Raw genomic sequence first — 66,949 nt, forward strand, 5'->3', positions numbered from 1 at the left:
ACGAGCCCGTCCTCCCCAATTAATGTGCCACCAACCTCCTGTGGTAGAAACATCTCTTTCAATGAAATACTGGACAGTCATTCCGAAGTCCCAGCGTCCAGGGGACCAGCTACAGTAAGTGAACAGCACTGGAAACAACATATTGTTTCAGGAGATGAAACGCCCCCCCGTTAAGTCTTGTTCGGGAGAATCATCCCGCTTTCCATTTATATCCAACAGTCATGTTAGAGTGCCTGTGTATCCGTCTCGGAGGACTCAGTGGGCTGTTTTGACAACAAAAAAACCTTGGTCGGAGAGGACGGGACATTGAGTACCATTCCACATGAAGTGAGTCAGAGGCAGAGACAAGGACGACAGCAGAGGCAGACACACACACGTCAGGCATCCAAGAAAGACAGATTGTGTACAACTTAAGACAGAACGTGTAAAACTCTATACACACCAGTCATGACAACAGTTTGAATCATGCTGTTCCCTTACCCACCAGCTGTCCTGTGATGTCTAAAGGCAGACAGTTAACTGAAGCAGCATCCACATCAGAAGGAGGATTATGGCATTGTAACAGTCCACCGCCCCACCAGCCACACACTAGTACATGCTGTTCATAATAGATATGTCATATGTGTGGCTCAAGCACGTGTACATACACAGTGACAGGTTAACAGGTCAGCGATAATGACAATGTGCACCATCATCTCCTTAGGACCATTGTGACATCATCCCTCTGGCGTGCATACCTCTTCCTGTATCATGGAGCCGACACTTCCCCTGCGGACAGCAGAGCCTGTAGACAATATTCCAAAAATACCCTGCACTTCTCAACAAGGTGTTCTGTCTGAGGAGGAAAAAAACTGCAGTGGGATGCTTGCCAGGAGGTGAAGACTTTTCCATCCCACCTGAAACCCTGTTGCTGCCAGGCTGAGAGGAGTCCTCTTTTTCCCTGAGTCTAAGACTTGGGTGGTTTTGAGGTTAAGACCAGCAACACGATGCCACTGCATTTGAGTGTTGGTGACGCACCTTCTGTTGCCCCAAAGCAGAGTCGTGTGGGATCAGATCCCTAACAGGTTCACACACGCACGCACTTAAAACACACACGGAGGGGTGAACAGGGTGGGGTAAACTGGTATTAACCTCAGTGGGGTGCAGAGAGAGGGCATTCGTGAGAGATCTGAGAACGGGCTCTCTTCACCTCAGACTAGGAATCATCCTCTCATCATCATTGGGTGGGAGGAGGACCCCCACAGAGACCTTCCAAAACAAAAAGGCCAATCTGAACCCCTATTAATAAAGCAGGACACTCACATTTCGTGCATACCCTTGCCTAATCGCAGGCAGCTGTTATCTCCCTGCAGGAAGTGCTCTTCGCTCTGGGCTCGGCTGTGGTGCTGGTGCAGTGCTGATATCAATACGGGAGGGGACAGGACAGGGACCCGGCTACAGCACAGGACGAGGCACCGGGTGATAAGATAGAGTTGTCTCTGTCAGTACCCATCTTTCTTTTCCACTATGTTTCAGTACCCTGAGGGCCCGGCTTCCCCATTCTCCATAAGGCATAGAGACCCTGGTATGGAGAACTGTAGGTCCTAACCTTTTAGGCAGAGAGAAAGTGATGGGGACCTCTGTCTACAGAACTCTCCTTCTACGCACTGGAGGTTTCAGCGTATCTGACTACATCCAAAAGTTCACGGTAAGAGACCTGGCTCTCATTGCTTCTGGGTTGAGGTTATACAAGCTAGTTTTATTTTTGTCATTTTATTTAATCAGGTTCGTGGATGAAATGTCTGATGATTCAAGACAGACCATTGGTCACACAAGGTTGCCTAATAATGATAGGCATCTAATAAAAGACGCTAGACAAAACTAAATGAATTACTGACTAGGCTCTAGAACATTTATGTTTTATGATTTTATTCATAAGGGCCAGGGGTTACATAATATTGAAACACAAATCATCATACACTCAAAGAAAAACGATGCATCGGCATCACTGAACAGAAACGAACAAACAGCCTCGTGCTCAAAATCACATTAGTAATCGGTCAGTGAAGCGAGACCAAGTCACATTCACTGTACCATAGCTAACTCCTTTAGTTTTCAGCATTGCCCTTAACACAGCATGGGAGCATGGGGAAATGTTATTTGGAGGTGGTCAGGTGGAAAATAAATTTGGGAGAGGAGTGGGTTATTACGGCTGAGTCTTGTTTTTCTCAATTACCTTTCAAGTACTTGAATTAAGACTTCCTTGTGAAGTAATACTTTTTATTTTATGTTCTTAAATAATATGTGAAGCATAGCACTCAGGGTTAGATCATTTGTTCAACAAGCTTGCTGAAAACATGGCTTCTTGCAGAAAGAAACTTGTAGTTTTGAAGGTCTGTTTTTGTCTATCCATATCAAAAATATCTTCAGGAAAATGATAACAGTTTGTGTGTGTGTGTGTGTGTGTGTTTGTGTGTTCTTCAGAGAAGGAAGGGGAGGACCATCCTCCTTAGTGAATTTCAACAAATAAAAATAGTGAAACATTAAAAATGTTACCCTTTTTAGTTAAAACTATACTAAATAAATTCATGTCACCAAATAATTAAAACACACTGTTTTGCAATGAAGGTCTACAGTAGCCTCAAAGACATTCTGTAGAGTAGCACCATGGTGTAGCTGGAGGACAGCTAATTTCCATCCTCCTCTGGGTACATTGACTTCATTAAAAAACCTAGGAGGCTTGTAGTTCTCACCCACTTCCATAGATTTACAAAGTAATTATGACAACTTCCGGAGGACGTCCTCCAACCTACCAGAGCTCTTGCAGCATGAACTGACATGTTGTCCACCCAATCAAAGATCAGAGAATGAATTTAGTACCTAAAGCATAAGCTACAGCTAGCTAGCACTTCAGTGCATACAATGTGGTGAGTAGTTGACTCAAAGAGAGAGAAAGACAATAGTTGAACAGTTAGCTATGACTATCCAAAACGGGAATTCTCCCAAGTCAAGGTAAGATTTTGGCTTTATACATTTATTGCCACTGGTGCCCGCCGGTGCAGCTGCTAAACTGCTTGCTGTTGACTGTACACTGCACTGCTTGATTGTAGCAGGTTTAATAACGTGTTAGTTCTAGTAACTACAGTATGTTGACTATGACTTTAACATGGTGACAACAATGTAGGTTGTGTGGGATCATTACTCCAATTCTGTTGAAAAACATTTCTTAAATGGAAGCAAACAGATCGAAACAGGGATAAACCTACCTGAATTTGTCCATTAGAAACTCTCGTTTGCAACTGTTGGACTAATGAATAGACCCTAGATTAGCTATATGCAGGCAAGAGTGTGCAAGGCGGTATTGAATGTGTCAATGTCTGTCAGCTCGATTACTCACATTTTTCTCTCGACCTATGTACCTACAATGTAAACATTAATTCATAGGCTAGGTTGTAGAAACCAAACGATGGGTATAGGGAAAATTCGACTATCATGCACTATCCTAAACCTATCGATGTTATATTGAGCTGGGTGAAAGGAATATGAATAACAGTCATTCAATATGCTGTAATAAAAATTTGTCCATGCTCATAAAAAAATAGATTTGTCCTCCCTCATCTTAAACGGCACCAACCACTGGTGTATTATCCATAGCTTTAACTCTGGCAGCTGGCTTAAGAACATACACAAGTCCCTATTATCCTCTGGGAAGCTGTACTTGTTGAGTGATTTATGAGCAACATTCCCTTTAAACTGTGCGGGTGCACAGTAGCCCCGAGACTTCCACACAACACCTCTGGGACCCAAGCAGAAGAAATATCAGCCAATGGAGAGAAGCACCACACGAGATTGAACAATTTTCTAGAGCAGTGGTCACCAACCTCTCAATCGCAATCTTCAAGTCACTCCTAGTCAATAAATCCTTGTGTTCCTATTTTCTTTTTATTAATCTCGGGCCAGCAGCATACCACCCTGCATCCCACTGCTGGCTTGCCTCTGAAGCTAAGCAGGGTTGGTTCAGGTCAGTCCCTTAATTGGAAACTCTGAATCCCTGAATTTGAATCCCTGAATCCCTGAATTTTAAACCTCTGGTCTAAAAAAAAAGATGCCAATGCCCCAGGGCAGTGATTGAGGACATTGCCCTGTGTAAGGCGCTGTCTTTCGGATGGGATGTTAAACGGGTGTCCTGACTCTCTGTGGTCACTAAAGATCCCATGGCTCTTATCATACGATAATGTTAACCCTGGTGTCCTGGCTAAATTCCCAATCTGGCCCTCATATAATCATGGCAACATAATCATCCCCAGTTTACAATTGGCCCATTCATCCCCCCTCCTTATCCCCTGTAACTATTCCCCAGGTCGTTGCTGTAAATGAGAATGTGTTCTCAGTCAATTTACCTGGTAAAATAACTGTAAAATAAAAAATATATGTATATGGGTTACGGTAGGTGCACCCGATTCAGCAACCCTGCGCCCGGGTAGGCGAACCGTTGCCATTTTGAAAGATTTTATGTGTCTTAATGTACAAACTCTGGCTTCCCGGCGGGCTCAGACAGCAAATGAAGTGTACTATAGGTCTTCCACTGGCCAATCGGATGGCTCCGATTACCGTGTCTGCAGTAACATAGCAGGCATCAAATGAAGCTTCAGCGAAATTGATACTGTGAGATTTCAAAAAATGTAAAACCATGACTAGAGAGAGTCTGCCAACGAATACAGCAAAGAGCTGCTGTTTTTATAAGTGAGTTGATGTTTAAGTTCTTACTCAGCCCTGTCAACACTCTGTAAGCCATGAAATGTGCTTTATTTCTTCCTATTTCCATTCAGCGCTACAACAAGCATTGCAGCAGTAATCAATGAGTAGGAAAGTGTATCGATAGGCTGGCGTTGTTGTCATTATTAGCTGCTTGGGTCTTTTTTAATAGGAATATTTCACATTCTCTGTTCATAAAAGTAACAATATGCATCTGTGCATGAGGCAGAAATAATGCCGTGCGACTCGAGTTTTGCCATCAACTGGAAGATGGTGTCCCTTTTTGGTGAGTGTCAGTGGAGGACAGGGAGAGCGGAGGGGATGTTGAGAGGCGGACCATCAGTCTGCTGCTCTCTCTCTCCACTGAGACTGACCATAGATGCAGGCACCATCGGCCCAGTAAAGTAAAAAGAAAAAGCTAATTAGTTCAATGTATGCCCACTTGGCGGTGCCTCACAAGTAATATGACAACGGATCTATAACATGTATGCTCATATAGCCTACTTCAAATTTTGAAATATAATTTCAAAAAATGTCCCGAACAACAATGCATTGACAGGGCAATTCAAGCAAAGCCAATATGCGGTGATAATATATGGTTTACTGCACAAACCTGATTGCCACATTACTGTTTTTAATTGATTAATGTTGCATAGGCTTATGTTTTTTAAGTATTGTTTAAAAAAAATCTGAGCGGGAGATCTCGGCATGCATTTTGACTCAGAAAGTGATCTTGACACCGAAAAGGTTGAGGACCACTGGTCTAGACTTTTCCCTATTAATACTTTCAACGTTTCCCTTTACTGTTCAATTGTGGTTGAATCAACGCAATATCAGCCACTTTCAATGCAACATATAGAAAAGGAAAGAGAACTATGCAATAATTGTTTTTTTTAGACAGAATGCATCGAGTAAGATTATATTGCATTGACATGCAGGACTCTACACTTTACCAGTGCGCCATAACCAATCAGAGTTGCAGTAGGCCTATATGCAAATAGACCTTTGCCATATATGGATCTGTGCTGTTTACTTTGAACTGGCCTGTGTTTACAGCATGAGTGATCATGATTAGATGCGCTTGTTTTGAAATCAAAGCGAGAGCAGCATGTAGCCACGTGTGCACATTTTGGTAATATCCTTTGCTAGTTAGTGAATTAGATAATGTGTAGTCAGCAATAGGGGAGTGATTGCTTCCTACAAGAGCACAAAATGTGTACATTTCTAGACATCTTTGAAAAGTGAGTCAGGTAAAAGAGCTTTTTTGTTTTGTTTTAAAGGGTCAGTGTTGTATTTTGAGACAGGCTTGAATAAGCCAAGTAGCCAATAGGCAGAGGGTAGTATCATTTGTCTGATTCTCTGTAATAATGGTATGGGAATAACAATGCATTCTATTTTGTAAAGTGGTTTCTTTCATCAAACAACACAACATGTTCAGTCACCTCCTTGTCTGAAGGACAAGTGGATAAACAGGTTCATGTTAAGACCTACCTGTTTTTTCCCCTAGAAGTCTGTAGGCCTACATTGAACACCACACATTTTCTGCTACTGTAAACTGTATGGCAGAACAGCTATTTCTATGTTAAAAGGTCACAGGGTGTATTTTCTTGATTGTAGGCCTACATTATGATCAAATACAGCCTCCGTGTTAACAGTGAACGCACGCTGGAAGTTGCACATCATTTTCACAATATTCAAGTTCAAATCCATCATCTGGATTTTTTATGGTGGTTTTGGAGCAGTGGCTTCTTCCTTGCTGAGCGGTCTTTCCGGTTATCGACATAGGACTCATTTTACTGTGGATATAGATACTTTTGTATCTGTTTCCTCCAGCGTCTTCTCAAGGTCTTTTGCTGTTGTTCTGGGATTGATTTGCACTTTTCACACCAAAGTAGGTTCATCTCTAGGAGGCAGAACACGTCTCCTTCCTGAGCGGTATGACGGCTGCGTGGTCCCATGGTGTTTATGGTTTTTTATTTCAATTACTTGCGTCATGCACATAGTAGATGTCCTAACCGATTTGCCAAAACTATAGATTTGTTAACAAGAAATTTGTGGAGTGGTTGAAAAACGAGTTTTAATGACTCCAACCTAAGTGTATGTAAACTTCCGACTTCAACTGTACACTGTATCATGTTAATGTCAGGGGTCATGGAGAAAGATGAGAATTAGGTACAGCAAAAACTTTAGCTCTGCAAACAGATCAAAATACTGATTCCTCTGGTCTGCCAACAGCACTAACTAGTCCCACTAGGCAAACACCTTGCCACGCACACTTGTTCTGATGAATCAGGAATACCAGTCAGAAATTAATACAAATCCAGAGAATTTCCCATGCACACAATACTGTTAGCAGGACATGCACTCCAGAATGTTCCATGCTGTGTACACTTTAGAAAGGTGTACACCTGTCAGGAAAGATATAATTCGATTTTATTGCGTTTACGGCAAACCTCCCACTAACCTCCACCCCCAATTCTTCTTCACCCCACCTCACAGAATGTGGTCACGTAACATGGAACTGCCCCCGTAAACACTAGCCAGAAGAATTGAAACTATATGCAGAGGCGTTCAGTCAGACAGTTTTCATATGTTCTCTCTTTTGGTAGACAATAGGCTTTAATGGGGTATGGTTAGACAGGGTTAGATGGAGAGGAACGGAAGAAACCCAGAATACCCTCTCCAGTGACCTCACAGGTGTGAAACGTTGTTGTGTCAGGGAGGTAGCTTTTGTGTCACGTTTCCATTTCAGAGGGCAAATACACCAGGTTAACTCTGTTCAATACAAAGAGCCATGGTATTCCTACAGACAGCTTCAGTGTCCAGTTAGTTGGGTCTCCTTTACTTCCTTTGTCTGAATGACTTCCACTCTGTGATTTTATTAGAGACTGCCAGGAGCCATGTTTATTTTACTGCTATTGTTACGGACACTGTTACAGACATTAAATACAAGTAAACATGTGTTTTGTAACTCTAGTGGTACCACACCAGCTGTGCAAATGAAGGAAACTGTCCGTGTGTCTGATGTCTAATGGTTCCTCCCGGCAGGCATGTGCACAGATAGGACTCTACCTTTTGCCGAGAACATACTCCCACCCTTTTGGGTGGAAGTATAATTTCCCCCAAAAAATGTTTCAAATATTTGCTGTTGTTCTGAACCCACTGCCCACAAATCATTGTTAAAGTAGTCGGAATGACAGCTTTGGTCATTGATAAGCCCCTAAATTGGAACGCAGTGGCTGTACAGTAACATTCTATACATGATGTCAGAGCTCAGGGTCTCCGCTTCGCAGCTCTGTGTGGGTTTTGACTGACAATCATTCTACATTTGACAGCCGTTCGAAATCACTCACGTTAATTGGGCAACTTTTGAGCATTTGTTGTTGTTTGGATTCAGTCTTGTGTCAGGTGAACTGTTGTGTCCTCTCATTTGGTCTGATCATTTACCCATAAGATCCAACGTGTTCTCGTTCAATTGCTACCATGGCTTTTTTAGAGTTATTTTGTTAGAAAGATTTCAATCAGTCCCTATCAATATAGGCCAGTTTCCACGAGTGTAAAGGGTTAAGCAAAGCAATAAATGTAATCAAAATCTCTGCTAAATTACTACAGAGTTATTATAGATGAAATATTAAATTACTTTCAGACTAAGGGTTATTTATTTGTGTCATTTAATTTGCCATTAAGATGTGACCATCTATTGCTTTTATATACAGTAACTAAATCATCAAAGTTGCCTAATAATTGCTCAACGAGTCCATGACCATGATTGTAGGGATTTTTTTGGGGTGGAAGGGTGCCCTTTTTTTGTTTCAGCACATGCCCCCAAAAGGTCTTCGCACGGCCCTGCTTCCCAGCAACAGTCGGTCTGTAAGGTGATTATAGGTGCATTCTGGACAGAACCCTCTGCCGAATCGTAGGGACAGGGCATCGGCTTTGGTGTTTTTTTAAACCTGGGCGATAGGTCTGCGTGAAGTCGAACCTTGTGAAGAAAAGGGCCCACTTTGCTTGGCGCGGATTCAGCCTCCTCATTGTCAGTATGTATTCCAGGTTCCAATGGTGAGAGGGGCTACCTCTGATTGGGAACCATACCGGGCCAAACACATAGCGAATGCCCACGGAGCTGAAGTTCCTGATGAAATGGCAGTAGAAGTTGGAAAATCCCAAAAGCCTTTGTAACCCCTTTTTTTGTGGTTGGGACTGGCCATGACCTGACCGCATCTACTTTCTTCTCGGCCATCCTCATTCCCTGCATGCTGATTTAGTAGCCTAAGCTAAGAAGGAAACTGCCTTGAAATTAGCACATCTCAGCCTTAAAAAAAATGTTTTAACCAGGCAAGTCAGTTAAGAAGAAATTCTTATTTACAATGACAGCCTATGAACAGTGGGTTAACTGTCTTGTTCAGGGGCAGAACAGATGTGAACCTTGTCAGCTCGGGGATTCGATCTAGCAACCTTTTGGTTACTGGCCCAATGCTCTAACCACTAGCCGCCCAGCCTTGATGAAATGGTGGTTAGCCAGAAGGTGTTCCAGAACTGCTCGACATGAGTGATGTGATCCTTCAGAGTAGCCGAGTAGACCAGGATGTCATCAATATACACGACCACCTTGCGTCCGAGCATGTCCCTGAACATCTCGTTAATGAATGCCTGGAACACTGACGGAGCATTGGCTAAGCCAAATGGATTCACCAAGTACTCGTAGTGGCCAGACATCGTGCTAAACGCAGTTTTCCATTCACCCCTCTCCCAGATGCGGATCAGATTATATGCACTCTGCAGGTCCAGTTTGGTAAAGAACCAGGCTGCGCGGAGCTGTTCGATGGCTGCCGGCATCAATGGGAGAGGGTAACGGTACTTCGTGGTGATTTCATTGAGTCCTCTGTAATCAATACATGGATGTAACCTTCCATCCTTCTTGGCCACAAAGAAGAAACTAGCCGATGCAGGAGAAGTGGAAGTAAGGATGAAACCTTGTTGGAGCGCCTCTTGGATGTAATCGTCCATGGCCTGGGTCTCAGCCACCGACAGAGGGTAGATGCAGAGGCGTAGACCCTGCCAGCATGTCGATAACACTGTCCCAGGGGTGATGAGGAGGAAGACAGGTGGCGCTGGTCTTGTAGAATACCTTCCGCAGGTCCTGATATTGGACTGAAGGGCAACCACATGACTCTCAACCGATGTGAACCACAGGGGTTGGGGAAGCAGGTCCTCTGGAATTCGGGTGACCAGTCTGTGAGTCTCATCCTTGACCTTGAAGCCAAGGGAGGCCAAGGTGGTGATCATGTGAACTGGTGCACTGGTGATGAAGGGGATGTTCTCCTGATTAATTGACTCCACAGTGAGGGTGAGTGGTTGTGTGTGATAGTTCCGGATCCTAGTGGCCGATTATGGAGGGCTTGAACCGGGAAAAGAGACGCGAGCGGGTATGAGATAATGTTAAGAGATGAGGCAAGGACCTGGTCAATAAAGTTCCCTGTGGCACCAGAATCCACTAACACTGTAGACACAATACATGAGGGACAGTCAACTAGTGTGATGGACACCAAAAGAGTTTAGCAGAAAGTGATTAGGATGGGATACTCACTCCTGCCCCAGGAGGTGGAAGATCATGTGACTGTCCCTCTGCTCTTGTGGATCCTGGATTAGGAGGTGCCGGACACCGCTGGAGCTGGTGCCCTCCCTTGACCACAATACAGACAGAGCCCCAGCTGTCTCGTCCTGCATCGCTCCGCCGCGGTGAGGCGTGTGACCCCCTACCTTCATGGGTTCAGGCTCTGATCCAGAGTGTTCACGGAGGGAGGGAGGGAGGGAGGGAAGCGATGAGAGTACCTACGTTCCTGAAGCAGGTTATCCAGGCGGATGGAATGTGTGCGTGTACTCTGCAGCCGTCTGGTCCCCTGCCCCCTCTCTGCCCTCCGGGGGATGATCAAAGATACATTTTAACAGAGCCATGAACCCCTCATATGAATCTAGCTCCTCCTCTCCTCTCTCCCAGACGGCCGTGGCCCATTCCAACGCATGCCCAGTCAACAGATAAATAACCATGGTAACCTTGGACCTCTCGGTGGTGGGGGCTCCCATCTGGTGTGTTAAGTAGACAGAGCACTAAAGTAGGAAGCCACGGGCATTTAGATGGGGTGCCATCATATTTATCCGTGAGGGACAAACAGGCATCGCTGACCTGAGTGGGTTGCTGAATGGGCTGTTGTGCTGGGTCGACTGGTTGTAGAGTATCCTCCACTAGTTGACGGCTACGCCTCCCGGGTATGTTTGAGACGTTGCACACTGCAAAGAACCTCTTCCATAGCCATCCCTAGTTGTGCCAGTTGGTCATGGTATTGATGTAGAAGGTATCCCTGCTTGTTGACCGTCTGGGAGATAGTCTGTTTTCCTGCTCCTTCCATTGTTGGAGTCAGTATTCTGTAACGTAGATGCTGAGAGTCGAGAAGCAGGTGCAGGCGAAACGTTTAATAAAACATCAAACATGGAACGAGCCAACTTAACAGTAGCGTCTACGCATTAAACACAGGATCAATACTGACTGGGGAAGGAACATAAGGGAGTGCCAGATAGAGGGGAGGTAATAAGTGAAGTAATGGAGTCCATGTGTGCCTCATGATGATATGCAGGTGCGCGTAATGATTGATGCCAGGTGTGTGTAATGATGGATCCCAGGACCGGTGATTAGTATACCAGCGACGTCGAACGCCGGAGGGGAGGAGCGGCAGTAGACGTGACACGGCCTATATTTTAAATGTTGTTGCGGTCTTGGTATTAAGGGCCCATCCTACATTACCCATATGTATTGGGTCACATCATCATCGCTGGCCTGATCCCATGTCACCGCACCTCTCATTATCTATTGTTTCCTGTTATTCATTGCAGCTGGCCCTGCCCATTTGGGGGAGTAGACATTAATTTAGGAGCGCTGCTACTGCCAACGCTTACTTTCTGATATGCTAGGACACTAGCTAACTAGCCTGCCCTGGGTTATGGGGTGGTAAATAGAGTTGTTATGATGGTTCAGAGCTGCTGAGCGGCACACCCCCAGTGGAAAACCACAGCGGAGGCACATTTATTTTGCGGGCCAGCATCCTACCAGAGATTTCCATTGCCACTCCATTGCATAATGTGGTTACATTTCAGTGGGATGGTTCCTGGCATAGGCCCAAGGCAGAGAGCTAGCCTATAGTCTCATTGGGAAGAGCTTTATAAATAAAGAACCCAGTTTACATTCTGCCCATTAGACTGGGCCTAAGGGATGGTTCTATGGGCCATCCTCTGCTCTCCGGACCAGGAGACAGGGACCCATCATTTCAGCAAATCATCGCATCACTATTCACAGCGCTGGGATGAAGACATGCAGTATCATCAGAATGTATGATAACTGAATTAGGAGACAACACGTTTGTCTTCTCAGAAATGGCCGTAACACATATTTACCAAGAGGATTTAGCTTTTAAATTGTTTTCTAGAGCTCATTTGTCAACAGCTGGGCATGTTAGCCTAAACATATTTTATTAAGGTCTAGCTTGTTGAATCTTTGAAAATCACGGATTACATCATTGAGGTCCATTTGTCATAGAGCTGTCTTTTCAATAATAGTTTAAACAACAAACAGTATTTGCAATACCTTACTAATAACTGGGAGATGGGAAAGACCCGTGCAGTACAAAATGCCAGGATGTTCCAAGAAAACATTCCCATCCAATGGGACAGTAGGGGAGACGGGTGTTGTTTGTCACCGTTTTTACTCTTGTGTGTATTTCTCAGAACCAGTATATCTTACACGACTCTTTTCAACATTAAAAGAAAGACAACGGTCTTGGGTGGTAATAGGGACTATCTTTATTCTCATATCTTATTCCAACATGAAGTTAAACGCCATCAAACACACTCTGCCCACTTGTGACAACCAGCCCCATCACAGGGTAGTCACAATGTTTGCTTGGAGCTTATTCTTTTTGTAATAGGAAATAACGCAATATAGCACACATTCTTAGAAATAGCTTTTCTTTGATAGAACGATATTCCTAACAGAATTCAGCATTTTATACTTTGAGAATAATGTATGACGTTTTTTTGTATATCAAATCAAAGTTTATTTGTCACTTGCGCCGAATACAACAGTGAAATTCTTATATGTGTGTGTGCATGCGCATGTTTGCACACGCATGTGTACATGTGTGAGTGTGTGAAATAAAAAAGATGTGTGTGAGAGAGACAACACTCCCAGATAGCACAGACACCTCTGTCCAACAGATGTATACGTGATGCATTGGGAAGATGCAGTTTAGACATCGTTTGCTAATTTAGCAAGACGTCTCACAAAAAAAAAAGACGTCTCACATTCTACATTCTAAATTCTAGAGTTCTACATCGTTTATACGTCGGCCAGGCATCAACATTCTATTCTGATGTCTCGGTGACGTCTTCCCAATCTGCACACGCTCTCCACACTACATATTCCCAACACATTTTGATATGTCGGCCAAAGTTGTTCGTTTTTACTGGGAAGGGATGTCTTTATAGCAACCGCACAAAATAGCTTGGGATATATTGCATACTGGCAGTGGCAATGTCCCCGAACAGTATGGTTACAATGGAGTTAATAGTGTCAACCTACCCCACCAATGCTAGTTACCACATGGCTTGACTTAGCAACTCAGAAACAGGTTTGGAATAGCTCTTCTTTTCCTCTTCTTGATAAACAATTTTTCATGTATAATCCCATAATTCAAACATTTATAAACTAAAATAACAAAAACACATACTTTATGTTTTTTTTATTTTATCTGTGAGAAACACATACATTCCACTCACTGCGATGTTTTGTCACGCTGACACGAATTGACAAGGCGGATGAGTTCTTTCAAAGAATTCACACATTTGAATCTTAAAATTATTACACAGCACACTCTAGATTGGGAGTAACAAGCACTGTGACAACCAACCTACGAGACAACCAACCCCAGTCTCCCCTACCCTGGACCAGAGGGAGAGGGCAACTACTTAGATTCCTGCTTGCACTTCATCATCATTCCTCTGTCTACAGAGGTTTATTTTTAAAGGGAGGTGTCAGCCAATGTCAAGTCACGTTCCTTTGAGCGATGATGGGGTACAGTCGCCCAATCAGAGAAGCTGTGCTGGGCGGACCAGAACCTTTAGATCCACCAATGGTTCACTTCACTCTATCAGCACCAATAAACACACTAAAACATATACAAACAAACAACCTGTACATCCCAATGGGTCGGCAACATGACAATGGGTCAACATTTTAAAACAACACCCTTTCCAAAGCTCACAACATCTCTCTCTTAATACTGGCAAAAGGCCATAATCAAAAGGTCATTCCGTGCATGCCCACTAGTCAACAGCATCTTCTGAGGTTGAATTTAAATGTTTTGGTGACGTCAAGCGGCCATTGGAATTTTGGCAGTGGCGGGGCTACTATATAAAAACTTTAGGACAGAGAGGTAGAGAGAGGGGAGGGGGGAGACAAGTGGAAAGATAAGATAGCGAAGAGTTGGTGTTTATTTAAGTGGTGTCATGTCTCTGGCACATACAGACAACAGGGTCCGACAGAGCTGCCTGTATGGGAGAGGAACAACAACACCTCGGAGCTTCAACTAAAATAGATCCAATGCAGCTTGGAGCAAGGTGGATTAGCACAGCTTCCGTTGTCTCACCTGACACTTGTTCCCCGCTGTGTGGAATTTCTTGGAACTATGAGTAAACCAGAGACATTGGCCTCCTGCATTGCCAAGATGTACGAGGGGGGTAAATTGGACAATGCTGGGGCCCCTTCTGGAGCAATGAAAAAGCCAACAAACAGCCTGCTGAACAGCCTGGGAGGCATGGAGGTCAAGCTGAATCAGCTGGAGGTGAAAGTGGAGCAGATAGCCTGCAGCCAGACAGAGGTCCTCAGAAGGCTGGACATGGTGTGCCAGGGCATGGGGACGCTGGAGAAGGACCTGGCCCAGCTCAGAAAGGACAGGGACAGGGGCTCTCGTGGAGGTGGAGGGGACCCTTCTTTGTTCTCGGAGGTCAAGGTACTGTGTGGGGAGACCGTGGCACTGCTGAAGAACCTGCAGCAGGAGGGTAAATGGCAACGGGAAAAGATTGAGGGAATAGAGAGCTCGGTTTCAGCCATGGACAAGCTCTGGGGATACGTGGGGGAAGTCTTCCGAAGCTCCAAGATAGTGGAGTTCATCTTGAAAGGCATCGTACCCTGGAGGAAACAGGGCCTAATGTACATCCAATCGGAGGAGGAGGTCAGTGAGGTCATCCTGAAGCAGGCTGGCACATCTTTGCCATTTCATTAAATGTGATGTACTTAGGTGCTTAAAAATGTTTGAGTTATTTTGAGTTATGGTATTAACATCTGCTTTCATTTATTTTGTGAGCCATGACTCTCCGGTTCACCCTTACCCACTTAATTTAATAATTGTAAAGAACGCAGTGCATTCTGTATAGTATACAGTGTACACTATCATTGTTTTTGTTCTCACACTTTTAAATACTTCTCATTGAAATGGAGACATGAGGTCAAATTAGTTCATCATTTGCAGTACAGATATGCAATTTTCATCCTGTTTAGTTCACCACATGATGTGGTGTAAAATAAAGGGAACGATTTCTCTTTGAAAATTACAAATCCATGCTTTGGGCTTGTGGGGAAAGGATTTCAATGTTGGTGATTTGACTTCGATAACAGCATCTTTGTTAAATGTTAACTCTTCGTAAATGGTCATTGCTATTTTCATAGGGCATGACCTAACATAATGAGGAAGTGTAAGTTGAAGGTGGGCGTTTGTCCAGCAAAATGTCAGTTGAAATCCCCAGTGCAAAGTGTTGCTACAGAGTAGCCTTGTGCAAAGTCACTGAACCTGGCGACCTGTGTAACTGTCTGACTGTCTCTAAAATGTTTCTTCAGCTGTTGGGAAACAATGTGAGCTGTTTCAGTCGTGTTACTGTCAAGATAAGGCTGTTTGCTAGCATAAAATCCAAAGTTAAAATGAAGTGAGAGGGATTTGTCCCACTGACTGTATGCTTTCCCCCCAAGCTCATGACAATTTAGGATAAATAATCTGGATTATAATGTATGAAGAATCTCATCACTGGCATCTTGATAATCTTGACATTAAATACTAATGTTTGCTACAACATAAAGTAGCCTACTAACAAGCTATTAGAAGGCAGATGGAACGAAATGCTGGTCATCTATTCATTAGAACATAGAATTAGGATTAGAATAGTAATTCAATAGGATCTCTATTTATTTATTGAACCTTTATTTAATAAGGGAGTCGTACTGAGACCAAGGTCTCTTTTACAGATGAGTACTGAATTATAGAAATGACAGAAAATACACACTACAAAATATAAATACAAAATGCAAGCAAAAATCATTTTTATTTTATTTATTTATTTAACCTTTATTTAACCAGGAAGGGCTCATTGAGATTAAACTCTTTTTCAAGAGCGCCCTGGCCAAGATAGGCAGCACCATGTCATTCCAAAAAAATTACAGACAACATGAAAAACTACAAGTAATCTAGTAAAAACCATTGAATTCACAAGAGTATAAAACAGCAAATTAAAAACATTGACATGTCAGGGAATCAGCCTCAAAATCCTTCATCAAGTGATTTAAAAACACCAATCGGGACAAGTTCTTCCAGTTTTAAAGTATTTTGTAAGGTGTTCCAAGACGATGGTGCAGAGTACATAAAAGCCCTTTTACCAAATTCAGTTCGGACATTTGGAACAGTTTGCAGGATAAAGTCCAGCGAACGAAGAGAGTACCCACCACATTTCTGAACAATAAAAATGCACAAATAAAAAGGTAGTAAACCCAAAATGGCTTTGTAAATAAAAGTATACCAGTGACTGAGCCTACGAGTGACTAGAGGAGGACAGCCAACCCTGGTATACAAAGTGCAGTGGTGCGTAAGGGTTTTGCAGTTTAAAATAACTCTCAAAGTGCCATGGTAATGAGTGTCAATTGATCTCAAACACTGAGCAGAAGCATTCATATATAAAATATCCCTATAGTCTAGTAAAGGTTTAAACGTAGCTGATACTAGCCTCCTTCTGGCTTCAAAAGAAAAACAGGCCTTATTCCTAAAATAAAATCCCAATTTCAGCTTAAATTTTTTGTAAATTGTTGAATATGCAATTTAAAAGAGAGGCTGTCATCAATTTAAATTCCAAGATATTTATATGAGGTTACAACCTCAATCTCCTTGCCCTGACAGGTAGTAATATGTGAACGGTTCAGAGGTCTATTTCTTGCATTAGAAAACACCATTCGTTTAGTTTTGTCAATATTGAGGATAAGCTTCAATTGACACAAGGTATGTTGAAAAGTATAAAAAGCGGTTTGCATGTTCTGGAAAGCTTTTGTAAGAGACGAGGCACAACAGTAAAAAACAGTATCATCAGCATAAAAATGAAGTTGTGCATTTTGGACATTTTTGTCTAAATCATTTATATAAATAGTGAATAAGAGAGGACCAAGTACAGAGCCTTGGGGCACATCATTCAAGACAGACAATTTAACAGACATAAGCCCATCAAATTGAGTGCACTGAGTTCTATCAGACAGATAGTTAGCAAACCATGCAACTGCATGCTCCGAAAGACCTACACTCGACAATCTCTGCCTTAGTATAGCATGATCAACTGTATCAAAAGCCTTAGAGAGATCAATAAAAAGTGAGACACCGTGCTGTTTTTTGTCAATCGCTTCAGTGATATAATTTAAAACCTTCATGGTTGCTGTAATTGTGCAATGCTTCTTCCTGAAGCCCGATTGGTACATTGATAAAATAGAGTTTGTAAATAAAAACTCTTTTAGCTGTTCACTTACAAGGGTTTCAAGTATTTTCACCAGGGGTGACAGCTTTGAGATTGGCTTATAATTATTTAAAAGATTTGGATCTCCCCCTTTTCAAAGTGGTAGGACAAATGCTGATTTCCAGATCTTTAGAATTTCATTACATTCCAGGGTTAGATTGAACAGAGATGTAAGTGGTTCAGCTATGAAATCAGCTGCCAGATTTAAAAAGCAGGGATCCAAAAGATCAGGACCTGCAGGCTTTCTCTGATCTAAGGATTTCAGGGCTTTATGTACCACCTGCACTGAAATGGCAAAAAGCTAAAAGTTTGACCAGCTCTCACTGGTTCATCCACACAGGGTTGTACAGAGACAGAGGACACTGAATCAAACAGCCTACCAGATGATACAAAGTGCTCATTGAAACAATTCAGCATTTCAGTTTTGTCACATATAGCAACAGAGTCCTTCAAAACACATGACGGTAATTCATTAACATTACTGTTACCAGACATAAACTTAATAGCCTTCCAAAACTTTCTAGGGTCATTCAGGTTATCAGTGGTAACAGACATAAAATATTCAGACTTGGCCTTCCTGAGAAAAAATAACACTTGTTTCGTAACTGCCTAAAAATAAGCCAATCAGCATCAGAACATGATTTCCTTGCTTTAGCCCAGGCTAGATTACGGTTGTGAATAATACAAGACAGCTCAGAAGAAAACCATGGATTATCCCGCCCTTTAACCCTGAACTTGGTTCACTATGAAATCCCAGCTGCCAGATTTAAAAAGCAGGGATCCAAAAGATCAGGACCTGCAGGCTTTCTCTGATCTAAGCGGAATGGGGCATGTTTGTTTACTATTTGGGAAAACCCATCATGAAAGAATTTCCAGGCAGTTTCCACATCAGGGATAAACTCAATCTGCTCCAGTCAAAATAAAACAAATCATGAAAGAAAGCCTGCTCATTAAAACGCTTCACATTTCTCTTACGAATAAAACGTGGGTTTGTCTTTGGAACCTTAGTATTTCTAACAGCAACAACAGCACAATGGTCACTTAAATCATTACAAAAAACACCAACCGCAGAATATTTATGTGGAACATTTGTCAATATCAAATCAATCCGGGTAGATTTATCTGGGCATTTATGATTTGGGCGAGTGGGTGAGTTAATCAACTGGGTAAGATTCATAGAATTACAAAACATTTTTAAATCATCAGACACCAGCTTTAACCAACACCAGTTGAGATCACCAATCAAGATCATTTCACTGTAAAGAAGTTTAGACATGAGGTGCATCAAAGAAGAAAATGCATCACCGACAGAGGGGGTCTATAACAGCCAATCAATCACAGAGGGGGGGTCTATAACAGCCAATCACAGTTATAGAGAGGGGGTCTATAACAGCCAATCACAGGGGCACTGGGGGTCTATAACAGCCAATCACAGTTATAGAGAGCAGAGGGGGGTCTATAACAGCCAATCACAGTTATAGAGAGCAGAGGGGGGTCTATAACAGCCAATCACAGTTATAGAGAGGCCCTTTGAAACCTCAATATTCAAAGCAAGAAATTACAACTGTTTACAAATAGTTTCAGACTTTGCCACACTTACAGGGAATTGAGTTTTTACATATATAGCCACACCCCCACCTTTCTTAACCCAATCAGTGCGATAAACATTGTAACCACTTATACAAATATCCTTATCAAAAACAGACTTGCTGAGCCAGGTTTCAGAAAACACAATTACATCAGCAACAGTTGATTTAGCCCAAATCCTAACAGGCTGCATACAAAACCCGATCTTGATAATAACATGGTGATAGAAAACAAACACATTCATCAGTAATTAAGGTCCTCAATCAGCTTTCTGAATTCTCCTAGAGGCACCCAAACGTTACATTTAAAGAAAATTTTGAAGATTGATCCACAAATAAGGTGCAAGAAAACTAAAAGCTGATTTACCTAACTCAGTAGAGACCAAAGGCATTTCCAGAGTTAACCATCCCGGAGACCGGATGTGGTAATTCGCACGTCTAAAGTTTAGTAAAGATGTTAGCTACAGTGGGACCTTTTGTAAAAGGGCTTTATAAATTAAGACATAGCAATGTATCAACCTACGCAATATCAAAGAGGTCCAACCAACTTTCTGGTAGAGAATGCAGTGATGAGCACTAAAACTGTTGCCTGTAATGATAAACTGCATCTAGCGGCTCTAATGAAGTGGCAGTTGCGTTCACATAGATCCGGGGTGGGCAACTCCAGTCCTCCGAGGGTCCGATTGGTGTCATACTTTTTCTACATCCCTAGCCAATTGCCCACCCCTGACATAGATCATGTCGCCATAGTCTAGGACCGATAGGAACGTCGACTGAATAATCTGCTTTCTACTAATTAGCAAGAGCCAGGGTCTATTTCTATAGAAGCCCATTTTTATTCTCAGCTTCTTAACTAACTGGTCAATATGCTTTTTAAAAGACAGCTTTTCATCTATCCAGATGCCCAGATATGTATAAGCCGGGACACGATCAATATGGACACCATCAAAAGTGCATGTGCTTAAATCGTTATTTTTATGCTCTAGACTCCAGTGAGTATCCATCCTCCTGTGTGGTTCAGATGGTAGAGAATGACATTTGCAATGCCTGGGTTGTGTGTTTGATTCCCATTGGGGGGGCCACTAAAAAAATGTATGTACTCACTACTGTAAGTCGTGTGTCTGCTAAATGACGTAAATGTAAACAATATATACTTAGTTTTACCTGCAATGCTAATTTCAGGGCAATAAAGTTTTTCTGTAATACAAGGAATGCAGCCTGTAGTTCAGGTAGAGCCTGGTCAACCATGGGGGCAAAAGCATACACAAAAGTAAAGTATCATAGGCATACAAGTGCAGGTTACAATTTTTTACAGACAGGTCAATATTGTTAATGGAAACAGTAAAAAATACAGGGCCCAGAACCCTGCGGGACACCTTTCATATTATCCTGATTTAACACCACCAGTAGATACACATTGAGTTCTATCTGTCAAGTCATTTATTAACCAGTTACATGCAGCCTGGTCTAGGCCAATTGAAGAAAGCCTCTGAATTAGCAGTGAGTGATCAACAGTATCGAAAGCCTTTGACAGGTCAATGAAGAGGGCAGCACAATGTTGCCTTTTATCCATACAGTTAACCACATCATGACTGGGTATAAAACCTGACTGATGTACATTTAGAATGCATTTCAAAGATAAGGAAGATCTTAGCTGATATTTTAGCTGGGCAAGAACGTTTCGAAATAAGGCCACCTTTGTGAAGGGGGAGTACATGGGCTGTCTTCCAAACCTTGGGGATAGTACCAGATATAACAGACCAGTAAAAATCTGGGTTAATTATTCAGCTATCAAGGCGGCAGAGAGCTGCAGCAAAAATGGATCAAGCATATCAGCCTCAGTGGAGCTAGAGGCTGGCAAAGGGAAGAGCAGTAGATTGACTGACCAGGGTCAGTTAAACCACCATTTCTCTAAAATAAAAATCCTGTCAAGATAAAATTATGACTAAAAGCATAATTTATCCCATTCTTCACAGTTATGATGCCAGAGTCAGACAGAACTTATTAAGGCAGGGATGAAGAGGAGTTTGTACACTTCAGAGCATTTACTGTTTTCCAAAATGTAAAATGATCACCAGCAGAGTTAGTGATAGAGCTTAGAAAGTAGCTTGACTAAACTTTCTTAATCGAGATAGTATCTGTTTCTCAATTGCCTCAAAGATTGCCAGTCCACTACAGGGTCAGTTTTCCTTACTTTGGCACAAGCCTGATTTCTCACCTGAATGAGCTGAGATAGATCTAACTCTTGGTTTTCTTCTGAGCTATCTTTGAATCTGAATTGTTTAAAAGGGGCATGTTTATCTGCCAGAACAGGTATTCCCAAACTGGGGGTGGTATGCGCAATGCCGTCGGCGGTACGCCAAATAAAAACGTGATTCACATTTTCAAAAATAAAATTTTAAAATTGTAAAAATGTAAAACAAAATCTTCTTCACATTTTCAAACAGCCCATTTATATTTTCCAACGTGATTATACATTTTGGTGAGTTTTTTTTCTTGCCTGAGTAGCGTCGTTTCACTGCCAAAAATAAAATTAAACCATCTTGTGTTCAGCAAAATAACAACACAATGTCAAATACAGGTAGCCCAGTCAAATAATTAACATCCGATCACATTAACCGTAACTCTCTCACGGGAATTCCACTAACGGTCCGTATGTAGACAAACGTAGCTGCTGCTCATGTTGGTATCTGTACTGATGGCGCAAATGCCATGACTGGGAGACATTGTGGAGTGGTAACTCGCGTGCAAGCAGTTGCTCCCGACGCCACTTGGGTACACTGCAGCATCCACCAAGAGGCTCTTGCTGCCAAGGGAATGCCCGACAGCTTGAAAGACATTTTGGACACTACAGTGAAAATGGTTAACTTTGTTAAAGCAAGGCCTTTGAACTCTTGTGTATTTTCTGCACTGTATAAAGATATGGGCAGCGATCATATAACGCTTTTACAACATACAGAAATGCGCTGGTTATCAAGGGACAAAGTATTGACATGTTTTTTTAAATTGAGAGACGAGCTTAAAGTTTTCTTTACTGACCATAATTTTCACTTGTCTGGCTTCTTGCATGATGATAAGTTTCTCACATCACTGGCCTATCTGGGGGACGTTTTTTCTCACCTGAATGATCTGAATCTAGGATTACAGGGACTCTCTGCAACTATATTCAATGTGCGGGACAGAATTGATGATATAATTAAGAAGTTGGAGCTCTTCTCTGTCTGCATTAACAAGGACAACACATAGGTCTTTCCATCATTGTATGATTATTTATGTGCAAATGAACTCAAGCTTACGGACAATGTCAAATGTGATATAGCGAAGCACCTGAGTGAGTTCGGTATGCAATTACGCAGGTATTTCCCGAAATGGATGACACAAACAACTGGATTCATTATCCCTTTCATGCCCTGCCTTCAGTTCACTTACCGATATCTAAACAAGAGAGGCTCATCAAAATTGCAACAAGCGGTTCTGTGAAAGTTTAATTTAATCAGAAGCTACTGCCAAATTTCTGGATTGGGCTGCTCTCAGAGCATCCTGCCTTGGCAAATCGCGCTGTTAAGACACTGATGCCCTTTGCAACCACGTACCTATGTTAGAGTGGATTCTAGGCCCTAAGTAGCATGAAAACTAAATACAGGCACAGACTGTGTGTGGAAAATGATTTAAGACTGAGACTCACTCCAATACAACCCAACATTGCGGAGTTATGTGCATCCTTTCAAGCACACCCTTCTCATTAACCTGTGGTGAGTTTTTCACAATTTTCGATGAACAAATAAGGTTTTATATGTAATATAGTTCAATAAAGAGCAAAATGATTGATTCATATATATTTATTTGTGCCCTGGTCCTCTTTGTCACTTCCCACGAGCCGGGTTGTGACAAAAACTCATGCTCATTCTTAAGTTTAAAAAATGTCTTGTATAGTGTGTGTGTGGCAGGCTTACAATCATGGCAAAAAACAACATTTGAGAGAGCGCTGACCCTGGTGCTAGAGGGGGTATGCAGCTGGAGGTTGAATGTTTGAAGGGGTACTGGACTATAAAAAGTTTGGGAACCACTGTGCCAGAGGAATACATTTGGAGGATACATTTTCTAGAGCCAACTCAGGGTTAGGAGACGGTGGCTAAATCAGAGTAGAACATGTCATGTAAAAATCCTCGAGGAGAAAACTTTTTAAAATGTGTCTTCTTAATTCAATGAGAATTAGTATTTTGCGGTTTCGTATCTCTAATACATATTATGGGACAATGATCACTGATATCATGTGTAAATACGGGTTAGTAATGCGGGTTAGTAAGAATTAAATCAATCAAGGAGGAGTTAACAGGATTTTTCACTTTTCGCCATGTGGGTTTTGAGATCAATTGAGTGAGTTTAAAATCAATGCATATGCATTGAGGCCAGGGATAGCCAATTCAGATTCAAATCCCCTAAAATGACCCAACTCCGAACACAGAAAAGGTGTTAAACACTCAGATATAGCACCAATATAAGTCTTGTAAAACAATGTGGCCTCAATGGCCACACAAGTACTCTTAAATCTCTACCTGGTACAGCCAGAAGAGGAGCCACTTAGCCCAATATTGGACTAAAGGAGCATAACTTTCCTCCTTTGTCCTTTTCCATGCTCTGTTTAAAGGGCGAATTGGCTCTGGAATCCAAAACAGCCAAATACTCCATCTAAACATGAATCGAGTCTCTATTTTGGTAAAGTTCTAGAAATATAAATCCTCTACTTTCACATCACTTCAAAATACACACTTACTATACACTGTTTTAACCTGCATTAACACAGTTGCAGCCAACATTATTTTTCAGTGACAACACGTTTGTGGCGTCTGTCTTCCGTTTACACACAGCTGTTCGAAGATGCAGCAAGCTAATTAGCCCAGGTAGTCCACTCTGTCTACCGTCTGTTTTCGGTAAACAAGCACTGTAACCTAATATGGCCGTGTTGGAACCCTAACCCAAAAAAGGTGAGTATCAATTTAACCTCGCATGGTCGGAACTTGAAGCACAAGCATTTCACTATACACGCATCAACATCTGCTAACCATGTGTATGTGACAAATAACATTTGATTTGATTCTGTTTTTGGAAAATTATTATATGAAAGATAAGGTCGCGGATCTGAACAAAAATCCTCCTTACAGAAGACGCCTTCGTCCAAGGACTCTTTTGTGCCATGAAATGGAACTGACAGTCAAGGGCTACTAGCCACTGTGCTAATGCCTCTGCATTGCTTGCTCTTAAGGGTTTGAGGCTCACAAAAAAACTTTGTGACTGCTGGTGTAAAAAGGGCTTTATAAAATACATTTGATTAATAGATTGAAATGTAGATCTTTTTTGGGGGGGTGGAGATAGTGTAGTTTAATTCAGTGTTCGTAAATAGTCTGATCGCGTTAGGCAGACAGATGGACTCTAATGAGAGCCAGTAAGGTATGCCGTGCGAACACAGTTGCCCACCCATGCTATGACCCTGCGGTGTACTTCCAGGCCAGATCCCCTGTTGGCATCTCCCAGTTACTCATGGCTTAGAGTAAACTACTAACAGAGTCCAGCTGAGTCGGCCCAGTAGGCATCTGTTATCAGTTATGTGTTGTCATTTCAAATATGTCACACTAGTTCATCATTAATACTAAAAAGACCGTGCCTCAATCATTCTCCATGCCTCAAGTCCATGCCTGAAGTATTGGCAATGTGGTGATGAGTGGATGTGAACAAACATTTAGATCAGATATTTCAGCCTTTAACTTGTTTTTTTCTTTCTCCTGTTTGGTATACATGGTTTATCTTGTTCAAACTTGATATCATACATACTCCTGGAATTGAGCTACTGTACCACATTGGTGGTAGAATGATTGTTAGACCTGATTGTGAGGAAGTAGTAAGGAACAATATATATGAAGGATGTTCTCTTCCCTCAGAAAACTAAATCAGAAGATAGCAGCATAAAGCCTAAAGTCACTCTTTGCGACCAGGGGACTCAGGTCCAGGAGGAGGGCTTACAAATCGCCACAGGTAAGCTGGACTTGTCTCTGTGTTATCAGTTGGCATTGATTTTTAAAAATTCAGTTGTTTTTCAATCAATCAATCAATCAATCAATTAATCAATCAAATATTATTTATACAGTACCAGTCAAAAGTTTAGGGTTTTTCTTTATTTTTACTATTTTCTACATTGTAGAATAATAGTGAAGACATCAAAACTATGACATAACACATATGGAATCATGTAGTAACCATAAAAAGTGTTAAACTAATCAAATTATATTTTATATTTGAGATTCTTCAAAGTAGTCACCCTTTGCCTTGATGACAGCTTTTCACACTCTTGCATTCTCTCAACCAGCTTGCATTTGGAATGCATTTAAATGAACAGATGTGCCTTGTTTGTTAAAGACCAAGTCCATATTATGGCAAGAATAGCTCAAATAAGCAAAGAGAAATGACAGTCCATCATTACTATTATACATGAAGGTCAGTAAATCCGGAAAATTTCAAGAACTTCAAGTGCAGTCGCAAAAATCATCAAGCGCTATGATGAAACTGGCTCTCATGAGGACCGCCACAGGAAAGGAAGACCCAGAGTTACCTCTGCTGCAGAGGATAAGTTCATTAGAGTCACCAGCCTCAGAAATCGGCAATTAACTGCACCTCAGATTGCGGCCCAAAAACATGCTTCACAGAATTCAAGTAACAGACACATCTCAACATCAACTGTTCAGAGGAGACTGCATGAATCAGGCCTTCATGGTTCAATTTCTGCAAAGAAACCACTACTAAAGGACACCAATTGGCTTGGGCCAAAAAACATGAGCAATAGACATTAGACCGGTGGATATCTGTCCTTTGGTCTCATGAGTTCAAATTTGAGATTTTTGATTCCAACTGACGTGTTTTTGTGAGACGCAGAGTAGCTGAACGGATGATATCTGCATGTGTGGTTCCCACCGTGAAGCATGGAGGAGGAGGTGTGATTGTGTGTGGGTGCTTTGCTGGTGACACTTTCCGTGATTTATTTAGAATAAATCTGCAGCAATACGCCATCCCATCTGGTTTGCGCTTAGTGGGACTATCATTTGTTTTTCAATAGGACAATGACCCAAAACACATCTCCAGGCTGTGTAAGGGCTATTTGACGATAAAGGAGAGTGATGGAGTGCGGCATCAGATGACCTGGCCTCCACAATCACCCGACCTCAACCAAATTGAGATGGTTTGGGATGAGTTGGACCGCAGAGTGAAGAAAAACAGCCAACAAGTGCTCAGCATATGTGAGAACTACTTCAAGACGGTTAGAAAAGCATTCCTCATGAAGCTGGTTGAGAGAATGCCAATAGTGTGAAAAGCTGACGTCAAGGCAAAGTGTGGCTACTTTGATGAATCTAAAATCTAACATATATTTTGATTTGTTTAACAGCAGAGGTAACTCTGGGTCTTCCATTCCTGTGGCGGTCCTCATGAGAGCCAGTTTCATCATAGCGCTTGATGGGTTTTGCGACTGCACTTGAAGTTCTTGAAATTTTCCGGATTTACTGACCTTCATGTCTAATAGTCATGATGGACTGTCATTTCTCTTTGCTTATTTGAGCTGTTCTTGCCATAATATGGACTTGGTCTTTAACAAACAAGGCACACCTGTTAATTTAAAAGCAAATTAGTGATTACTTGAGCTAACTCCTTCTCGTACGTCTGTTGCTGTTCTCCCCACAGGTTACAAGCCGGTGGTAGAACTCCCTGTAAAGGAAGCGAAGGCCACAGACCATGAAGTGGAAGTCCCAAATGCTCCTGAGCATGATCCCTGCAGGTTATCAGAAGCTCTCACAGAGGGCCCTGCAGTCGACGAGGCCTTATTCCCATTTACCAATAGTAAAAGCTCTCGCAAGCCCAAAGAGGTCACCTTAAAGAGCAGAGAGCCCACCAGAGTCCAGACCTTCGCCTCTGATGTGGTCGTAGCTCAGGTGGAGGTCACCATCGAAGTGCTTTCTGAGCTGAGGAGGTAGGCTGTCACTGATTCATAACCAAAAGAAAATACCAGAATTCCAAAGGGCAATCTCTCTTTTTATTTAAGTGCTTTTTTTGTCAACAAATAGCAGCACCATTACTCCCAACAGGGTTATGAAAAGTGTGACAGGTGGAGCTGTTGAGTTGACGTCAATTGTCATCGAAGAGATAACAAAGAACTTGCACTCACTGATCTACACTTTCAGCTAGAAATGTGAACGCACGGGGGATATGATAAATGATCCTCAAGCTAAACCCCACTGCTGCCTTTTCATGTCTCTAGTGAAAGGTTTTCAAGTGGCAGGGCTCTCACTAGTAGGGTGAGTAGGGTGAGCAACATGAGGTATATGCTGAAGGGAATACAGAACATCAAAGGGTTCTTCTGTTGCCAATTTTTACATGCCTACTAAGTGGTATTTCAAGAATGGGGGGTACTTAACATGAGAATCAGCATCTATCTCTACTCATAGCCTATAACTTTTATTGTTACTATCCATATTTTGACCTGCAGTAGTGGAACCCAGAGCATAATATTTTCACTGTACCCTGCAATTACATCTGCATCCCTGTATATGTGACTAATAAACACAATCTAAAATGTAATCTAATATATTGCCGTCACCTTGTTTTCATTAGTTACATGTATATTCTGTTTCATTAATGAAGAAAAAGTGTAGGTCTGTGCATTGTTCAAACATTAACTGTTTTGTAATGTTACTGTGTTGCTAGGACTCCTGATGTGACCTTGATTTCGGTGGGCAGTGAGTTAGACGGTCAGTACGTCAAAGTCAAGGAGACAGAGGTTCCACAAGATCCAGAACCCACTGCATCTCAGCCACCTACCTCCACCACTGAGGAGCAACCGCCGGAGCAACTCTCGGGGCAACCCCCGGGGGAAGCCGCTGAAAGTCTCCCTCTTCCTTCCAAGGAGGACACTTTCCCTGAAGATGACTTTACAAAGGCTTCGGTCAGTCCTCAGGAGCCAGTTATCATTGTAACACCACCAACCCCATACAGCAGTGCGCTAACAAGCCCACTGGATGTGGTCACCAAACCGGAACCAGAGTCAGTAACGATGGTCCCTCAGGTCCAGCCTGAGCCTGTGTCGGCCACAGAGCAGCGAAAACCTGTTCCACCTCAACCAAAGTCTGAGACAGTGAAAGATTCGGCGGAACCAGTTATCCCTCAGCCAACTCCCCCCTTAGTTGTTAAAAACCCTACAGCAACTGCACAGGGGGCTGCCCTGGATGCACAACAATTGGTCATAGGTGAGAAGGGCAATATCAATGTCAATTTCAGCACAATATGGACTGCACAACGGTATGTTACTGGGTGAAATGCAGTATGAATTTTGCTCCTCATGGTCTGTCAGTCCTCCAATAGGTCCACAGATCATTACCCATACCACCAAGCATATAATAAATCATGCTCCGGTGCTCTTCTCTTCCAGATGACTGCCCACCCTTGCCCGCCCCCTTTGAGCACCGCATTGTGAGTGCCAAGCAAGTCCCGATGGGCTCTTATTACGCTGTAAAGCCTAACGAGGTTCTCGGAGGGTGAGTCCTAATTCTTAAGGGCAACGAGAATGTGTTTACCGTACACATAAGACTGTGGTGTCGCATATATTATTCCCATTATTGTTAACCCCCCCCAAACCACAACATACTTACTGAAAGTGAGGGTTGCCAACTGTTATTTTACTGTTATAAACACACTGTCAGGTCTACCCAATGATGTTGGCTGACAATAGCGACGTAGAAAACACACCAGGAGCCATTTGCTGCAGCAGCGGTAACCAGGCGCAGCGTTAGCAGATAAACAGGGTTAGCAGACTGACAGACTGAGCAGTATAGCATGATAGCAGGCGACGGGCAAAGCAGGGAGAGATAGTACGTAGCCGCAGAGCTGAACAACTGGCAACGCAGACATGGCTAATCCCCAACAGAGTCTGCAAATAAGCACTGGCTTCTTTTATGCTTGTCATGGACAGGGTTTATTTTGGGCAGGTGTTGAGTTCCCATTTGCATAGAGGCTTTTTTAAATCTCCGTGGTCCATGTCGAGTGGAGGCGCTCTCTCGCTACATCAAGAAGTTGGCTTAGTAAAGTCTCCATGTGTGGCAGATGATGATGTACTTCCAATGAAACCAGAGGAGTAAAACAGGTCCTTGGAGTATGTCAGCAAAGCCCTGACAGAGGTCAACGCAAAGGATACCCCCTCAAGGTTGACTGCTTGTGGGTCTGTGCCCTTTGGTGCCTTTTGTCAGGGTGTCTGTAGCCTTGAGTTCTAGCATTTTAAAGGTTCTGCATAACCTGAAGCTCGGATTCTGAGAATACCGCGTTGAGACTCTGTGCTTGCGCGGCTAGGGTGTCTGTGTGTTCATCAATGTCTATGAACAAATATTTGTGTTCTCACCTGTCTCTTTAGCATGCATGTAAAGTATCTGTGCACTCATATGTGTCCTTGTTTCCACAGGGGACGTTTTGGGCAGGTCCATAAGTGTGCAGAACTGTCGTCGGGCCTAATCCTCGCAGCGAAGTTGATCAAAGTAAAGGGAATGAGGGAGAGAGTAAGTGGATATACAACAACAGACCTGTGGTCTTTGTACCCCTCCTCTCTCTGACTCCCAACCTTTCACCACCCACCCTGACCTCTCTCTATGTTCCTGTCAAGTTTATTTATGAGGTTCTATGTGAGCAATTCTCTAGCCACAGCTTAAAGAGATACTCACACGTACAAACGCGCACGCGCACGCATACACACATACACACACACACACACACACACACACACACACACACACACACACACACACACACACACACACACACACACACACACACACACACACACACACACACACACACACACACACACACACACACACACACACACTAGCTCTCTCTATCTCAAAATAAAAAATTACTACGCAACAAAGTTAAAGCTGCAAAATCTAACTATTTGGGTGACCTGACCAAATTTGTGTACACTACACGATTTTGGCCCTGATTTAGCTATCCCAGACAAGCTTTTGAGATCAGAGACAAAATCCCCATGTCGTTGCCTACACAGAGTGTGTCAGAGGAACAATCTGAGGGCTACCGATCTCATCTTTGATCAGTCCCAGACGTCCCGATATTTTCAAACGCGTTTGATTTTATCGGCACAAAATCTGCAACGCTCTTGTAGTGTGAGATGTGCAACGACAACTTTTGAGAACGGTGGTCAGTAATAGGTCAATGAGAGCTCGCCAGAGAAGAAGCCAGTGAGATGAAGACGTTGTTCCGCATCACCCAGGATGTGTAGACTCTCCAGCAGGAGCCATGCCTACCACTAGTATTTTATTTATTTTACCAGGTAAATTGACTGAGAACACAGTCTCATTTACAGCAACAACACAGGGAATGGTTACAGGGGAGAGGAAGGGGGATGAATGAGCCAATTGGAGGCTGGCGATGATTAGGTGGCCATGATGGTATGAGGGCCAGATTGGGAATTTAGCCAGGACACCGGTGTTAACTCCCCTATTCTTACGGTAAGTGCCATGGGATCTTTAGTGACCACAGAGAGTCAGGACACCCATTTAATGTCCCATCCGAAAGAGGGCACCCTATACAGGGCAATGTCCCCAATCACTACCCTGGGATATTTTTGTAGACCAGAGGAAAGAGTGCCTCCTAAAGGCCCTCCAACACCACTTCCAGTAGCATCTGATATCCCGTCCAGGGACCGAACATGACCAACCCAGCTTAGCTTCAGAGGCAAGCCAGCAGTGGGATGCAGGGTGATATGCATTTGTACATGCCTTTGACCAAAGCATAAGTGTCAAATCGTTATGAAGTTCAGAAGCAATGTTAAAAGTTCAGAAGTTTAGCTATGAAGTTCAGAAGCAATGTTCTTGAATTCAGAATGTTGGCTACAAATTTCAACTCTGTATGGCAAGCGTGAATGTCTGACTGTCTCACAGCTCGTTCTAGCTGCATTAACAATCTAATCACATCATCACGTCATTGTTTTCACAAGACAGCGTGGTGGTGTGGAGAATCCTCATGACCAAGTGAAGAATCTTGTAGTGTGTGACACCCCGTCTGTGCCAGATCGGCAAGCAAGACAAATCACCACAGGAAAGACGGTTGTTTAATGTGAGAGGTTCAGCGATGTTTGGATTTTGAAAGTCGTGTAGTGTACACCCGGCATAAGAAGCGGTAGATCTGTTCTATGTGCACTATTTCTATGCTTCCCATTGGTAAGTTTCATTTTTGAGTCTTTTAATTTCGGATCTGTACACCAGCATCAAACAGCTGAAAAAACAATATTTTGGGTTATTGAAAAGATATTTCCAGGAAATGGCAGATTGATTTCTGCATATTTTTACAAATATTTACATTTTCTATTCATACTCTTTCCATTTCTCTTTGATACTCACAGACACACACTCGCTGAGAACGCACACAGCAAAATCCATCATGGCTCCCGTCAGGATTCATTTCACATCCTTCACCTCCTATTACACCTGCTAATCACCACACTCTCTTTATAAGCACTTTTTTTAACGATGCAACTTTGGCTTCTCTTCTGACCTTGGCTTTATTGACCCATTGAATGAGTACAACAGAAAGCTGGTACAGAAAGCTGATATTGAATTTGTGATTAATAATGCATTTCTTAATCAATCATCCTCTGAGCAAAGTACGATGTTTCTCATGTCCAATATGTGATGTACGCATTTTGTTTAGAGGTAATACATTTCTGTTTGGTCAGAATGGCAAATGGCTCTTTTGTACTCCTAAATATCAGAAACATCCACTTTTAATTTGTTTCTTACTGGAATAATATAATATAACATAATATCTTTTTAGGATATTTCAATTACTTCCAAATTAAAATACTTGTTTTTTACAAATTGTTATTGTAAAAGATAAGTATTTTAATATTGGAATGTGTTTGGAAATACATTTGCATGTATTTGAAAATAGTCAAATACACTGACTCAAATATACTCCCATGCATTTAGCCCAGTCGGTTATGTATTTGAAATAATGTATTTGGAAAGAAGTATTTGAAAATACTTTAAAATAATTTCAATATAAGTAGTTTATTGGGGCCACATTATTAGATGACTGATGGGGGGGGGGGGCTGTGTTGAAGCCATGCCTGGTGGCTTCATATTTTGGAAAGCTATAGAAATGCATTTACTAATGTCTACATTTGTTTTTGCAACATTTATTCTATTACAGACACCTTAATGTATACCTTTAAATCATAGTATATATTTTTTATATTACTAATGTTACTGTCCCCACTACAACAGCAAAAATACTTAAATACATGTAATTTTGACCTTGAACATTTAATTGAAATACTGTAGAAATCCATTAATTCGTATGGAGGACTGCTCCTACTGGGTAGTGCCAATATGGCCGACCGGTGGCTTCAAAGCCTCTCACTGGCCAATAAATATCATCAGCAATCCAGGGTTTGTATACATCATTGATTTGAACCCAGGTCTGCATAATACATTGTTCAATGAATATGTTTAAGGTATAGTGTCATATACGTATAATTGGTATGGGTATAAGCACCCTCCAGAGTGGTTTGATTATTTTTTCTCTAGAATCATGAAATGTGATAGATTGTGATTTTCCTTTTTGCTGAGGTTGAGTGACTTCCTGCTCTCTCTTCTCTTATTTCCTTATTCTCTCTCTCTCTCTCTCTCTCTCTCTCTGTCCTTCCTCCCACTGGGTAACAAAGGAGGAAGTGAAGAATGAAATAGGAGTGATGAACCAACTTAACCATGTGAATCTGATTCAGCTTTATGATGCCTTTGAGTCACGGACAAACCTTACGCTTATTATGGAGTAGTAAGTCATTATTCGCATTAAGTCAGTATTTAGAAATTGCAACTCTAATAGCAACACCTATCTGCATTTCATGTGGGTACGGCAAACACTGTTCCAGGCTATAAAGCAATGTTTTAGTGGAATTAACCTCCTATGCCACTTAATTTCCTCAGCTCTTCTTTGCTTCTTACACAGTAGCACAATATCACTTTTCCGGCACTGACCAGCTCCCTGTCTTTGCAGTGTGGACGGTGGCGAGTTGTTTGACCGGATTGTTGACGAGAACTACCTGCTGACAGAGCTGGATGCCATCGTGTTTATGAGACAAATCTGTGAGGGGGTACAGTACCTCCATCAGCAATATATTCTTCATTTAGACCTCAAGGTAAAAAGCGTAACCTATACATAGAATATATTGCAAGACTTGTTAGTTTGACATGGATTTGAATGATATTACGTATCACCCTGGTGTGAGGATTCTTACATGCTCTCCTTGTTTCCTCTCAGCCAGAGAACATTCTTTGTGTCAACTCCACAGGGAACCAGATCAAGATAATAGACTTTGGTCTGGCCAGAAAGTACGTTTCTCAGTATTTTCTCCATTCAGTGACCATAACTGTTTTAATCTACAAATCTCATCTATTGACATCCCCCTTTCCCCATCATTCTCAATTGAGTAGCCAATGAGGTAGTCATGGTAACAGTCACCCAGTAGACAGCTTGGTAAAAAGTTGGCCATCTCTGTAACTCTGAGTCTCCACCCATGAAGCTCTGTTGTAAGACGTGGGATCTTTATGTTCCCATAGTTCAAATGTGCTTGTCTCCCCTCAGGTACAGACCCAGAGAGAAACTAAAGGTCAATTTTGGCACCCCAGAATTTCTGGCTCCTGAGGTGGTCAACTACGACTTTGTCTCATTCCCAACGGACATGTGGAGTGTGGGAGTCATTACTTATATGCTGTGAGTCTCTCTCTCTCTCTCTCTCTCTCTCTCACACACACACACACACACACACACACACACACACACACACACACACACACACACACACACACACACACACACACACACACACACACACACACACACACACACACACACACACACACACACACACACACACACACACACACACACACACACACAGAGAGAGAACCACCTCCGCTTGACAAATATACTCACCACACACCTCTGCAAGGCAGCAGCATCAGTCATACCCTGTAACATAGTGGACACAGTGTGTAACATGAGGGTCTGATCTGTTGTAAAGGGTCATCTATAAATGCACATTTGTCTCTTGTCACCCACACTAGCACACTGTTCAGCTATGACTAAATTCATACCCACTGCTGCCCCCTCGCAACGTTGCCTGTCAGCCTCAACTATGGCCCTGAATGAACTGTGTGCATCCCAATGGCCGTCTGTTTTTTCGCAGGACTCGGGCAGATTCAATTAATGATAATAAACTGACAGCTGTCCAAGGAGATTTAGGAGGGTTCGCCCAAAATAAGAATGTGTGGCTGTCACACTCTATGCCCACCAGCTTGCCTGAATTCCTAGCACTACCCAGGGCTCCATGGTGCTAATTGAATTATTCTATTCTATTTTGAGTAAGCATCAGCATGTGAGTGTGTTTTGTTTCAATTTCTCTGGAACGTGGCACACTTCTGCTCCTTCGTAACCATTGCCCACAGTCTTTTGTGTTGAAGTGTGTTATGGGTCTAAGATTCATATTCTCAAACTTCATATTTACATACCTGGCCCGTACTTTTCATTCCATGCAACAGGGCACTGAGGCAGAGCTCTCTGTAGCATCATGACGTTGATGACTGCTTTGTCTTTCTAATGAGTCAGTGTATAGAAGGACTGTATGAAAATGTGACTAACCCAGAATATCTCCCTGTTTTATTAGTCTGAGTGGACTGTCTCCATTCCTGGGGGACAACGATGCAGAGACTATGAACAACATCCTTCACGCCAACTGGGATTTTGATTCAGAGGCATTTGAGAATGTCACAGAGGAAGCTAAGGACTTTGTTACCAGACTGCTGATTCCAACTAAATGGTATTTCATATCTTCCTTACAATTGATTGCCTATTCATCTATATTGTTTCTCCCTCTTTGTCCTTCCCACTCAATCATGGCCAGAGCACCATCTCATTTAATCAAATGAAAGGGCCTATTGTTTGCCTAAGGCCGGAATATTCCAACTGAATACACCTCATTGCCACTTAATCACAATCAGACTGTTGATGGTTCATTTGGCCATTTGTCTAAATGGGTTATTTGAATATGTGCCATGAAATCCAAACGAGTTGAGTAAACAGGATATAGAAGGTCAATAGAAAGTAGCACATTTGAGTCCCATTAAATGCAAACTACACTGCCAGGGCCTGAGTGAGTTGTGTGTGCTCCCACACTGGACTGTTCACTGAGTGGTCAGCTGGCAGGAAACAACGGCAGCCCGTATTGCAGATGGCAACAGGCACCTTGTTGTTCTTTCTGTGCTGTGTCACCATTAATGATCTGGTCAATCCTAATCGGGGTACTTAGTTGTGTGTTATTCACCCCCACACCCACTATCAGCCATGGTGAAAAGGATCATAGTGGGCTCATCATTAGCCTCTCTCTGTAGGCTACTTTTCTTTCCAGGGAATGGGTGCATCTCTGCTGTTAGCAGCAGCTATTTCATAATAGGCTAACAACATTAGATGAGGCATGGGTTACGGAGAATGTTTTCACCCCATAATGGCAGAGACATTGAAAACTCAGTTTAGAAACAGAAAGAGGAAATACGTTTTTGGAAGTTGTCAAGTTTTGGGAGTTGTACCACATCGTGTAAAACTATAGTCAACCAAGTCTCTTGATTGAATGTCCATTTGGGCTGTAGACCTGTGTGTATTGATACCCCTATCCTGGGTCTGTATTGTAGCAGTCGACTCAGTGCAACTGGCTGCATGAAGCATGCCTGGCTGAACAATCTGGAGGATAAAGCCAAATTGCACCAGGTTCGGCTCAAGTCCCAAGTCAAGCTCCAGCGCTACCTGGCCGCTCATAAACAGTGGAAGGTGAGGACTGAAGCCATTTACGAATGTTCCCATGCAATCTCATCATAGGTCACATTGAATCTGTGTCAGTGAATTGTCAGAATAAAATATAAGAAAGTGATCTATATTCAATGATTCTATTTCCTTGCAGAAACACTTCTATGTGGTTGCTGCAGCCAACAGGCTGAAGAGGTTTCGCCAGCATCATCCTATAAACACTGTATAGCAGGGAGAAGACTGCTGTCAAAGACTGAGTAGTTGTGCCTCGCGTGTATTGCTGACGTGCTGCACCTCCATGGCAGGCATTCCTGCCATTTATGCTAGTTGGACTGAGGCAACAGAACAGGATGTGATCTGCAATAGTGTCTGGCATTGGTATGCAAATTGCAATGGACATTTATTGAAATGTACTGTAGTATTCTACTCACTTTTTATACAGTACAGTGCACAACTTTGTGCAGTCTTCCTGTGGGTGATGTTAGTGGTTACTAAATTATCTGGGGCTCACAGTGCGCTTTAAGCAGGTTGCCTACTACTTACTTAGGTGTAATTGTTTATTTAATGACAAATCTTACTGACATATGTTTGAACTGCTTTACTGAATGTACATCAAGTTGACATCACAAATTATTTGCAAGGCTTTCTTTTTTTTGGGGTTATTTGAATATGGTAAGTGAATCTTCACAATCACACAGATGGCCTTGTCTTGTCTTTCCTTCTATGAAGGCTTTGAATAGGCCACTTGTTTGCATGCTACACAACCTGACTGTACGGTGTTCCCATAAAGCATTATTTTGTGACAGTGTCCCCACCTCCACTTGAAATCAGCAAGAATAACTCAATATGACTAAATGTCAATTTATTAAAATAAGTGAAGCCACAAAAGGACACCGACTTCTACTATTGTCAATAGTCCCAACACAGAAGCATCATAACACCCATAAACACAAAAATGGTTACAATGGTTTTTCCCGCCATTCATTTGACAAATTCTAATTCATTTTGTGTTCGGTGTAGGTTTACCTTCGCGTGCCGTTTTGATAGCTGTGTTATTCTCTCAGACAAGGCGAGTTTTAATCAATACATTCGCCTCAATTTTCACAATGCTAAGTATTGATACATTACCTTGTCCGAGAGAGATTTGTGCAGTTATCAAAACGTCACGCCGGGGTTAGCCTACACGAAACACAGAACTCATATTAAGTATTTCTAAAATCCCAGATGGAAACATTAAAAACAATTCGAACCATTCGACTCATACTGTGGTACTCAACGTGGTCTAAATAAAAAACAGTTGATAATGCCAGCTGCCAACTGTTAAAACAGTCTATAATCCACCATAAATTGTGATTTTACAAAATGAGGGAAATTGTAGTTAGCCGTTTTAAAACACCACAGAATGTTCATCTTAAAACTATACAAATCCAACACATAGACCAGCAGAATTCTCTTATGAGTACATCTCACACATGACCACTGAGGGGCAGACAAGTCAATGTACTGTTTGAATAGAAACGTATCATGCTTGCTTATAGCATAAAATAACCATGGTTGAAACAAACAATGATCAAATAAAAAATAAACACTAATAAAAAAAACACCTCTTTCAGTTAACCTTCTCCAAAAACTGAAATAAATCAGATATGGAGCTGCTGTGTGCTTCCTTAGCAGACTTGTACCTGCTCATTAGCGTTCACATTCAAAGAAAACGAGAGCTCCAGCCTCACTACTCAGCACTGCATACAGCATTTTCACTGAACACATGCCCAAGCTTGTGAGAACCTTTCCCCTCAATCAGCTCAGCCACGACACTCTTTCTTAATATATAAACAGCAATGAATTTCAAATGAACTTTCATGCATTGGCTTGTTTGGCTTTAAGGGCATTTTCCAAGATTCTTCGCTTCCACTCTTCGTAATCCTCTGTTGCACTCTTCTCAGAGTCCACTTTCAGCTGCTTTTGAGACATTGGCAGATCTTCCTCTGAAATAGAGGAGGAAAAGGCCTTGATAGACTGCAGAAAATATTCTCTCCAACACTGTTTTAATTCTGCACAACAGCAAAGATGAAGAGTTCCAAACTTCTAAGGACATAATCAGGAATTTGGCATGGTTGTTATTTGGTTACATTTACCTTCCTCCTTTTGTTCAATACTTTCCATGAGTGTGTTCTGTCTTTTTTGTGACATTTTAACTGGATTCTTCAGTGGAGTGGCTTCTTCTAATAAGAAAAAAAATAGTAAAAAAATCAAGAGATACTTAAAGATCATACCTGAGAGAGGACCATACCTGAACTCACTCTACCTACTGCCAGCACTGATTTCAGCCACAACATTCAGAGATTGCTTGTAATAGGCATGTTGTACAAATGGCAAAAGTACAAATGGTGACTATGAAAAAGGCCACAATAATTCATACACCAGCTTTCTGAAGCGTATGTCGCAAGAAAAAGGTATCGTTAGCTAACAGAACATTATGGCTCAGAAGTACGTTTTTAAATCCAAAGGCCCTTCCTGGGCTTTCCCACCATATGTTAGTCAAACCCCTTTATCATTTGACAGCAGACTTACTGCAGATGTCCTGTCCCAGTTTCTGGAGCTGTGTGCACAGCCTGTCAAAGATTCCCTTTTTAGCACCAGATGATGCGACCAGCTTCCTGTCCACTTTGATCTTCAAGCATCTGGAGAGATGTGGGGATATGGGGATAGTGATTAGATTTTATTAATCATCAGGTCGAATGGTTTATGGAGAAACAGAACACCGTAACACTCACTTGCATGCAGCGTTCAAAGCAGCTGTAGTGAAGAGTGGTTTTGACAGGTCCACATCTTTCTGCTGAGCAGCAGGAAGGCTTGCTTCATACCTGGAACACAAACATGGGTTAATCTTAATAAATGAACATATTTACATTGATAAACTTATACGATATTTGGGACTGTCTTGCTCAGGAAAGAAGACTTGCTTAATATAGTAGCTTCCAAAAGATTTATAAAATAGTTGTGTTGGCCAGATGTAGGCTACTCTTCAAGTCCTCACCGTTCTAGTATTTTGGTTGCTACTTTGACTGCATCCATGCACCCAAACTGAACAGCAAAGTCTCGGAGTCCCAGGTGAGAATCAAGGCCAAGCATGCATTCTATGGCCTTCAGAGTGCTTTGATACTGCTTATTTTTCAACCCGGATAATTTGACGGTATATTCCTGAAGAAACATAGCACAAAGACAGTTTTCATAGGGCACGTTAGCGGAGCAATACCAGGGTATTTAGTTATTTGATTAAGAGGCGAGGTGCCTTGTCATCACAAAGCTAAATGTAAAAAAACAAAAAACGTACTTTGTCCAGGGGTAAGTTCATTGATTTTGCTGCCAGCTCAAGACAAATTATTGCTTTGCTTGTACCCGTAGTATTTTTGAGTCCTGTGCATCTAACCAGGGATAACCGCATGTACTCCTCTGCTTGGCTGTAATATAGACGCAAACAGAGTTTAGGAAACATCAAGAAACCAAATAATAACAGCTGTTGGCAAGCAGGTTAGCTAGCTAACGTTAGCTTTGAACTATGGTCCCGTTTCAAGTACACTAACTAGCTAATATGATCGTTTTACAGACTCACCTTAGAATTCTTGCAGAGGTTATACCCATTTTAGATGCAAGATTAGTAAACAGTTCTTTTTCCATTTCCAGTAAATAACAAATGTTCGTGACTGCCAACGAGAGAATAAAAAACAAAGACCTCCAGTCGAGTAGTCAGACACAAAAACTTGCCAGACCCTCGCGGCCAAAATGTCCGACGCCATCACGCCCACCAGCCATCTTTCGACATTCTATTGGCTATGACGATACGACGTCTGTTTGCGTACTTGTTGCTGAAAAGAACAACAGAATACACACTTTTTTTTTTTACAAAGAGAATTGAGCATCAAATGATCTACTCACAATATATTTACATACATCACATTGTATTAATTGGATCTCCGCTGTCTAAATATTTGCGTTACCACTATTGCAAACTGTAATTTAGCCAATGGGAGACGTATTCCCACACTTTGTTTTCGGCTCAGCCAATGCGGGCAATCTGTGGAAAGGGAAGCTTGGTCGTCACTAGTTATTACAGCTACAAAGTATTAACCCCACCCACTTCCAAAATGTATCTTCTTAAAATCTGTTTTTTTAAACCTAATCATAACCTCAACCATAACCTTAACCACAGTGCTATGCCTAACCCTGACCTTAAATTAAGAACAAAAACCAAATGGTTGTTTTCATTCATTTTTACGATATATTACGAGTTGATTTTGTGACTGTGATAACTAGTGGAAACTGGGTAGCTGGGTGGATTGATAGCAGTCACATGACTGGGAAACGATTTCAGGGTTAGCTACCAGTTTGCTGATACAAACTTGATAATCATGGTAAGTGAAACGGATAAGATAGCTACTCTTTATACGTATGATTATTATCCATCCAATCCTTCTGTTTGAGTCATTCATTTTAGGTATTGTTTTTTTGTTATTGCTGTATGGCTGATACTGAGACTCGAAAACAGACTCAAGTTGTGTGTGGCGCTAGCTAGCTACGGCCTATCTAAAAACGATATAGCTACCTACCAGCTAGTAACTGGCTAAGGCTACTGTAGGCTAACTGTCAACACATTTTATTTCATTTTTGAAGAATCGACCAGTAGCATCTCTTATGGTCGATTATTTCTGTCTCTTACTTTTAAAGCACAAATTTCATAAAGTCAAAGGACTGCAGTTTGATAGTTAGTATTTTCATGAAATGTCTAGACTGTAGCCATTTAGCTATCTAGCAAGCTAACGAAGCTAGTAAAGATCAGAGAGTATATCGATTTAACTTGGCATATCTAACTAGCGAACAAGCTAGATAGCTAGAAATGGGTTATCCGTGACAGAGGGCCAAATATACAAACCTGGCCACCACAACTAACGTTAGCTAGCTACTTCTATAGATAGTTGATGGCTAAGCAAAGGTTAGCCGTCAGCTGTCAGTCATTGATCATTCATTCTGGTGATGTCAGTATAGCTAGACATAAACATGGTTAGTGTGAACACTGCATATACGAATTAGTAGTTAATTAACCACTTGAAGGTCTAATGACTCAGTGCTAGCTTGCAGTCTGCACCTATTACAGTCTTGATGAGGCAAGTTAATATTTTTCACCATTTCTAATCTCAGGCCATCCAGAACGCTGACAGTAGGATAACTATAAATGAGCAAAATCGATGTTTATGTTGGCCAGTACCATCAATAATTTCATTATTTTCCTTGGGGCATAGCCAGTTTACTGAGCATCTGAGTCAATGTCATGTCTCGGCTCACTGTAACTGTAAACCACTGTAGCTATAATGTTGGAGTATGTCAGAGTAACATGCATGGCATTCCTCTGAGCTTCAGTGTGCTGTCTTTCAGCCTACCACACAGCAGTCACCCCAGGACGAGCAGGAAAAGCTACTTGATGAAGCCGTGCAGGCTGTCAAGGTCCAGTCATTTCAGATGAAACGTTGCCTGGTAAGATCTGCCTATTTCCTTCTGTGGGGGGCCCTTTGACTTCCTTGTCTTTTCTGTTAACAATATAGCAAATATGTATTGTGTTCTCTGACCCTCGTTAGTGTATGAGAGAGACACTGTTTCCTAGCCACAAGTTACACTACAGCATATTTTGGAGCAGTGTATCAGAGATTAACGTAACTGTACTGTTTACTCATATTGACTTGTTACTTGACTTGTTTGACTGCTGACACTTCCATCTGTAGGACAAGAACAAGCTGATGGATGCATTGAAACATGCATCTAACATGCTGGGCGAACTCAGGACCTCCATGTTATCGCCAAAGAGCTACTATGAACTCTGTATCCTTTACCTGCTGCAACCTATGGATCTCTGGTCTAGACATCATTTTTTTATTTTTTATGACTTGTTTCATTCTCCATATCATTTGACTGTTCTAGGCATGTCCAGGTTTGGTGTTATTTACAGTTGGGCTATGAGTCCCTAATTCTGAGTGCAGACATGGCCATCTCTGACGAGCTCCACTACCTGGAGGTGTACCTGACAGATGAGTTTGCCAAGGGCAGGAAGGTGGCTGACCTCTATGAGCTGGTTCAATATGCAGGGAACATCATCCCCAGACTGTGAGTACTCAAGCACCCTAATGATTGTGTCAGCTAGTGAATAAAGTGAAGTGTAAATGGGAAACTGCACATGTTCTCTTGGACTAGCCTACTTGTACATGTGATCAATCATGTGACAATGTCCTCTTTAGGCAGTGCAAACTAGATGCAGCTTGACCCTAGTGGAATAGGAAACGGGACAAGTAATGATTCCCCCCCCCTCTCTCCCCAGTTACCTGCTGATCACTGTGGGGGTGGTGTATGTTCGCTCCTTCCCTCAGTCGCGTAAGGACATCCTGAAGGACCTAGTGGAGATGTGTCGTGGGGTGCAGCACCCGCTGAGAGGCCTGTTCCTCAGAAACTACCTGCTGCAGTGCACCCGCAACATCCTGCCTGATGATGGGGAGCAGCTAGAGTAAGAACAAAGGGAGAATCTCAATTACATACTCCTTGTGTCCTCTCTCCTCGCCTCTTTCACAAAACCCTTTTGGAGGAAAAGGTCAGAGGGGAGGGACCTCTGGCTTTCTCATCCAAAGGTTTTGAGAAGGAGGTGAGGAAAAAGAGGACGCAAGGAATATGTAATTGAGATCCTCAGTCTCTCCTCACACGGCTCCCCTCCTGAGCTGCCCCTCGCTCATTCTCATCGACCGATTCCCACTCGCAATCCAGGCCTCAGTGTGTTAACCAGACATCCTCGTTATGTTGTTTCCGTCCTCTGATTGAATGAGGATTTGAGCTCGTTGTTTAGCAATCATCCCAGAAGTTTTAAATGTGACCGTTCAGTTATTGATTTAATGAAAGGGCCTATATACTTCCTTTTGATATATCATACTCCACCTAATGAGGATCTCATCTCTAACCTCTCCAGAGGGGAGGATGCGATGACGGGAGACATTAACGACTCCATTGACTTTGTGCTGCTGAATTTTGCTGAGATGAATAAGCTGTGGGTGCGCATGCAGCACCAGGGCCACAGCCGAGACAGGGAGAAGAGAGAGAAGGAGAGGCAGGAGCTGCGCATCCTGGTCGGGACCAACCTGGTTCGACTCAGCCAGCTGGAGGGGGTCAACGTGGAAAAGTATAAACAGGTTTGTGATTGTATGTATATATGTGTGTATATATATATATATATATATATATGTATGTATATATATTATATATGTATATATATTGACGTCTAGAGCTGTACATTTGCGTGTACTGGAAGTACAATGGAACCTTTGACATTAACTCTAAATGCTGATGTATGAGTCATCTGGAACTGCCGTGAAGACTGTAGTTAATATTAATCAGAATGGTTGTTTGCCATTTTTCAGATATTTGCTTGCAAATGTATTCATGTATTTCAATTGAGAGCGTCATGCCATACAGAGGAGACTATGAACACAGCATGCACTGTTCTAGAATAAAGAGCACCTGTAGGGTTTAGCCTTTGTTGTTTGTCTAGCTGAGGGAGTGGAGACGAGAGAAGATGATCCTTGTCAAGCTCAGAGAGGGGTTCTTAACCCTGAGCACCTCTTTTGATGTTTTATTTCTGCTATTATATCTACTTTACCTTTGAAATTATGTTTGGCAAAGAGGCATGCGGTATTGGATCAAATATTACATTGAATATGTATTACAACGTGCAGAAAATACACAAATACGTAAGTCTCGTATATCTAGAGAGGATGCCCATTGTGTTGCATTGTATTTGGGTTATTTCTCTCCCCAGATTGTGCTGTCCGGTGTCCTAGAGCAGGTAGTAAACTGCAGAGATTCCCTGGCTCAAGAATATCTCATGGAGTGCATCATTCAGGTAACTACTGTTTCCAGTTTGTCATTGCGTCAAGGTTTGTAGTAGGAAATGCATACACAAGAACTAAACTCAGCAAAAAAAGCAATGTCCTTCACAGTCAACTGCATTTATTTTCAGCAAACTTAACTTAAATATTAAACTTAAATATTTGTATGAACATAACAAGATTCAACAACAGACATAAACTGAACAAGTTCCACAGACAATGTGACTAACATAAATGGAATAATGTGTCCCTGAACAAAGGGGGGTCATAATCAACAGTCAGTATCTGGTGTGGCCACCAGCTGCGTTAAGTACTGCAGTGCATCTCCTCCTCATGGACTGCATCAGATTTGCCTGTTCTTGCTGTGAGATGTTACCCCACTCTTCTACCAAGGCACCTATAAGTTCCCAGACATTTCTGGGGGGAATGGCCCTAGCCCTCACCCTCCGATCCAACAGGTCCCAGACGTGCTCAATGGGATTGAGATCTGGGCCCTTTGCTGGCCATGGCAGGACACTGACATTCCTGTCTTGCAGGAAATCACGCACAGAACGAGCAGTATGGCTAGTGGCATTGTCATGTTGGAGGGTCATGTCAGGATGAGCCTGCAAGAAGGGTACCACATGCGGGAGGAGGATGTCTTCCCTGTAACGCACAGCGTTGAGATTGCCTGCAATGACAACAAGCTCAGTCCGATGATGCTGTGACACATCGCCCCAGGCCATGATGGACCCTCCACCTCGATCCAGGCCTCGATGTAACGTTCATTCCTTCGACGATAAACATGAATCCGACCATCAGCACTGGTGAGACAAAACCTCGACTCGTCAGTGAAGAGCACTTTTTGCCAGTCCTGTCTGGTCCAGGGACCGTGGGTTTGTGCCCATAGGCGACGTTGTTGCCGGTGATGTCTGGTGAGGATCTGCCTTACAAAAGGCCTACAAGCCCTCAGTCCAGCCTCTCTCAGACTATTTGTGGACAGTCTGAGCACTGATGGAGGGATTGTGCGTTCTTGGTGTAACTTGGGCAGTTGTTGTTGCCATCCTGTACCTGTCCCGCAGGTGTGATGTACCGATCCTGTACAGGTGTTGTTACTCGTGGTCTGCCACTGCGAGGACGATCAGCTGTTCGTCCTGTCTCCCTGTAGCGCTGTCTTGGGCGTCTCACAGTATGGACATTGCAATTTATTGCCCTGGCCACATCTGCAGTCCTCATGCCTCCTTGCAGCATGCCTAAGGCACGTTCACACAGATGAGCAGGGACCCTGGGCATCTTTCTTTTGGTGTTTTTCCGAGTCAGTAGAAAGGCCTCTAGTGTCCTAAGTTTTCATAAATGGGACCTCTAATTGCCTACCGTCTGTAAGCTGTTAGTGTCTTAATGACCGTTCCACAGGTGCATGTTCATTAATTGTTTGATTCATTGAACAAGCATGGGAAACGGTGTTTAAACTCTTTACAATGAAGATCTGTGACATTTGGATTTTTACGAATTATCTTTGAAAGACAGGGTCCTGAAAAGGGGATTACATTTAAAAAAAACAAAGTTTATTACTGATTCATCACAGACTAGTCACATGGTGGAGGTGTCACCCTACTCTGCTGTCTCTGGCCCTTCTCCTCTTCTAATAGGTCTTCCCTGATGAGTTCCACCTTCAGACACTGAACCTATTCCTTCGTTCCTGTGCCGACCTGCATCAGCACGTCAATGTCAAAAACATCATCATCGCTCTCATTGACAGGTGACGTAAACTCTGCGACATATGATTCAATTTCAATCAGTACACTACACGCGAGATTGCACTTTTCCATTTTCCCTTGGTGTTGTGCTGGGAACCCACTGACGCAATTGGTCTTCTCTGTTTTAGACTGGCTTTGTTTGCTCACCGAGAAGATGGACCTGGAATCCCTGCTGAAATCAAACTGTTTGATATTTTCTCCCAACAAGTAGCCACAGTTATACAGGTAAGTGATGGAGAAAGACTTTACTCTTTTTTTTCTTCTCCTGTCTTTCTCCTGCAATCCATTTTCCCATTGATTTGGTCGTTAAAAATTCCCCTGCACATGTTCTATTGCTGTATTGTTAACTCTCACTCAAAAGACAAATTCTGGCACAAAATCTAGGTCTAGTTTTCCTCTCATCGACTCAATCTCATGACCTTGATGTATGTTTAAGAAATGAAACTGAAGTAGGCTACATTTTATACGTTATTACCTTATTTTGTATTTTATCTCCCCCCAGTCCCGCCAGGACATGCCTTCGGAGGATGTGGTCTCATTACAGGTGTCCCTCATCAACCTGGCAATGAAGTGCTACCCTGACCGGGTGGACTATGTGGACAAGGTGTTGGAGAGCACAGTGGAGATCTTCAACAAGCTCAACCTGGAACAGTAAGAGCACTACCATGTCCCCGTCTCAACATTAGTCAATCTTCTGGGTAGTTCTTTTTCTCCTTTGTTTGGTAGAGGAATTCAACGTTGCATCAGGCCAAAGATGTACATGAATGGAAATTCAAATCAAATTATATTAGCAGGGGTTGTGTTAACACAGAATTCTGTGTTTTTCACGCAGGGGAAGAAAAAAATATGCTAAAACACGTAAGACCTATCTTGCTGCATTTATAAACGCAGATCTGAAATGCTTCTTATTGTAATTTCAGCTAAATTTTGTAATTTAGTTGCACTGATAAAAATGAATGAACGGGCATTCTAGCAGCAGACAGCGCTCCAACTCATGTGTAGCTACCTTTATTGGTGCAGTCTTAAATTTTACCATAGAAAAGAAGGTTAACTTCAAGCAAAACGTCCACGTCTATGATCTCAAATCTCTGTAAGAAGTTTGAGGTAATGTCTTAATGAAATTCCCTTTTTGCTTTAGACAAAAAATAGGTAATGAATTTGTTTTGCTGCCAGCATGTGATAGTTGGAAGTTTATTATATTTTCAAAGATAGCTGGAAAAGAACTGCTGTTGCTACTGCAGTATTTTCATTCTCAACTATTGTCTCCCTCCTTTCAAAGCATTGCAACCAGTAGCGCGGTCTCAAAAGAATTGACTAGATTGCTGAAGATCCCAGTGGACACCTACAACAACATTCTGACTGTTCTGCAGCTCAAGCACTTCCCTCCGCTCTTCGAGTACTTTGATTATGAGTCCCGCAAAAGCATGAGCTGTTACGTTCTGAGCAACACTCTGGACTACAACACCACCATTATAGCCCAGGAGCAGGTCAGTACACACACCCCAACGCACACATAAGGTACCAGTCAAAGGTTTAGACACACCTACTCATTCAAGGGTTTTTCTTTATTTTTACTATTTTCTACATTGTAGAATAATGGTGAAGACATCAAAACTATGAAATAACACATGGAATCATGTAGTAACCAAAAAAGTGTAAAACAAATCTAAATATATTTGAGATTCTTCAAAGTAGCCACCCTTTGCCTTGATGACAGCTTTGCACATGCTTGGCGTTCTCTCAACCAGCTTCACCTGGAATGCTTTTCCAACAGCCTTGAAGGAGTTCCCACATATGCTGAGCACTTATTGGCTGCTTTTCCTTCACTCTGCGGTCCAACTCATCCCAAACCATCTCAATTTGGTTGAGGTTGGGTGATTGTGGAGGCCAGGTCACCTGATGCAGCACTCCATCACTCTCCTTCTTGGTCAAATAGCACTTACACAGCCTGGAGGTGTGTTGGGTCATTGTCCTGTTGAAAAACAAATGATAGTCCCCCTAAGTGCAAAGCAGATAGGATGGCTGCAGAATGCTGTGGTAGCCATGGTGGTTAAGTGTGCCTTGAATTCTAAATAAATCACTGACAGCATCACCAGCAAAGCACACCCACACCACCTCCTTCATGCTTCACTGTGGGAACCACACATGCAGAGATCATCCGTTCACCTACTCTGCGGCTCACAAAGACACAGCGGTTGGGACCAAAAATCTCAAATTTGACCTCATCAGCCTAAAGGCATATTTCCACCGGTCTAATGTCCATTGCTTGTGTTTCTTGTCCCAAGCAAGTCTCTTCTTCTTATTGGTGTCCTTTAGTCGTGGTTTCTTTGCAGCAATTCAACCATGAGGCCTGATTAACACAGTTTCCTCTGAACAGTTGATGTTGAGTCTGTTACTTGAAATCTGTGAAGCATTTATTTGGGCTGCAGCCATCTGAGGTGCAGTTCACTTTAATGAACTTGTCCTCTGCAGCAGAAGTAACTCTGGTTCTTCCTTTCCTGTGGCGGTCCTCGTGAGAGCCAGTTTCATGATGCCGCTTAATGGGTTTTGCAACTACACATGAAGAAACTTTAAAAGTTCTTGACATTTTCCAGATCGACTAACCTTCATGTCTTAAAGTAATGATGGACTGTTATTTCTCTTTGCTTATTTGAGCTGTTCTTGCCATAATATCGACTTGGTATTTTACCAAACAGGGCTTTCTTCTGTATACCACCCCTACCTTGACACAAAACAACTAATTGGCTCAAAAGCATTAAGAAGGAAAGAAATTCCACAAATGTACTTTTTTAACAAGGCACACTTGTTAATTGAAATGCATTCCAGGTGACTACCTCATGAAGCTGGTTGGGAGAACGCCAAGAGTGTGCAAAGCTTTCATCAGGGCAAAGAAAGGGTGGCTACTTTGAAGAATCTCAAATGTAAAATATATTTTGATTTGCTTAACACTTTTCTGGTTGCTACATGATTCCATATGTGTTTTTTCATAGTTTTGATGTCTTCACTATTATTCTACAATTTTGAAAATAAAGAAAAACCCTTGAATGAGTAGGTGTCTTAACTTTTGACTGGCACTGTACACACACACTGATATATGCTACTTACTTACATTTTTGCACATTACACATTGAGCTGTGTTCTTTCCCACAAGTGTGTTCTTGTTGGGCTCTTTTTTTACCTTACTTTATCTGTTTGGGTAAGCATCCACAAAAGGCTCTTTGTATTGTATACTTCCAAGCAGTCTGCCTACATATTTTCATCAATTCTCTTCAAGATATTGGCTGTTCAAGGCACATTGACCTTTTCTAACTTTTCTATTTGGAAAAGGTCAATGTGAACCATGATTCAGATTCACGTCTTTTCTAAGAGAGCTCTTAGTGGGACTCCAAGAAAACGTTGATTTCCCATTAATGCTATAAGAGGCCTTTAAAAAAAAAAAAGCCTTTCTCTCAAACTTATATAACTATCTTCACCCATACCTTTTTGACCGTGATATAACTTCAACTCTATTACAATACACTTGCCGTTTGTTGATTTTTATTTATTTATTAAAAATAAATATTGCCCTTTCCAGTCTGCTCAAGAAAGCTTATTGATGATAGTGCCTTCAGAAAGTATTTACACCCCTTTTTACTTTTTGCACATTTTATTATGTTACAAAGTGGGATTTTTTAAATTTTATTTAATGGTCTTTTTTTTGTCAGCGGTTCACACACTACTCTGTAATGTCAAAGTGGAAAATTCTATTATTTTGAAATTGATTAGATAATTATTCAACCCCGAGTCAATACATGTTACAATCACCTTTGGCAACGATTACAGCTGTGAATGTTTTTTGGGTCAGTCTCTAGGAGCTTTGCAAACCTGGATTGAATAATATTTGCACATTTTATTATTTTAAACTTCTTCATGCTCTGTCAAGTTGGTTATTGGTCATTGCTTGATCGTCATTTTCAACTCTTGCTTTGGAGTTTCAAGCCAATTTGTCAAAACTGTAACTAGGCCACTCGGGAACATTCAATGTCTTCTTGGTAAACAACTTCGGTGTAGATTTGGCCTTATTTCCCTGCTGAAAGGTGAATTTGTCTTCCAGTTTCTGTTGGAAAGCAGACTGAACCAGGTTTCCCTCTAGGATTTTGCCTGTGCTTAGCTCTATTATGTTTATTTTTATCCTAAATAACTTCCTAGTCCTTCCTGATGACAAAGCATACCCATAACATGATGCAGCCACCACCATGCTTGAAAATGTGAAGAGTGGTACTCAGTGACGTGTTGTTGGATTTGCCCCAAATATAACGTTGTGTATTCAGGACAAAAAGTGCATTTATTTGCCACATTTTTAGCAGTATTACTTTAGTGCCTTATTGTCAACAGGATGTATGATTTGGAATATTGTTATTCTGTACAGGCTTCCTCCTTTTCACTGTCATATAGTTTAGTATTCTGAGGTAACTACAATGTTGTTGATCCATCCTCAGCTTTCTCCTATCACAGCCATTAAACTCTGTAATTGCTTTAAAATCACCATTGGCCTCAGTGACAAAGTCTCAATTTAATCCATTTGTATTTCGGGCTGTAATAACAATATGTGGAAAGTCAAGAGTACTTTCTGAAAGCACTGTAAATATCTCACTGCTGAAGCACCGCTTTCTCTCTCCCTAAAGGTGGATGCCATCTTGACCCTGGTGTCGACACTGATCCAGGACCAGCCAGACCAGCCTGCTGAAGACCCCGACCCAGAGGACTTTGCTGAGGAGCAGAGCCTTGTGGGTCGCTTTATCCATCTGCTGCTTTCCGACGACCCCGACCAACAGTATCTGGTAAGCCTAGCTCACTGTACAGTTGAATTCCGGCACAGTATCCATGTGTTTTCAGGAGATGGGTATTATGTGTTAATGGAGGTCTCCGTCATGTTCTTCAGATCCTGAATACAGCCAGGAAGCACTTTGGTGCTGGGGGGAACCAGAGGATTCGCTACACTCTTCCACCGCTGGTGTTTGCTGCCTATCAGCTGGCCTTCCGCTACAAAGAGAACTCTTCATCAGTACGTAACCCTTACCCTAACTACGCGGAACAAAAATATAAACGAAAAGTGTTGGTCCCATTTTTCATGAGCTGAAATACAAGATCCCAGAAATGTTCCATACACACGAAAAGCTTTCTTCTTTTTTTCTCTCTCAAATGCAAATTTGTTTACATCCCTGTTACTGAGCATTTCTCCTTTGCCTAAATAATCTATACACCTGATGGGTGAGATATAACAGCATGATCGTTACACTGGTGCTGGGGACAATAAAAGGCCACTCTAAAATGTGCAGTTTTGTCACACAACACAATGCTACCAATGTTTCAAGTTTTTTGGGAGGGTGCTGACTGCAGGTATGTCCAACAGAGCTATTGCCAGAGAATTTAATGTTAATTTCTCTACCTTAATCTGCTGTTTTAGAGAATTTGGACGTACATCCAACATGCCTCACAACTGCCGACCATAACTATAGAACTCCACCTCCTGCTTCTTCACCTGCGGGATCGTCTCGTCTGAGAAGGGGGGAGGGGGGGTGCTGCTGAGGAGTTTTTGTCTGTAATTAAAGCCCTTTTGTGGGGAAAAACTCATTCTGATTGGGCCTGGCTCCCCAGTGGGTGGACCTGTCTCCCAAGTCAGTGGGCCAATGCCCTCCCAGGCCCACCAATGGCTGCTCACCCTGCACAGTCATGTGAAATCCATAGATTAGGGCCTGATTAATTAATTTAAATTGACTGATTTCCTTCTATGAACTGTAACTCGGTAAAATCTTTGAAATTGTTGCATGTTGTGTTTTTTAAATATTTTTGCTCCGTATACATGTAGTTTTTTTAGGAAGACGATGATTTATAATAAACAGGAAGGTGGATTTGAACTGTTTCCTCTTTGTTGAACACGTCCCACAGGATGATAAATGGGAGAAGAAGTGCCAGAAGATCTTCTCATTTGCCCACCAAACCATCAGTGCTCTGATCAAGGCTGAGCTGGCTGAGCTGCCCCTCAGACTCTTCCTACAGGGGGCGCTGGCCGCAGGAGAGATTGGCTTTGAGAACCACGAGACTGTGGCCTACGAGTTCATGTCACAGGTACAGGGGACAAAATGGGTTGAGCATGTGACATATTGGAAAGAGGGAGGGAGGTACCTACCCCTCTTTGCCTTAGGTTTACTTGTGCCCTGTGTTGGTAGCAATGATCCACTGATTTTGGTGAGGAATTTTTCTATATCTGTTTTCTCTGAGAACCCCCTCCTCCCTCCCTCACCCAGGCCTTCTCCCTGTATGAGGATGAGATCAGCGACTCCAAGGCTCAGCTAGCAGCCATCACGCTGATCATCGGCACGTTTGAGAGAACGAAATGCTTCAGCGAGGAGAACCACGAACCGCTGAGGACACAGTGTGCACTCGCCGCCTCCAAACTGCTCAAGAAGCCAGACCAGTGTCGGGCCGTCAGCATCTGTGCACACCTCTTCTGGTCCGGACGCAACACTGAAAAGAATGGAGAGGAGGTGGGGGTTGTGATCACAAAGAGGAGGAATACATATAATTATTGTGTAGAAACAGTGCAGTACTAAAGATGGTGTCGCCATAGTAACAGGACATGCAATAACCGTCTAGTAACCAAGTTTTGAGACGTATTTATTTTATTTAACCTTTATTTAAGACTGATTGCCTTGCTTTGTCTTCTGTTCCGATGAGAGGTTTAAAAAAACATATACATTTTTTTTTAAAGCGGGGTGGTAATTCTAAGGTTCATTGTGTATAATGACATACATAATCAGAGTATTGAAGTGTGAGAAATGCAGGACGAGGTTCTCTTTGTTCTATGATTGGTTGCTGCTGAAGTGACTACGAACACGTAGCACTTTCAACTTCCTCTTTCTTCATTACAGGTGGCATGTGTGTGAATGCGTGGTAGAGTTTTACACCTCGCCTGTGTCTCTGTCCTCAGATTCGTGATGGGAAGAGGGTGATGGAGTGCTTAAAGAAGGCCCTGAAAATCGCCAACCAGTGCATGGACCCGTCATTGCAAGTGCAGCTCTTCATTGAGATCCTGAACCGATACGTCTGTTTCTACGAAAGAGAGAATGATGCGGTATGTGCACATTTCTTCCCCCTCGTCTGGACTACCACTCATTCCTGACACGCTTGTTCAGAACCAGGCCTACATTATGAAATCCTGATGTCTTTTCAACGCACTTCAAGTGCAGATGGTCACATTGAGCTCCCTGGAGAGGTGCCATCCAATCTCCCCTGTTCTCTGAGTTTATTGGAACAGTGCTAGGACTCCAAGGCGACGCCCACTGTTGGTGGTTATTTACCAGCGCGGGAAGGACAGGAGGCTACAGCTCACCCGCCCACTCTCCTCAGATAGACACCCCATCTGCATCAGGGGGTTCTTTTTAACAGCTAGAGAGGGTACTAGGCCTCCAGGGACTGAGAACAGGGGCTCCATAGTCATGACAATTTCAGACACTAACATAATTTTTCCCGCTTAATCATTGTATAACTTTTGTTTTATAACGGAGTATATTTATGCATATCTACAGTAGGTAACACATTGTTGTTTTTTCTAACTAATTTCAACCTGTTTGAAATGATTATTTAAGATCATGAAACGTCTTGATCCCCTGTAGGTGACGGTCCAGGTTCTGAACCAGCTGATCCAGAAGATCCGAGAGGACCTACCAAACCTGGAGGCCAGCGAGGAGACGGAGCAGATCAACAAACACTTCCACAACACACTGGAGCACCTGCGTCTGCAGAGAGAGTCGCCGGAGGCCGAGGGACCTGCTTATGAGGGCCTGGTGCTGTAGGGCTCCCTACACTTATAAAAAAAATATCTATATATATTTACACAGACACATGTAGACTCACACCAGGGTATTCCATCCATTAGGGAAAAATGCCATGCCCACCAACAACACCTGCCTTCCATCTCCCTTTCTCTATCCTTTTCTCCTCACTCTTCTTCCTTCTATCATCCCTCTTTATTTCATGTTACCATTTTTAGCATAAGGTGTTGCATTTAATGGTGTTGCTTTTGAGAATACATGGTGTAGAGGCTGCGGTTTTCCTTGCACTTCCTGCGTGTTGTCATTCCTTCATATTTGACCATTTCTGTCGTCCGTCGTCACCCTCAGGAGATTATATAGCCAGTGGAAGCACATGTTTAAACTTTGACCCCTACTCGCCTCCCCTCTGTATGTCATAATTTCATGGTCATGCAGAAGAATGAAATGATGCCTGTTTTTAGAGAATGTCGCGTCATTACGAGGTCGTACTGGGGGGAGTTATTCCATTGACCTCACGCTGTGACCCAACAACCCCTTCTCCTCCACGGACTAACACCTGGGCTGTAGATTTTCCTTTGCCCTCCTCAACGGCTTCACTCATTTGGCTTGAGCTTTTTTTTTCTGGTTGCAGCCTTCTGTGGTTGACAGCCATTTGTAGAGAGTTAAGCGGCGTGCGTTGGTGCATGCTTTTACATAGACCTGCTCTGGCTATCTCCATGAGTGGTAAGAGAAACTGATGTATGATGCCCTTTTTGTCACTGCAGGTTATACAGTGGCGGCTAACCTTAATTAAAAGATCTTCGTTGGAGGTGGGTTCTATTCATTGTCTTCTGGATTTTGAACCCTATGTATGACCTACTTGTAAATCAGCAAAAACAGAATAAGTATCATCAATATGTCATTTGCACAAATAAACAAATTGATATTAAACCTACATGTCCAACTTTTAGTGTCCATCTTCTGTTATCCTGTAGTTTTGAGTCGGTGCACTGAAGTGCAAATGAGGGGAGATTCACATTTGTTTACAGAATGACTCACTGGGTGCTATGAAAGACAAGGTTATTATTAAGGGTGTATTTTTAGAAACACTATTTTGGTTGTGTTTTCTACCATATGGTATGGTCAATGTTGTATTTAGTTGTGACTCGTGCTTACCAAATGAGTTTCAATTAGCCATCTACTGACTGCTGTTAACCAGTTTTGTCATCTGTTGCTAGGTGACTGTTCAATGGAGACAGGCTCTCGTTGGTGGCCAGAGGAATCATTTTCACAGCTGGCAACATGTTTTTCTTTGTCATTAAGCTAAGCGTTGGTGCCTATACTATATAAAGGCTAACATTCTGTGTTACACAAGGTTTTGAACACTGGTGCCAGATGTCTAAAGTAGATGCCAGGAAAATAAACAGGAGGTGAGTGGCTGCATGTATTTATTGTTCAACGTAACAGACATTACATGTGTTCTAAAATTACTAATACACGTAAGATCTGCAAACACGCACATACTACACAGAAATATAAGACAATATTCATTTTGACCATCTGTATCCAGTGTTGTGCAACACTCATACGACCTGTCCACCTACGTTGACATGAGACAAGTGTAAAATTGTCAGAATGAGGCCATAGTTGTCCGTGCAAATTGGTCATGCTTAATACATTTGTTCCATATACTGTGGCTGAATTTTAATCTTGGTGGTACAAAGCAGTTTTCTAAAAGCCTTTCTGAAGCTAGTGTGACACAGCGGGTAAAGGACAGGGTTGATGGAGGAGTTGACCCACAGTAGCCAGAAAGAGATTTCATACAGGTAGTGCTGGACACACTGGGCATGACACGCGGCACGGATTATCATTAAAAGTGTGTAGGGAGCCCAGCACAGGCCAAATACACACACAATCACTGCCAGGGACTTGGCAACCTTCTTGTCCTTTGAGAGACGGAAACGGCTGGCAGCAACTTCAGACTGGCTGCGCTGTTTACTGAACGAGGGCTCCACAGCCTGGAACCGCGTCCTCCTGGAATGCTGGACCACATCGCCCACTTGCAGTGGAGGAAGGTCCAGAATACTGTGGTCCTTACTTGTCTCATTGTTGCTGTTCCCAGTTACTGCTGACACTTTAGCAGTAGATGGAATACCTCCTAACCTGGCAGCATTGTTTGGGATCCTTGGAGCTTCACCGTCCACTGGTCTGACGAAGAATACATGCTGAACTCCAGCTTTCAGGGCCTCCATCTCACTGTCCCCAGGACCCTCGACGGGCTGCTCATCCCTCACCTGGTTCCGCCTCCTGATGTTGATGTAGATGCTGATGTTGAAGTACATGACAGTAACAAATGGGGTGAAAAACTCAACAGTGGATGCTGTCATCAAGAAATACCAGTTGAAGTAAAACTCTGCGTGGCACTCTTTGTCGGGCACCACGCTACTACCAGCGATGTACTCCCAGATAATGATCGCTGGCCCATAGAGTAGGAAAGCAGCCAGCCAAACACTCAGCATCTTCAGAACAGCCTCCCGGGTCACACCTTTCTGACACCTGTAGCTCACCTGATACAGAAAGAAAGGAATGGTGGCATTTTTGAAATGGAGTGTACACAGGTTCTTGGTGCACTAAATAAAATATTTCAGTTATCATTTTTGATATGGCTTTAAATGTCATTACTCCCATCACTAGCAGGCAGTTGAAAAGGAAACCTGCTGCAGGAAAGGATAACCGTGCCTAAATGCTCTCACCGCTCTGGTGACAGATATAAATCTGTCGAAGCTGATCAGGACGATGTTGAACACTGATGCCGTGCATAAAGTATAGTCCACCACCAGCCATATCTTGCACAGACCTCGTCCGAGTCTCCACTCGCCGGTAATGACATAGGGGATATACGCAGGAATGCAAAAGCCTCCTGCAGGTGGGATGGAACACAAATGTTACGCACGACTATTAATTAAACACGCATATGAAACGCGTTTTAAAATATTTTGGCAATATAGAACAGTACAGAGAGAAAATATGTATGGGCAGCAGTTGCTTATGAATCATGCACAACAGTAGGTATACCTTCACAACAGTGGCACACAATGCATTTGCTCACGCAACACATTTACGCACTCACCAACGAGTAAGTCGGCAATGGCCAAATTAAAAAAGAAAAAGTTCCCTTGAGTTCGCAAACTTTTCTCCACCACAAAGGCTAATATTACAAGTGCGTTGCCTAGCACAGTGGCGAAGACCAGAAGCGTCATGAGCACGGCCAAGAACACCGAGGTAGACGGAGAGAATTGTCCATAATGCGAACGCGGGTTCGCAGGCATCTCCATATCGCCAAGCGCTGTGGCGTTTCCCTGGGTAACCACAGACCAGTTGAGCATCTCATTCGATTTCCAATGCGAAGTGACGGCCATGGAAGATCCAGCACCCATCAATAAAGATTCGGGTTGCATGGTCCCCATTTTTTAAAAATTATATTAGCTTAACCAGACAACTTCAATAACATGTTAAAGCTAACATGTTCGCGTGAAGACTGAAAACGAGGAGGAAAATATCGTTTTTATAGGCTGCAGCCTACATAAAAACGAGAGCTGCGTTTTTATTGGTTGTTTTGCAGTGCATGTGAGAACTGAAAAAAACAGGACATATGATGCCTATCTCCTACGTCTGTTTGAGCAGACATTTTATAAAGACCGTGAAATAAAAAGATTAGAATTGTGAATTCCTTAGAATACACAACATTTGAAAGCATATTGGTGTTCTGTATTTCTTTCTAAACATAACTTTTGCTTTTAGAATATATGAATTTCCAAAGCAAAAATAAATCAACATTTCTGAAAGGTATTCCTGGAAATTATTATTTAAAAAAAAATCTAATTTCATGTTAATATTAATATTGTGTCAGAGCATCTGGCTATACTAAACAAAAATATAAACGCAACATGCAACAATTTCAAATATTCTACTGAGTTGCAGTTCATACGGAAATAATCTAAGGATTTCACATGAGCCCTAACCGTAGAGAGCTTTTTATGTCTCTATTTTTGGGTTGGTCAGGGTGTGATTTGGGTGGGCATTCTCTCTTCTTTTTCTATGTGTTTGTATTTCTTTGTTTTGGCCGGGTATGGTTCTCAATCAGGGACAGCTGTCGATCGTTGTCTCTGATTGAGAACCATACTTAGGTAGCCTTTTCCCACCGGTGTCTTGTGGGTATTTGATTTCTGTTTAGTATTTTTCACCTTTCAGGACTGTTTCGGTTATTCTCTTTGTATTTAGTGTTCAGTGTCAATAAACAAACGAACATGTGCTGCGCTTTGGTCCTCACCTTCTTCCACCAACAGCTGTTGCAATCTGTTGGTCACAGATACCTTTAAAAAAAGGTAGGGGCGTGGGTCAGAAATCCAGTCAGTATCTGGTGTTACCACCATTTGCCTCTTTCAGCATGACATCTCCTTCGCATTGAGTTGATCAGGCTGTTGATTGTGGAATGTTGTGCCACTCCTCTTCAATGGCTGTGAGAAGGTGCTGGATATTGGCAGGAACTGGAACACGTCGTCGTACACGTCAATCCAGAGCATCCCAAACATGCTCAACGGGTGACATGTCTGGTGAGTATGCAGGCCATGGAAGAACTGACATTTTTAGCTTCCAGGAATTGTGTACAGATCCTTGCGACATGGGAGTGTGCATTATCATGTTGAAACATGAGCTGATGGAGGTGGGTGAATGGCACGACAATGAGCCTCAGGATCTCGTCAGGGTATCACAAATGCAGTTGTTTGTTGTCCGTAGCTTATGCCTGCCCATACCATAACCCCACTGCCACCATGGGGTATACTGTTTACAACATTGACATCAGCAAACTGCTCACCCACACGACGCCATACATTCTCTAAAACGACGTTGGAGGTAGCTTATGGTAGACAAATTAACATTCAATCATCTGGCAATAGCTCTGGTGGAAATCCTGCAGTCAGCATGCTCCCACAACTTGAGACAACAACTTGTGTTGTGTGACGACAACTGCACATTTAGAGTGGCCCTTTATTGTCCGCAGCACAACGTGCACCTGTGTAATGATAATGCTGTTTAATCAGTTTCTTGATATGCCACACCTGTCAGGTGGATAGATTATTTTGGTGAAGGAGACATGCTCACTAACAGGGATGTAAACACGTTTTTTGGCTAAATTTGAGAGAAAAAAGCTTTTTTTTGTGTGTGGAACATTTCTGGGATCTTGTATTTCAGTTCATGAAACAGGACCAATGCTTTACATGTTTAGTTTATATTTTTGTTCCGTGTAGATTCATTGTTCTCCACATATGGTGAAACACTCAAAGTGCATGGTAAATTACAGTATTTTCTATGCTCAGTGACATTGTGGACATTGATGTACAGAAACCTTCGCTTATGGACCAGCTTCAGACTGGAACTCAGGAGGACCGTTGCAGCTTTCATCTATGTGCTATTGAATGGAGACAGGTTTAGTTTTTTAGAAAGAGTAAAGAACAAGGGGGCTGGAGTGCACGGCTTTGACCTGACATGGGGACCAGTGGTCGAGTGCTATTTTTGTAGGTACCGGAGTGAATTTCACATTTTTATTTTGTCATCGTTTCTCAATTAACCGGCATCATTTTTAGAATGGACATACAATGCATCATCCAAATTGCAGATTGTCTATGCTTACACACAGTGGCTCAAATAGGGCTAATTTTCTGTTTTTATAAAATCCTAAAACACCAAATTAGGTCTACCTTATTATAAATTAGGCCAGTGGTAGGCAACTAGACTTGGATGGTCAGGCAGGAACATAATAATTTCATACCTAGATTACTTTGAGACACAATCACATATCTCTTTTTTTATTTCTGGGAATACTTTGGAACAGACACGACACAGCACTACACCACTGCTGGTGACTGACATGAAACAACTTAAGAGCAAAATATATATATAAAAGTGTCACATTGTTGACAGAACCGCAAACAGCAATGAAAAGTGCAATTTTGACAGATTAAGTACGAGTACACTCTAAAAAAATTGTTTGGATGACCCAACTGCTGGGTTACAGGCATTGGGCAACTTAGTGGGGTTGTTTTCTTTAAAAAAAAGCAATGTTGGGTTGTTGATGCTGTGTTATTATTAAGATATGATCCAGTGGGTCAGATAAGAAGGTAGGCATAGCTTAGTAGGGACGTGGCTTTCAGATATTGTTATTTTTGGCTACTTGTGAGAGTTAATGTCATTGCTGTTCCTCTGTTCTGTTGTATTCTTTGCACATAAATTGTTGGCACTAACTTATGTCCCCCCTCCCCGTCTTCCTATCGTAAAACTTCAAAGAAAATACAATTTCAGATAGTAAAATTAACTTATGTCCCTCTACTTCTCTCTCTCTACCCCCTCACCCTCTTCCTATTGCATAATTTCAAAGAAAATTATATTTCAGGCAGTTTTGAAGCTTTTATCAGGCTTACAGAATATATGTTCCTTAAGAGATAATGCAAGTCCCAATGTTGGGATAGTTACCACTTTATTACAATATGTAATAAATAATCAAAATATTATTAATATTATATTAGAATATGTAATATGCTAAAATATATAAGAAACGTTTAAAATTGCAGTGTATAGTCGTGGCCAAAAGTTTTGAGAATGACACAAAAAAATTGCAATTAATTACTAAGTCCCTCTTTGCCATGCAAATGAACTGAATCCCCCAACACCATTTCCACTGCATTTCAGCCCTGCCACAAAAGGACCAGCTGACATCATGTCAGTGATTCTCTCGTTAACACAGGTGTGAGTGTTGATGAGGACAAGTCTGGAGATAACTCTGTCATGCTGATTGAGTTCGAATAACAGACTGGAAGCTTCAAAAGGAGTGTGGTGCTTGGAATCATTGTTCTTCCTCTGTCAACCATGGTTACCTGCAAGGAAACACGTGCCGTCATCATTGCTTTAAACAAAAAGGGCTTCACAGGCAAGGATATTGCTGCCAGTAAGATTGCACCTAAATCAACCATTTATCGGATCATCAAGAACTTCAAGGAGAGCGGTTCAATTCCTGTGAAGAAGGCTTCAGGGCACCCAAGAAAGTCCTGCAAGCGCCAGGACCGTCTCCTAATGTCACGCCCTGACCTTTTAGAGATCCAATTTTATGTCTCTATTTGGTTTGGTCAGGGTGTGATTTGGGGTGGGTATTCTATGTTCTATTATTTGTATTTCTATGTTTTGGCCGGGTAGGGTTCTCAATCAGGGACAGCTGTCTATCGTTGTCTCTGATTGAGAACCATACATACTGTGATAAAAAAAATGTTTTACTTTTAAATTCAATTCTTTAAGAGTCTTTTCTGTTTAAATAGTATTTTAGTATTTTGATACTTTGTGCAAGGCAATTCATGAGCATTAAAAAAATTGTGGATGCGGCCTTCCGAGTGGCGCAGCGGTCAATAAGACACTGCATGCAGTGCAACCTGCGGTGTTACAGATGCTGGTTTGATACCCATATGTGTCGCAACCGGCGCGCCCGGGAGACCCACCACGGTCATGATACACTAGCACAGGCTGCCGCGCAGTGAAACACCGCTTCCCATTCAAATCAATGGAAGGGAGGCGGAGAGGGCGGGGGACCTTTGGGTGGCGTGGGAGGCGGTGAAAAATAAACTTTCCCCAACTGTGCAAATCACCAGCGGTGTCCGCTGGATGATGACCAATCATTTCGAGTGGTTCCCATGACGCATTTGACTCTACGCGACCCAAGGCTGGAGACGTTCTTCAGCAAAGACGGCTGACAAAAATGCTATAATGGTAGTACATGTAAGTGACTATAACGTCATAACGAATCATGCAAAAAAATGTACAATTGAGAGCAATATGTCAGTTAATGTAGAGACAAACGATTATGCATATTTTTTTTAAATCAAAGTTAATTTACAAATATCGCGATTTAGCAAGCTAGCTATACAGCTAGCATTAGCCAGATAGCTGGCTAGCTTTATGGGTGTTGTGACATTAGTATGATATTGTAATTCTGGTTGTTTAGTGTTTTAGGGACTCCTGAAACAACCAGCAAACCAGGCTGTCATCTTGTGAAACAGAATCTAGCTAGTTAAAGCATTTACTGCAAATTGAATGTTCAAATTTGTAAGCTTGTCTTGCTTATATTTGCCATGCAGATAGATTAAATAACGTAGCTAGCTATGTTCTTGCTTATTGTGCAGTGGAGAATAAAGAATACCTGTAAGCCTATAGATGTGTAGCTAGCTATCTAGCCGATCTGTGTATGGAACCAAACGTTTGGTATACATATTAGTTCAGAGCCTAGCTATGAACCTCAGCTATCATAGCCAGTTGTATCAAATGAAAAATTGTCTGAATGACATTAATGAAGCCTATGGATTGAGTAGGATATAATATTTTTGTGCAAAGGATGCAAGTCGTATATACATGTAGTTATTACTATGCATGAGATCCTCTTCAAAGGGGGAGACACTCTAGACCCAAATTGTAACAGACCTATATCTATCCTACCCTGCCTTTCTAAAGTCTTCAAAAACCAAGTTAACAAACAGATCACCAACTATTTTGAATCCCACCGTACCTTCTCCTCTATGCAAACTGGTTTCTGAGCGGGTCATGGGTGCACCTTAGCCACGCTCAAGGTCCTAAACGATATAACCGCCATCGATAAAAGACAATACTGTTCAGCCATCTTCATCGACCTGGCCAAGGCTTTCGACTCTGTCAATCACCGCATTCTTATCGGCAGACTCAACGACCTTGATTTCTCAAATGACTGCCTCGCCTGGTTCACAAACTACTTCTCAGATAGAGTTCGGTGTTTCAAATTGGAGGGCCCGTTGTCCAGACCTCTGGCAGTCTATGGGGGTGCCACAGGGTTCAATTTTTGTCCCGACACTTTTCTCTGTAGACATCAATGATGTCGCTCTTGCTGCTGGTGATTCTCTGATCCACCTCTATGCAGCCGACACCATTCTGTATACTTCTGGCTCTTCTTTGGACACTGTGTTAGCAAACCTCCAAATGAGCTTCAATGCCATACAACACTCCTTCTGTGGCCTTCAACTGCTCTTAAATGCAAGTAAAACTAAATCATCACTACTCTGGACGGTTCTGACTTAGAATATGTGGACAACTACAAATACCTAGGTGTCTGGTTAGACTGTAGACTCTCCTTCCAGACTCACATTAAGCGTCTCCAATCCAAAATTAAATCTAGAATCGGCTTCCTATTTCACAACAAAGCATCCTTCACTCATGCTGCCGAACATACCCTTGTAAAGCTGACTATCCTACTGATCCTCGACTTTGGCGATGTCATTTACAAAATAGCCTCCAACCCTCTACTCAGGAAATTGGATGTAGTCTATCTCAATGCCATCTGTTTTGTCACCAAAGCCCCATATACTACCCACCACTGCGACCTGTATGCTCTCGTTGGCTGGCCCTCGCTTCATATTTGTCGCCAAACCCACTGGCTCCAGGTCGTCTATAAGTCTCTGCTAGGTAAAGCCCTGCCTTATCTCAGCTCACTGGTCACCATAGCAGCACCCGCCCGTAGCACGCACTCCAGCGGGTATATTTCACTTGTCATCCCCAAAGCCAACTGTCAGAGCAGCTTACCGATCATTGCACCTGTACACAGCCCATCTGTAAATAGACCACCCAATGACCTCATCCCCATATATATTTTTTTTGCTCCTTTGCACCCCAGTATCTCTACTTGCTCATTCATCTTCTGCACATCTATCACTCCACTGTTTAATTGCTAAATTGTAATTATTTCACCACTATGGCCTATTTATTACCTTACCTCCCTAATCTTACTAAATTTGCACACACTGTATATAGATTTTTCTATTGTGTTATTGACTGTACATTTGTTTATCCGATGTGTAACTCTTGTTTGTCGCTTTGCTTTATCTTGGCCAGGTCGCAGTTGTAAATGAGAACTTGTTCTCAACTGGCCTACCTGTGTCACAGAGAGCCTTTTTATGTCTCTATTTGGTTTGGTCGGGGTGTGATTTGGGGTGGGCATTCTATGTTTTTGTTTTCTATGATTTTGTATTTCTATGTTTTGGCCGGGTATGGTTCTCAATCAGGGACAGCTGTCTATCGTTGTCTCTGATTGGGAACCATACTTAGGTAGCCCCTTTCCTCCTATCAGGGTAGGAAGTTCCTTTTGTTTGTGGCACTAATGCCCTGTAAGCTTCACGGTTGTTTTTTTGTTTGTTGCTTTGTTGGTGACATTTTGAAATAAAAAGGAAAATGTACTTTCACTACGCTGCACCTTGGTCTTCTTCCAGCACCGGCCGTGACAACCTGGTTAAATAAAGGTGAAAATATATATTGTAGACTGTACATTTAATATATTCCCTGATCATGTACTCTACGTTGTCAAATAAAGGTGCAGTTCGGGTATGAATGTCTTTGAGATAATTGTTCAGTCATATCCAATACCAGGAGTATCAAATTCCAGTATTTGAATGATGCTCTGTCTGCATGTGTGCATTACAATCATACACTTCAACAGTGTTTACCAATCTTGGTCCTGGGACATCAATGGTTACACATGGTAACTAACAGACTAGAAACAGGATTTAACTAGTTAAAGGCTGATTTGTAATTCATATATTCAGAAATATATTTGTTTTAAACAGTACACTACACTTCCTATGCATCATGTAAATACTCTAAAACCGGTTCATCTCAATATCTAATGCCCTTCATCTGCATTGATCTGATAAACACAGGACAGGTGTAGTATTTCATCAAGTGAGAGACTCCATTTCAACCAGTAGAGAATGTGAAACACTTTATTGAAAGAAGTTAATTGTCCAAGTGTTATAAATACATGCACTCATATTATAATTTGTAATTTTATAAATCCAAATTCAATCTGTCCATCAATACACATCTGTTGAGAATAATAAAGACAAAGGAAGAAAGATGAGGTGGCAAGAGGAGTAAAAGACAGGAAGGGAAAGAGGTAAGAACATAGGAGCAGGGATATGATTAATGAATCACCGTGCTACCCAAATATTCTCTCAGTACATTACAATTACAGTAGTGTCTTGTCATCCTGAAGGTAAGAGAGCGAGAAAGAGCATGTTTAAGCCTTGTTTTTATTTTTTATTCTAACACTGTTACTCATAATAATCAGGTGAAATGCAAAACTAACACCGCTGATAACCTCGAGGATTTAGGAAGAGGAGGGATGAAGTGAAGGAGAGAGACTGTTCTTAAGAAAATAAGGTAGTTAAAGGGAAAACAGGAATCTGCGGCTGAGGAGTACTTTATGCTGAAAAACATGAACGGACACACGAGGACAAAACAATATAGCGTAGTTAAACAAATAATTAAGTGTCTTACTATTCTCCATGGTTGGCCCTCTTGCCTATTCTTTGAAGGTGGAAGGAGGCACAGTAATACACCTGAGCCTGCTTACTGCACAACACAATCCATCAATCAGATTGAGACATGAGTGTGTAGGTAATAGGGTGTCTAATTGTAGGAGGTGAAAATCTCCCGCACATGGATTGCCTCTCTTGTTGCTTTTGTTGGACCCCATCCTTGAAACATCCTGCAGAGCAGCAGGCTGTACAGGAATTTCAGTGATGGCACAAGACTGTAACTACCAATTGGATATGACGAAAAGGGGGTGTAAAAAAACAAACACTTTGTGGATGGGTATAATTTGTATGTATACAATGTATAATAGTAATATTTAATATGACAGAATCGGGTAATTTTGTATACATTTATTAACATTTGCATCGGGCCACTTCTGGGGGGATTTTGGTAAAATGCAGGCAAAATCGGCACTTTGGCTGATTCTGAGCAGTCATTCATTTTGATTGCGACACCCGATACCGGACTGTTTCAATCAGTTCCGGCCACCCGGAAGAAGGCCGCTTTTGGGCCGATTCCTCATTGCTGGCTGGGAACCCAACTGTCTGGGTTAAAATAACCCAGCTTGTGTTCTGTCCAGTATTTACCCTGAGCTGGGCTACCAAAAATAAATAAATAACTGGGTTGTTTCTTACCCAGCATTTTTTTTAGTGTTGGCTACTTGGGTATGCTGTCAGGTGGCTGAAGCAGCCTAAAGCAGCCCATCTGTGAATGCCCACAAAACATGTGTTCCTTACACATTAAGGTCTCAAAAAACGATCATTAACACATACTGGAATATTGTCACAAGGGTTTATAATTCTGTTAGATGAATTTAGTTCTTATGTGTTCATTAACCAATTCAATTAAAACACTGTCCATTTCTAAGAATTTGGAAAGGTTCTTATTATCATAAAATGGACAGAGACCAGTCACCAAAATTAGCCAATAGCGTTTATTCTCGAGAGCTCTGGTCATAATACCATGTACATTGGTTTATATACCTCACATTTCGTCATAAATGTCCCTCCTCCTCTCAGATACAATGGCAATATAGTTCACAAGCCTTCTCACATTGTCTGCCACCTGTTAAACAATCTACTACAAGCCCAAGGTCTCTCCCCTCCCTGGGTGGGGACAGAATGTCCTGTAAGGAACACAGTATTCCAGCCGGTCTGACGATCGCTCCATTCGTTTCTAACAAGGAACAGAAAGTCTTTGTTCTAATTCTTGACTAAAACTACACACATTATATTCCATCTTTTGATTATAATAAGATTCATACAATGACAGAGTAGTATTCTGTTTAGTTATAGTTCTACGTTAAATGTATACATAATTTAGTCATTATTCATAAAAATCCCATAAATTCTCAAGAAAATAGATATGAACATTCTATCTTTCAAATCAAAAGGCCTCTATTTGCCTCCTTAGTGAGGATTTATTTTCTACATCACCAGCAAGTTCACATTACCCCTTAGAAAATAAAATCAATCTTTGATAGTAGTGTCTGATGTAATTGTTAATAAATATGAATTGACCAATTCATCTATATATCATATCTGTTTTTTTATCTGACCTAGTTGATTTCACTTGAAAAACTCTTAAATGTTTCTGTTGACACCTACTGGACAAAAGTATGAACTTCAGGGACTAGGGCTGCATCTCGAGTATTTTACATTTGTTTAATTCTGCTTGTCAATAGTCAAAGGAAGACCAACATTTCCTTTGTATATACATGTGTCTTATTTAACATATTATCAAAGATTCTTGACAATTTGTGATACATGTTACTTTTTATAATTTTTTACTTTAGTTTATTTGGTAAATATTTTCTTAACTCTTTCTGCACTGTTGGTTAAGGGCTTGTAAGTAAGCATTTCACAGTAAGGTCTACACAGAGGTGGGAAAAGTAACCCCTTGTCATACTTGAGTAAAAGTAAAGATATCTTAATAAAAAATTACTCAAGTAAAAGTGAAACTCACCCAGTAAAATACTACTT

General features: G+C 42.0%; 4 protein-coding genes across 8 annotated transcripts; 2 read left to right on the forward strand and 2 right to left on the reverse strand.

The window, feature by feature from the left end:
• Positions 1-1,253: 1,253 nt before the first annotated feature.
• On the forward strand, positions 1,254-36,889 carry LOC112263547 (myosin light chain kinase 3-like). 2 transcript variants are annotated; one of them, XM_024439951.2, is made up of 13 exons: positions 1,254-1,687; positions 25,124-25,217; positions 26,913-27,198; positions 27,933-28,471; positions 28,654-28,759; positions 29,677-29,770; positions 32,953-33,062; positions 33,285-33,426; positions 33,549-33,619; positions 33,873-34,001; positions 34,954-35,106; positions 35,975-36,110; positions 36,241-36,889. In XM_024439951.2, exons 1-13 carry the CDS (start codon positions 1,610-1,612, stop codon positions 36,313-36,315), a joined length of 2,013 nt encoding a protein of 670 aa, XP_024295719.1. In that variant the 5' UTR covers positions 1,254-1,609; the 3' UTR covers positions 36,316-36,889. The 2 variants fall into 2 exon arrangements, with proteins under 2 accessions (XP_024295719.1, XP_024295718.1); XM_024439950.2 differs by lacking the exon at positions 1,254-1,687 and adding an exon at positions 14,259-15,014.
• Positions 36,890-36,931: 42 nt separating this feature from the next.
• orc6 (origin recognition complex, subunit 6) lies at positions 36,932-40,117 on the reverse strand. The gene is made up of 7 exons (XM_024399022.2): positions 39,700-40,117; positions 39,421-39,547; positions 39,124-39,287; positions 38,861-38,950; positions 38,658-38,767; positions 38,222-38,308; positions 36,932-38,071 (listed from the first exon to the last, which is right to left on the reverse strand). The coding sequence occupies exons 1-7, from the start codon at positions 39,762-39,764 to the stop codon at positions 37,944-37,946; spliced, it is 771 nt and encodes a 256-aa protein (XP_024254790.1). The 5' UTR covers positions 39,765-40,117; the 3' UTR covers positions 36,932-37,943.
• A 231-nt stretch (positions 40,118-40,348) lies between these two features.
• Positions 40,349-54,486, forward strand: LOC112263548 (vacuolar protein sorting-associated protein 35). 3 transcript variants are annotated; one of them, XM_024399021.2, is made up of 17 exons: positions 40,349-40,498; positions 41,532-41,615; positions 41,861-41,957; positions 42,116-42,239; positions 42,451-42,633; positions 43,087-43,306; positions 43,933-44,016; positions 45,631-45,740; positions 45,867-45,963; positions 46,241-46,389; positions 47,018-47,225; positions 50,403-50,558; positions 50,660-50,782; positions 51,667-51,846; positions 52,026-52,265; positions 52,709-52,852; positions 53,394-54,486. In XM_024399021.2, exons 1-17 carry the CDS (start codon positions 40,496-40,498, stop codon positions 53,571-53,573), a joined length of 2,382 nt encoding a protein of 793 aa, XP_024254789.1. In that variant the 5' UTR covers positions 40,349-40,495; the 3' UTR covers positions 53,574-54,486. The 3 variants fall into 3 exon arrangements, with proteins under 3 accessions (XP_024254789.1, XP_024254787.1, XP_024254788.1); XM_024399019.2 differs by having other exon boundaries at positions 40,357-40,498; positions 41,517-41,615; XM_024399020.2 differs by having other exon boundaries at positions 40,382-40,498; positions 41,529-41,615.
• Positions 54,487-54,962: 476 nt separating this feature from the next.
• On the reverse strand, positions 54,963-57,081 carry LOC112232110 (histamine H3 receptor-like). Of its 2 annotated transcripts, XM_024398921.2 has the most exons (4): positions 56,662-57,081; positions 56,285-56,451; positions 55,929-56,098; positions 54,963-55,838 (listed from the first exon to the last, which is right to left on the reverse strand). In XM_024398921.2, the coding sequence occupies exons 1-4, from the start codon at positions 56,996-56,998 to the stop codon at positions 55,202-55,204; spliced, it is 1,311 nt and encodes a 436-aa protein (XP_024254689.1). In that variant the 5' UTR covers positions 56,999-57,081; the 3' UTR covers positions 54,963-55,201. The 2 variants fall into 2 exon arrangements, with proteins under 2 accessions (XP_024254689.1, XP_024254688.1); XM_024398920.2 differs by having other exon boundaries at positions 54,963-56,098.
• Between the last annotated feature and the right edge of the window lie 9,868 nt (positions 57,082-66,949).

This window comes from Oncorhynchus tshawytscha, linkage group LG12 (assembly GCF_018296145.1).
Source record: "Oncorhynchus tshawytscha isolate Ot180627B linkage group LG12, Otsh_v2.0, whole genome shotgun sequence".
NCBI classification, from domain to species: domain Eukaryota; kingdom Metazoa; phylum Chordata; class Actinopteri; order Salmoniformes; family Salmonidae; genus Oncorhynchus; species Oncorhynchus tshawytscha.

What these genes read in the sequence shown, in the direction of transcription:
- LOC112263547 (XM_024439950.2), top strand. Translation starts at nt 14,469, where the DNA reads ATGAGTAAACCAGAGACATTGGCCTCCTGCATTGCCAAGATGTACGAG. An exon ending in ACATCCAATCGGAGGAGGAG is followed by an intron (nt 15,015 to 25,123) that starts GTCAGTGAGGTC and finishes CTCTTCCCTCAG; the next exon opens with AAAACTAAATCAGAAGATAG. An exon ending in GTGCTTTCTGAGCTGAGGAG is followed by an intron (nt 27,199 to 27,932) that starts GTAGGCTGTCAC and finishes CTGTGTTGCTAG; the next exon opens with GACTCCTGATGTGACCTTGA.
- orc6 (XM_024399022.2), bottom strand. Translation starts at nt 39,764, where the DNA reads ATGGAAAAAGAACTGTTTACTAATCTTGCATCTAAAATGGGTATAACC. An exon ending in GCAACCAAAATACTAGAACG is followed by an intron (nt 38,951 to 39,123) that starts GTGAGGACTTGA and finishes TTTGTGTTCCAG; the next exon opens with GTATGAAGCAAGCCTTCCTG. An exon ending in TATTGAACAAAAGGAGGAAG is followed by an intron (nt 38,072 to 38,221) that starts GTAAATGTAACC and finishes CCTCTATTTCAG; the next exon opens with AGGAAGATCTGCCAATGTCT.
- LOC112263548 (XM_024399019.2), top strand. An exon ending in TTCAGATGAAACGTTGCCTG is followed by an intron (nt 41,616 to 41,860) that starts GTAAGATCTGCC and finishes TTCCATCTGTAG; the next exon opens with GACAAGAACAAGCTGATGGA. An exon ending in TCATGGAGTGCATCATTCAG is followed by an intron (nt 44,017 to 45,630) that starts GTAACTACTGTT and finishes CTCTTCTAATAG; the next exon opens with GTCTTCCCTGATGAGTTCCA.
- LOC112232110 (XM_024398920.2), bottom strand. Translation starts at nt 56,998, where the DNA reads ATGGGGACCATGCAACCCGAATCTTTATTGATGGGTGCTGGATCTTCC. An exon ending in CATTGCCGACTTACTCGTTG is followed by an intron (nt 56,452 to 56,661) that starts GTGAGTGCGTAA and finishes TCCCACCTGCAG; the next exon opens with GAGGCTTTTGCATTCCTGCG. An exon ending in TTATATCTGTCACCAGAGCG is followed by an intron (nt 56,099 to 56,284) that starts GTGAGAGCATTT and finishes TTTCTGTATCAG; the next exon opens with GTGAGCTACAGGTGTCAGAA.